At 60.8% G+C, this 60,948-nt stretch overlaps 1 protein-coding gene across 1 annotated transcript; it reads left to right on the top strand.

Moving 5' to 3' along the window:
• The first annotated feature begins 2,099 nt into the window (after positions 1-2,099).
• Positions 2,100-23,676, top strand: MICALL2 (MICAL like 2). The gene is made up of 17 exons (XM_012759305.2): positions 2,100-2,466; positions 9,599-9,647; positions 12,118-12,259; positions 12,961-13,127; positions 13,805-13,920; positions 14,471-15,253; positions 17,333-17,601; positions 18,451-18,544; positions 19,071-19,231; positions 20,053-20,205; positions 20,619-20,683; positions 20,756-20,879; positions 21,068-21,158; positions 21,282-21,355; positions 21,867-21,981; positions 23,013-23,059; positions 23,439-23,676. Exons 1-17 carry the CDS (start codon positions 2,324-2,326, stop codon positions 23,513-23,515), a joined length of 2,670 nt encoding a protein of 889 aa, XP_012614759.2. The 5' UTR covers positions 2,100-2,323; the 3' UTR covers positions 23,516-23,676.
• The last annotated feature ends 37,272 nt before the right edge of the window (positions 23,677-60,948 follow it).

Genomic DNA, 60,948 nt, shown 5'->3' with positions numbered 1-60,948 from the left:
GGCTGGGGTGGAGCCTACTGAACCCTGTGCCCCTCCCCCCTGCCCTTTCTCCTGCTAATGCCCATAGTCCTCTGCTCCAGCCACCCCAGCCTCTGGTCACATGCTCCTCCGTGCCTGTATTCCTACTACAGAGCTTTGTATGTGCTGTCCCCTCTGTCCTCAGTTCTCCTGCCCCCCACCCAAAGCCATTCCTCTCTGCAGGGCCCCCTGCACCCTCCCTTTGGGGAGCCACTGGAGCCTTTCAGGGCCACTCTGTTCCTCCGTTGGGCCCTGGCTCCCCACCTGGCTCACTCCCCACCCCAGAGCTGCTTTGAGGAGTCTGTACCCCTGTACCTGCATGAGCCTTCCCCAGGGACCTGCCCCCCCTTCCCGCCTGCTCTCCCAACCACCTTCTCCTCTCTCGGCCTTGGTTTCCTCATGTGCAAAGGGACATCCTCCCGCCACAAGGGTTACTCCACAGCCAGGCACACAGTAGGCACTCAATAAATGCAGTGTTGTGTGCTCACACTTGAGCCCTGGGGCATGGAACAGGTAACAGGTAAGAGCTGGGTGAGCTAGACAGGCCCCTGGGAGGGGGCTCCAGACCCCAGGCCCTTCAGAAAGCTGTGTGATCCCAGCTGAGACTGGCTGGGCTGTGAGGGCCGAGGGCCATGGTGGGCGCGGCCAGGGAGAGGCAGACGCCTGAGCAGGGCTGGGAGACCTGATAAGGACAGGACTTTATTCACACAGCCGCCAGGGAGGCTTCCAGCAGTTGGCTTTCTAAAAGATCCCTTGGGCTTTGGGGTTGAGAGGTGGTGTGGTGACTGGAGGGGCAGCAGGTAGCCCAGGGAGGCTGGCACAGCTGGCAGGGGCCAGATAGCCTCGGTCTGCAGGGAGAGGCAGCAGGGCAGGATGGGTCTTAAACGTGCAGCTGTAACCCCTAAAAGTTGACCCCAGCCCACTCCCTAGGTGGGTGAGCCCTAGCCCTTACCTGTCCCTCCTCTACCCATGTCCTCTCCCCATCCCCCACTTCTTGATCTTTGCCTTTCCTACCAGCTTTTCCGGTTCTCCTAACCTGACCGCTGCCCTGGGGGTCAAGAAAACCTGGTGCCAGGATCAGAACCAGGACCAGGACTGGCTGAACCAGCATGACAGCCTCCCCTTGCTGGGAGCCCTCCTGGCAGTCAGGGGCTGCAGCAGAGCATTGTTATGGCCAGTGACAACCCCAGGCCACGGAGGGCTCCTTACCTTGCACCTGCTTTCATGCTCCCTGTGACTGGGAGCTCACCACCTACACAGGCTTCACTTGCACTGCTGGGCAGCAGGCCCACCAGGGAGTCTCTTCAGGGCCCAGGTTCAGGAAAGAGCTGCAACGGGTGGCTTGGGTTTGGGAGACCTCAGGTTCTGCTCCTTCCAACAGGCACAGCAAAGCTGCCCCAAGTCCTTGGCAGGGCCACTTGTGGGAAAACACCTTTCTTTGGCACGCCTTGCCTGGACAAGCCATGGGCCCTGGTGAAGGGGAGGGTGAGGCCATCTCACATTTCTGGTCTCATCCAGCCTTGTGGCCACAGACAAGAGAAGAATGTGGACAGGGCCAGCCTGGGTGATTTTCCTTAATTACACAAAAGGGACTTTTCCTTAATTGCGTGTGTCACAGATTCCCAGAGTAGAAAACTGGGAAACACTCCCCCAAAGAGGGCACTCCGGTGGGAACTTCTTGTGCAGCCTGGCACCACGGCCCCTTACCCAGCCTCAGTTTCTCCTTCGGCATGCACCAGGCAAGGGACTACTGTTCAAGCCTCAGTTTCCGCACTTGTCAAGGGGCCTTTCCTTCCAGGTGGGGTGGAGGTGGTGGTAGGGGTGGGGCGGTGAAAGAAAGAATGTCCTGAGGCCTTTGCAGGGCGGCCAGCAGGCCACGCTCCCTTCCCGAGTGCGGAACTGGAGCGGGGCGGGGGCGGGGCCGCTGGGGCGCGGGGCCGGCCCGCAGATAGGGGCGTGGTCATGGCGGGAGTTGGGGCGTGGCATGGCGGCGGGTGGGGCGGAGCGGGCGAGCGGGAGCCTGTGCCGTAGCCTGGCGGCGTGGGCGGGGCCTGGTGTGGGCGGGGCGGGGTCGCCAGGGGGCGGGGCTGGCAGGAAGGCGGCCTACAGGCGGCTCTGCCGCACTCGGGACCGGCGGTGGTGGCGGCGGCTGTCTGTCCTCCAGCGTCTGCCGTCTTCCCATGCCCCGCCGCCTCCCCGCGCCCCGCCGTCCTTCCACACCCGCCGCCCTCCCGCGCCCGCCGTCCTTCCGCGCCCCGGGGCGCTCGACGGCCGGCCCGCGTCCCAGCGGGCGCCGGCGCTGCCCATGGCGGCGCTCCGGGCGCTGCAGCAGTGGTGCCGGCAGCAGTGCGAGGGCTACCGCGACGTGAGCATCACCAACATGACCACGTCGTTCCGCGATGGCCTGGCCTTCTGCGCCATCCTGCACCGCCACCGGCCCGACCTCCTGTGAGTGCCCCGCCTCGCCCGCGCCCTTTGACCCTTATGCAGGGCGGCGGGCGGAACTCGGGCGGGGAAACTGAGGCCTTGGCCTTCTCCAGGCTTAGGGGATGGAGAGCTGGGTGGGAACTCCCGGGCCGCGGGCCCCTGAGGTGGCCGGTGTGGGCCTGGGCAAAGCCGGATCCTGCAGGCACAGCCCACCCGGCCTCCCCAAGACCCCCGGTGGCCTCAGTTTGCCTGTCCACTGAGTGGAGCTGGGCGCAGGCCAGGACATCCGCCGCCCCCGCTGGCTTAGTCAGTCTGTGACTCAGGGCAGTGTCCTGGGCTCTGGCCACAGCCCACCCACCGCCACTCCTTGGGAAAGGGCCGGCAGGCTGCCTCTTTAGGCCCTCCCAGACCCTCACTGTCCTGGGCCCCGCCACCAATTTGGGTCACTCAGGGTTCTAGTGTGGGCTGTGCCACTCTTCCTGGTGTCTGGGCACCGTTGGGAGTGCAGCCCAGGGCTGCTGTGGGGGAAGGCCCAGGTGCCACTGGCCAGGTCTCTGCACCCTAGGTGATAGGGGATGAGGTGGAGAATGGACCTTATCCCTGGAGCTGCAGCAGGGGGGCAGGGGCTGGGGGGCTCATGGCAGGGGTGGCTGGAAGGTTGGCCCTGCCTCGCTCCTGATTCTTAGCCCGGGCCTGAATCTGTTCCATCCGTTATTCACTCAGCAAACACACTTTGCCTGAATGACTGGGACCAGGCATGCTGGGCCAGAGATCTATGTACCTGGGCTGGGTGGCAGAGGCTCAGGAAGGGTGTCCTCAGAAGGCCACCTGCAGCCCAGTCACCTTCTGGAAAAAGCATTCTGAGAAGTTGTGGCTGGACCCGAGGCTGGGGTGGGGGTGTGTGAGTCTAGGAAGGTCTCGGGGTAAACTGAGCCCAGAGAGGAGGGGAGCTTGTTCAGGCCACATGGCACATCAAGCAGAGCCTGGGCTGGCATCAGGCCCTTCCCCTGTAGCCCCAAGCACTTCCCCCAAGACCACTCTCCATGGGGAGCTGGAGTCTTGAGCAAGAGGCCTGGGTTCTGGGGCTCTGGCCCCAAGGTTGTGAAATTCGGTCCTGGAGCTGCCTGGGGGCCTCTATGTGTTCCGGCAGCAGCTTCTGCTCCGCCCCCAACCTGGAGGATGTGCCTCAGTCAACCTTGGAGGCCGAAGACCTTGGCCACAGTGTTCTTCCACATGAAAGCCCAAAGATGAGCTTTGACCTGGGACTGGGAGAGGGACTGCAGTAGAAAGGCTGGAGTCCTGGGTCCGGGTCAGGCTGAATGGCGGCCAAGCCCAGGCAGCCCAGGCAGGGCCAGCTTGAAGTCTTCGAGTGGAGGGAAAGGTGGTGCTATGGACTACTGGCCCAGCAGCTTCCCAGTGAGCATGTGTCACTGGGGGTTTGGGTCCTTCTGGCCCTGGGGAACTTCCACCTGCTCCCAGCTGTGCTGGGGTCAGAGGCTGGGGTGTAAGTGTGTCACCTGGGCCAGCACGCACTGCTGGGGGGGTGGGGAGCACAGGCATACACACAGGTGTATGTGTGCTGGCACAAGCAGGGGGCCATCATAGATCCGTTCACTTAACCGGTAGTTATTGGGCACCTGCTGTATACCCAGAACTGTGTATTGTATAAGATCCCCTCAGCCCCTAAATGCAGGGAGCAGCATTCTGGCCTCAGAGACAGACGGTGAGCAGGTAAATGAATCGAAGCTCAAGGTGACTCTCAACAGTGGAGGGGCCACTCCTGCAGCAACATGTGGGCATGACTGACTGACTGCTGACTGGTTACTGTCTGTCTGTCCCACTGGACTGAGCCCCGGGGCTGGGGGTGTCTGTTTTGTTCTCTGCTGTATCTGCAGTGCCTGGCACCGAGCTCGGCACGTGGTGTGCAAGGATATGGTGGGTGCTGGGCGGGTGCCCGTGTGTGGAGGGAGCGGGAGGCCGTGTGCCCACGCAGGCAGAGGTTGGAGGGATGCAGCCTCAGCCAAGGGGTGTCTGGGGCTGGAAGAGCAGCCCTGGAGCCTCTGGTGGGAGCACGGCCCTGCCCACACATTGGTGTCAGACTTCTGGCCCCAGGGACAAATTCCTGTTGTTTGGAGCCTCCTAGTTTGTGGTGATTTGTTACAGCAGCCGTAGAAACCAGTACAGGTCTGCACTGGTGCCTGGCGTGACAGGGGCTCGTAGATGCGTTGGCTGCGTACCTGGGGAGGGTGCCTGGGAGTGTGGGAACACACGCCTGCACGCCTGCTCCTGCGCCCACTGCCCTCTCCCTGCCGCAGGAGCGGAGGTACCCAGTGGGGACAGACAGGAGTAGAGTGCTGTCTGCTACAGGGAGCCCCGAGGCCAGACCCAGGGTGACACCCTGGCCTACAGGCCCCAGCACCCTGAACCCCTCTCCTTCCCGTGAAGCTCCACTGGCAGCAGAGTGGACCTCCTGTCTGTGTCCCTAGCTTTGCCACCAGGAAGTCCTTCCCTTTGGTCTCAGTCCTTCCTGCTGCGTGCTGAGCGCATTTCCGCTTTGCCCTCAGGGGAGAGAGGCTGTGAAGGAACAGCCTGGCTCCCGGCCAGCCAGGTGGGGCTCCTTGTTCTGCCTTTGCCCCGCCAGCCAAGGGGACAGAGGGGGTGGGTATCTGGGAATTGGGAGCTCATGTGTCCTGTCCCTGCTTTTCGAGACACATGTGACCTCATTGGAGAGCCCCATGGACACCCGGAGGTGTGTAATTGCCACTTTCCAGTAAGGAACAGGCTCACCTGGCCACGTGCACCAGGAGGTAGCAGGGGCTGGCACCCTGCCAGGTCAGCCTGCCCCTGCTGCCCACCCACTCCACCCATAGCTGGGGTTTCTGCAGGTGGCTTCAGGGTGCTGCCCCAGGATCTGTTTCCTAGTGACGCCAGGGTGAGCCCGGTGAGCTCCGGAACCACCCAGAACAAACAGCCGACTCCTGCTCGGGGCAGACAGCCTGTGGGACCAGCGGTTCTGGGTGGGGCAGCTCCTTCCCCTTCTGGGCCTGATCCACGCTCCAGCGGGCAGAAGCATTGTGGGGGGCTCGAGGTCATGGACTTGCGGAGGCTCTGAGAGGTGTCATGAGTTGGGGTTCTGCAGATGCCACACCTCGGTAACCCCAGCTCTGGAGGCGACTCAGGGCAGGTTGGCTGACATGCCCTTGCCGGTGGCTCCTCGACTGTGGCAGGGGCTCCTAAGACTCTCCCGGCACTGGGGGTCACCCCAGTGGGTCACCCGTGAAGGCCCCCACCCAGAATTTCCGGAGGCGGCTCTCTGCCTTCCTGGGCCAGAGCAGAGGGTGGGCTGAGGCTGGGCTGGCCTGACCTCCCCTCCCACGCCGGGCTGGGTCAGCAGGAAGCTGGCTGGGGACAGAGGCCTTCTGTTCCGGGCCTGAAAGCCTGCGCCCAGACCCCTGCTGCGCCTTCCTGCCGGCCAGAGCGCTCGGGAGGGGCCCTGGAGGGGCTGCCAGCCCACCTATGGGACAGAGCAGCCCAGGGCCCAATACTTCCTGACAGAGGCCCAGCTTGGAAGATGGGGGCCCTGGTCCTCCTCTTCTCTGGCGCCCCTCTCTGCTCCCCAGCTGTCTGGTTGTGTCTGTCTTGGTGTCTCTGTGGCTTTGCTGTCCCCGACTCCCTCTCTCCTGTCCCCTCTGGGCCTTTTGGTACCTGTATCTCTCGTGTCTCCCTTGTCCCTTGTGTGTGTCTGCCGTCTGTCTGTCTCTCCCCTGTCTCCCCTCCCTGTGGGATTCGCTCCAGACAAACTGCAGGGGCCTGAGAAAGGCTTGGCCGGGCGCTCTCCCTTCCCAGCCTGGCGTCCACCCGCGTGGCTGCATTTTGTTCCAGGAAATAAACAGCGTGAGGTCAGCCACCCAGGAATTTGGAAGGGGGTGCACATGCCCGGAGCCCCCAGGGGCTCGGGGGCTGGCGGCTGCTTGGCTCTGAGAGCTGAGGCCAACAGTCCGGGGGCTCAGCGGGGCCTGGCCGGGGCAGGCGGTGGCCTGGCCAGGGCTGGACACACGTTGGCCGACAGCTGACCAGTGAACGACTGCGTGACCCACACTCGGCGAATTCATTCATTCAGCCAAAGTTGAAAGAATAAATTAAAGCCACAAAAATCCCACTCAGCAAGCACTGAATTATTTCATCCACAAGCACTTATAGAGCACCAGCTGTGTGCGTGGCCCCACGGTAGGTGCCTTGGAGTTGTACCAGAATGTACCTGATTTTAAATATGAGAATTCAAATTAAAACGTGGTCCGATTGCAGGGTGCCTGGCCCGGCCTGCTCAGAGGGCAGGTTCTCGGGCAGTGGCAGCCTCACTCATCTGCTCACCACCAAGCAAGGGTGATGCCAATGGATTTCTGCCCGACAAAGCCTTATACTCGAGCTGCCCCCTCTCTGGGGTCAGCCAGAGCCAGGGGTGTCAGTGACAGAGCACCCCAAGCCAGGAGGCCTAAGCTACAGCTCCTCCCACAGCTGGGGAGGCCAGAAGGCCCAGACCCCGGTGTCCGCAGGGCGGGGCTTTGTGGGACACCGTCTTTCCCGGCGTCTTTACACTGTCCTCCCCATCAGTATGTTCCTGTGTCACTGGATTAGGGCCACCCTAAAGACCCCATTTAAACTCCGTCACCCTGTGAAGACCCTGTCACAGACGAGGTCTCGTGCAGAGTCCTAGAGGACAGGGCTCCAGCATGTCAATTTGGGGGGGACACAGTCCAACCCATAGCACCGGGGTCCCCCGCTGGTGGAAAGCTGGCCCCGGTGGGCTTCCTGGAGGTGGTGGGTGTCCACTGGTGCTGTCACGTTTGCAAGGCGGCTCTGACTGGTACAGCTGCAGAGCTCAGCTCAGGGATGCGGCCCCACTGTGCGCTGCTGTGGGGTCTTGAGCTCAGGGCCTGCCAGGAATGTCGGGCAGAGCTGGGACAGGGTGTCCGCGGGAGGACACGGGGCCTGGGGGAGGCAGGAGGGGTGTGGAGGCTGTGGGACAGGCAGGGGTGGTCCAGCCCAGCTGCAGAGTCCTCTAAGTCTCAGGGCAGCAGCTTGGACTGGGTGCTGAGGGCCGGTGGTCCTTGAACTTGCAGCCCGGACCTACACACCATGCCCTGTGCTGTGGGTGCTGGCACTGCTGTTGAGGGGCACCTGGAAGGCTCTGGGGTGCCCTGATCTGCTGGGAGCTCGCGCACTCTAGGTCTGGGGACAAGATGGCCCTACAGGGGCAACTGGCGGCTCTCAAGTCCAGAGGAGGGAGCTGCCAGAGCCCCCGGGTGGGTGAGGCCAGGGCAGGAGGCAGACGGTCTCCTCCTTCCACTGTGTTTGGAGACAAAGCAGGACTTGTTACCCTGCCCTCTCGCTGGCCGGGGCATCCTTGCTGGGGGCGCGGCCGTTTGGGTCAGCGGCTCTGGGGAAGGTTTGGAGAAGAGGCTGGGCTCGCAAAGGCTGGGGAGGGGGCGAGGGCCCTGTGTCCCCAAGGCGAGGAGGGTCCCAGGCGTTGGTCAGAAGTGGCCACCCGTGCTCTTGGGCACTCCTGGGGTCTCGCTGCACCTAGGGACAAACCCAGGTGGGCACGGGCTTCTGCCCAGGCCCCTTTCCTGCTCCCTGAGATCGGGCTGGGGCCTCCTTCTTGTCATCTGTCCACCGGGGACAAATCTGCGCCCTTTCTGGCTGTGTACACAGAGCTCTCTCTGCGCCACGGGGGTGGTCTTGGCATCTGGAATGCGTTAGCTGGGAGGTGGTCCATGCCGGAAATCTTGGGGGCATCCCAAGGAGCTGGGCAGATTGATGGCCAGCAGGGCTGGGGGCGGACAGGGAGGCCTCTTGAGAAGGGACAGGATGAACTGCAGCCTTGTCCCCCTTGCCCCACTCCACTGCGGGGCCTTGGGCAGGCGCTGGCCTCAGTTTGCACATCTGTAAAATGGGCTCCCTATCCAGACCTCCGCCTGACTCCCTCTCCTATGCCAGGGGTCTTCCAGAACAGTTCACACTGCCATCGCAACAGCTGCTGTTCACGACCCCCCCCAGACAACAGCGTGGACAGATCACTTGTTTTGTTTTTGATCTCATTTTGTTTTGTTTGGGATCTCATTGTACTGCCTGGGCTGGTCTCCACCTCCTGGGCTCAAGTGATCCTCCCACCTCAGCCTCCCTAGCAGCTGGGATCAAGGTGTCAGCCACTGCTCCGCTTCCAGGTCACTATTCAACCAACCCCTCCAGGAGCAGCAGCCCGTGCTCAGAGCCTGGTGGTCTTTGTCAATGTCTGGGCTTGGGCTGGGGCCGCATGTGTGTGACCCAGGTGTGCTTTCCGCTCAAAGTGGCCTTTGCAGGGTGCAATGGGCCATGGTGTGCCCGTGCTGGGCATGGACATGGAGTCCGCAACAGCCTGGAGTGTGTGGGGCTATGCTCTTGGCCTCTCCAGGATGGGCCTGCTGTCCGGGCTGGCCCAGGACCCTGCGTCCCTGTGGTCTAGCGTGTGCACATGGGGGCTGAGCATGTGGTGGGCGCTTTGTGACGCCACTTCATGGAGGAAAGAAGGAGCCATGGGACCTCAAATGCCCGGACTCTAGAGCCAGGGCCCAGCTTTGACTGCTGTTTCCCTGCTGTGTAGCCTCTGGCAAGTCTGTGCCTCAGTTTCCCCATCTGTGAGATGTGGACATGACGGGTGACCACCCTGCAGGTTGGGTGTGAGCCTTAAGGGAATTGGTGTTTGTGAAGAGCTGAGAGTGGCACTGTCACAGGAGCGAGGGTCGGACAGGTGGGTGGGGGCCCGTCCTGCCCCCAGGGCAGCATGGCCGGCCTCAGGCTGTCCTTCCCTCCCGGGGTGTTGGCGCTGCCCTGGCCCAGAGCCTCTCACGTCCACCTGTGTTGTCCTGTGGGTGCTGCAGAGCCCGCCTGCGGGCTGTTGGATGCCCAGGCGTCCGGAGGGGACGGTGGCCTGGTGCAGACAGCGTTGTGACTGGGGCGGGAGCTGGCCTGCCCTCCTCTGAGTGTTCCTGGTGGGGCCTCATTCTTTCACAGCTCCCTGCAGCCTCAGTTTCCCCAGTTGGGCAAGGTGACCTCTGAGGTCAGCCCCTCCCCTCTTGGATGAGCCTCTATGGACACTGGTGTTTCTGTCTTCCAGAGACTTCGATGCTCTCAGGAAAGAAAACATTTATGAAAACAACAAGCTGGTAAGTCCCCCCATGTCCTGCCTTCCAGCCGTGGCCTCAGAGCTGGCTTGGCGGCCTGCCCTGCCCCCACCCGTGTCTGCGGGGCCCTGGGGAGTGGGGAGTCCTGCCCCGGAGGCTGGGGCTCACTGCCTGTGTTCTAGAAAGAGCTCTGGTCCTATAGCCTAGGCCTCCCCCCCAGTTCCTCTTCCTCGCTGGGGAGGGCAAGGGCTGAGCTAACTGTGGGCAAGGCCCCCGGGTAGGTCCTGGGGGGGGCAGCTGCCGTCCCCACCCCAGGTGCCAGCCTCCTGGCTCCACCTGCATGAGACCCTTCCCCGTGCCCAGCCTCAGTTTCCCTGCTGCACAGTGTGCTCCAGTCTCCCTCGTGGGCTGAGGCACAGGCCGGATCCGACGCTGCTTGGCACGTGGGCAATTTAACTTAATTAAAAGGAAATTAACAGTTCAGTTCCTCGGGCTTGCTGGCCACATTTCAAACGCTCACAGCCACACGTGGCCAGTGGCCGCCGTGTTGGATGGCGCAGAATGGAACCTGTCCTTCTCGGAAAGTTCTGGGCTGCGCTGAAACAATGTGGCATTTTGGTCTGGCGGGAACGAGTGCTGTGGGGACAAATGGAGAAAGAAGGCGGTGGGGCGCGGGGGCCGCCATGTGCAGTTTTCTGGGGGCTCAGCAGGCGTCTTGGGGCACAGCCCTGATGGAGGTGAGGGAGGCCTGTGGACACCCGCGGAACGGGGCTGGGGGCTGCGGCGCACCGGGTTGTAGAGGAACAACCTGGGGCGAGGGGACAGGAGGACGTGGCGGGAGGGGGCACGGGCAGGCGTGGCCTGAGGGGCTCTGGCTTCCACCCAGCGGGACTGGACCCTTGGAGGCGTGAGCTGGGGACTGCTGCCCGGCAGGATCTGTGCTGGGGGAGGGCTGGGGGGCGGGGGGGCAGTGCCAGGCCCACCTCGGTGGCTGTGTTCTGGATGTGTTCGAAGAGGGCTCAAAGGCAGCACCCGGGCTTGGGGGGGGGGCAAGGCTCACTTGAGCTCTGGGTCTGGGAGGGGCCCAGCAGCCCCATCTTGGACACCCTTGCACGTGCCCGCGGGGTGCTGTAGGCATAGAGACACAAGCCTGGCATTTAAGGAAAGGCTGGGGACAGACGCCGGGGTCTTCAGGCTGTGCACGGGTGTTTAAAGGCAAGAGACTGACCAGACTTGCCCAGGGCAGGGAAGAGGCCAGACGGAGCTGGGACCCTGAGTTCATCAGGGAGGAGGAAGGGGTGGCACAGCAGACTGTTCCCTGGGCTTGGGGTGCGGCTGGCGTGGAGCTGGCGTGGAGCTGGCGTGGAGCTGGCGTGGAGCTGGCGTGGAGCTGGCGTGGAGCTGGGAGATACGGGGGGGGGGTGAAGCAGCGAATATACGGATATAATGAGCCATTTTTGAAGGAGTTCTGCTATAGCAGGAGCTGGAACAGCGGGCTGTGGTCGGCAGAAGTGGAGGCCACAGGCGATTTCTTTGCCTTGGGGAAGTGTCGGTGCATCTGGAAGGCGGTGGAGTGGCCTGGAGGGGACCCAGGCAGGAGAGAGAGCAGGATCGCGGGGACTGAGGGAAGGGGCTTCAGCCAGTGTGGCCACGGGAGGGAAGTCTGGGTTAGGGACCTGGGGTGGGGTGGCCCCGGGCAGCACTGTGGTCCCTGAAGGTCCCAGCCCTGGACGAAGTGAGGCCAGCAGGCCCTGTGGAACTTTTTGTGCCATGTTTGGGGGCTGGGCGCCACCCCGTTGGGAGGGATCCATCTGCCATCCCCGCTGGGATCTTTCTCAGTGGGTACAGCAGTCAGGGCTGGGTGAGGGTGTGCGTGGGGGGACATGGGATGGGCCAGGAAGGAGGGAGGCTGGGTGAGGGGCAGGACAATGTGGGTCTGTGGTCAAAGGGCCGCCGGGCTGTGTGCCAGCGGAGGGAGTGGACGGCGGGCGGGGGTGGAGAGGGCGCCGAGGCCGAGCTCCGCCATCCGGTATGCAGTATGTCCTCTAAGTGCAGCTTGCATGGCCCTCCCCAGCTGCCAAGGCCCCCACCCTTGGCGCTGGGGCTCCCAGGACACAGGCCACCTCTGTGTCCCCTCTTGGACCCTGGAGGGCTCAGCAGGCTGGTGGGTGTCAGCCCCTGGGAGGATCCTGGCGGGATGAGTATGGGGTGCGGGGGAGCCCAGGGCACCTCCAGGGTGAGGTGGCCTGGTGGGGTAGGGCAGGGCCTCAGGAGCCCCCGGGGACCAGCTCCTGGAGCAACTTCAGCCCTGCATAGTCAGGACTGAGGCCCAATGTACAGATGGGTAAGTTGAGGCTCGGGCAGCCACACGAGCAGAGTGGAGCATGAGCCCTGAACCCCGTCCTCTCTGGGCCCGCAGCCTGTGCCTGGGCCCCCGCCTGTGGGGAGAGGGGGCCTGACCCAGGAGCAGGGGTCTCCTGGCCTGCCCCTCTGACCTGTGTCCCTCCCCCAGGCCTTCCACGTGGCTGAGGAGAAGCTGGGCATCCCGGCCTTGCTGGACGCCGAGGACATGGTGGCCCTGAAGGTGCCCGACCGGCTGAGTATCCTGACCTATGTGTCCCAGTACTACAACTACTTCCATGGCCGGTCCCCCAGTGAGTCTGCCACGCTGCCACCATGTGGCTGCCCTCCCAGCCCGCTGGCCAGGCACCAGCATTGCCCCTTGTGAAACGGGGAAGGGGCCTTTCTGGCGCTGGGTGGGAGGGGGCCCCAGTGTTGTGTCTTCCTCCGAAGGGACCTGGGCCTTTGTCTTGCTTCCAGTGATGTGCGGGGTCCCGGCTCCCTAAGTCCCCGATCCGCCCCGGCCTGGGCAGGCTCCAGTGCACCCCCCCTCCTCAGGGGAGCACGGCCGGCTCCCACCCAGGCCTTGCTGTGCCCTGGTTTGGGACCCCGTGGATGCTGGGCTGGCTGGGCAGGAGGGATGTGGCCTTCATTCCGTGCTTCATGCAGAGCTGCCTGGCTCCTCCCCGCCCCACCGCCCTCTTCTGGCTTCAGAAATCACCAGAAATCCCCGGAATCACGCCGGGCACAGGGCCAGCCCCACCTGGTGGACAGAGAAGTCCCTTTTCCCTGACCCCGTGGGGGCCCCAGAGTGGGGCGGGCAGGGGTGTGGGCCGGGCCAGCTGTGCTGGGAAGATCGTGCCCTCGGGCTGCTGTCCCCAGCCGGCCCCCCAAAGGCGGAGACTCTGGAGCCCACACCAGCCCCTCCTGGGCACCCAGCCCCGGGCTGGGCCCCTTCAGAGCCAGGGTGCAGGGCTGGGCTGGGCTCCTCCGACCCCTGCTTGTCTCGTGCCAGTCGGGGGCATGGCCGGCGTGAAGAGGCCCTCGTCAGGCTCTGAGGAGGAGCCGTCTGGGAAGAAGGCGCCCGCCCAGCCGCCCCAGCTGCCCTCGCCCGCCCCAGCCCGGACAGACCCCGTCATCCAGAGGAGGGGTGGGGGCACAGAGGACCCAGTCCGAGCATCTGTAAGTGCCATGCCCACCGTCCTCTGCTTTCTTGGGATGTCCACCAGCTCGCACTGCGTGGGCTTGAGGATGGGGGTGCGCAGCCCCTAAACCACGGGGCCTGAGGTGGGCCTGGGCCCAGGCACAGCCTCAGCGTCTATGTCTGGAGCTGCCTGGGACTGGCACCCTGGCCTCCATCCCCATTGTACAGATGGGTAAGCTGAGGCCCAGGGAGGTCACGCAGGTGGGGCAGAGCTTGAACCTGGATGGGCTGGGCACCTCCCTCCCAGGACAGGGGGATGCTGGGCTGCACCCTGGACCAGGCTGGCACCCCCACTTCCCAGAAGTGAGGCTGGTCGGGGAAGGACCTGCAACTGGGCACCCCTGCTGCCAGGGGCTGGCACTGCAGCCTCCTGGGAGCTGGAGTCAAACAGGGCCCGGAAGGTGGGAACTGGACAGATCTGTCCCCAGGGCCACTGACACAGGCCCCAGCTCACTGCCCAGGCCCAGGCTGCAGGCCCTGACCTTTGGTCCAGCTTGGGTGTGGGCCCTGATGGGTGCCCTACTAGCTCCTCCTCTTGGGCCTCAGTTCTCCCGTCTGTAAAATGGGACCGTCTGGCCTGCCTGTGGGGCAGCTGTCAGGAGGGAGGGCCAGGGTGGGCCACAGCCCAGAGAGGTCAGCTAGTGTCTCCCCCTAGGCCCCGGTGTCGGTGGGCAGCTCGGTCAGCAGCACCTGCGGGGTCTGTGGCAAGCACGTGCACCTGGTGCAGCGGCACCTGGCTGACGGGAAGCTGTACCACCGGAGCTGCTTCAGGTGAGGCCGCTCCGCATGCGCCCGAGTGGGCCTGCCCTGCTCAGACACCTCCCGTTTTGTCCCCTGGCCATGTCCTGGGCTGGGCTGTTGCCGACAGCCCAGGAGACTGAGTGGTTCCTGGGTACCCCAGGGCCAGACGCCCTCCTGGCCGGCCTTCCAGACACACTGCCTCGGTCTCCCTCCTCTGCCTCAGCCATTTGTGCTGGGGCTTCTCACTCTGTGACCATCTGCAGCCCCCACCCGCTGCGCCTCCCCCTGGGGGCTCCCAGAGGGCAAGCACAGGGCCTGCCTTGCTATGCCCACCACACTGCAGGCTGGTGCGGGCCAGCCCCACAGCGGGGCTCAGGGTGGCCTGTGCGTGTGCGTGTGTACCCACATGTGCATCTGCTGACATGCATGAGCACTCTCTGGGGTGTCCCCCTACAATGAGTCTCCTGCGTGTGACTCACAATGGTTAAGGACCATGAGAAGAGGCGTTTGTTGAATGACTCAGTGACCACACAAACATCTGAATGCCAGCCTGGCGCTTCCTGGTGACTTTCTCCCCCAGGTGTAAGCAGTGCTCCAACACGCTGCACTCGGGAGCCTACAGGGCCACGGGGGAGCCGGGGGTCTTCGTCTGCACCAACCACCACCCCACAGCTGCCTCTGCAAGCCCCAAGTTGCCGGGGCTGGCCCCCAGACAGCCCGGGGCTGGCCCTATGGACTCCAGGCCCCCCGGACCCCCGAGGAAGGCCCAGGAGGCAAATGGGCCCCAGGCCAGGCTGCCCACCCGGGAGCCTGCCGTGGGCAACTCAACCGCCAGAGGTTTTGTTCCGGCTGCACCTGACGCTCCGGCCACCACATCCGCCAATGTCCACATGGGGAGCCCAGCCAGGCCCCTTTTCCAGAGCCGGGTGGCTTCCACCCCCGTGGGGGGCACATCCCACACACGTGTGACCAACAGCTCCCCGGCGGGGTCATTGTTGCCTGCCCAGAGCACAGCGGCACCTGGCTCCCATCCTGCTGTGCCTGCAGGTGCCCGGGACCCTGCCCTGCCCACGCCACCAGGCCTGGGAGCCCCCCATGTGGCTCCGCAGACCAAGCACAGTCCCAGTTCGGCGTCTCCAGGCCCAGCTGACCCCCCGGCCTGGACCCCATCTGCCTCCAAGACCCAGCAGGCCCGGGAGAAGTTCTTCCAGACACCAGGAGCGTCCCCCGACAGTGGCCCTGCTGGCAGGGCCCCAGGCCCAGCAGGAGCTCCTGCAGGGGACACCAGCAAGGAGCAGGCGCTGAGCTTCCTTAGGAAGACCCTCCCAGCACTGGAGGCGGCCGGGCCTCAGGCACCTGGCAGGTGGGTGCAGGGGACTTGGGGCAGCTGGGGGGATCTGGCTGTGTGACCGTGGGGACAGCACTGCCCCCAGCCTCAGTTTCCACACCTGGGAGTGAGGTGCAGTGGTGGCTGGCAGTCAGGGTGGCAGGAGACGGGTTATTACAGGAGAGCTGCTGTCTGCATGGGCTCAGGGCGTCATGGGCACAGTGACGCTGCCACCCTGGGCCCACAGTGGCACACACTCATTGGTCCTGGAGGACCCTGTGTCCATTTTGCAGACGAGGAACAGGTTGTGAGTGGGTCACCACGCGGGCTGCACGGAGCTGTGCTCTGAGCCCTCCCTGTCTCGCCCCTGCACCTGTCCTGTGCCTTGTGCATGCCGGACTCGAACAGGCATGCTGGCGGGCAGGGGAGAGGCGCTGGGCCCGTCTCCCAGGCAGCACTCTCTGGGCGCCTCACGCAGCAGAAACTGCCTGCTGGAGGCCGGGAGTCTGGCGTCACGGTGTGGACAGGGCCACGCTCGCCCTGCGGGCTCTAGGGGAGGGTCGTTCCCTGTCCGTTCCTGGTCCTGGTGACCCCAGGTGTTCCTGGCTGTGGCTGGACCACTCCGATCTCTGCCTCTGGCGTCATGTGGCCTGTCTCTTGTCCCGCCTCTCTGTCTCTTGTCCCGTCTCTCATGAGGACACTGGAACTGGGATTAGGTCCACCCTCCTGCGGTGTGGGCGCATCTTAGCAGTGTCACGTCTGCAGAGACCCTAATTCCAAACAAGGTCACACTCTGGGCTTCCTGGCAGACCCAGACTTTAGGGGGACACCTGCCAAGTACTGTCACCTCGCAAGTGAGGAGGCTGCATCGTGTCTGCCCTCACTGTGGCGGGCACATCCCCACTCAGAGCCTGCCTGTCCCCTACCGGGCTCTAGCTGTCACAGGGACGGGGGACTGGGGGTGCCCAGGCCATCCTGGGGCTGAGGACGTGGGGCACTCCGGGTGTGCTCCCTGGGGCTGAGGATGTGGGGCACTCCGGGAGTGCTCCCTGGGAAGATGTGGGCACTCCAGGAGTGCTCCCTGGGGCTGAGGATGTCTGGCACTCCGGGTGTGCTCCCTGGGAAGATGTGGGCACTCCAGGAGTGGTCCCTGGGCCTGAGGATGTGGGGCACTCCAGGAGTGCTCCCTGGGCCTGAGGATGTGGGGCACTCTGGGTATGCTCCCTGGGGCTGAGGATGTGGGGCACTCCAGGAGTGCTCCCTGGGGCTGAGGATGTGGGGCACTCCAGGAGTGCTCCCTGGGGCTGAGGATGTGGGGCACTCCGGGAGTGCTCCCTGGGGCTGAGGATGTGGGCACTCCAGGAGTGCTCCCTGGGGCTGAGGATGTGGGGCACTCCGGGAGTGCTCCCTGGGAAGATGTGGGGCACTCCGGGAGTGCTCCCTGGGGCTGAGGATGTGGGGCACTCCGGGAGTGCTCCCTGGGAAGATGTGGGGCACTCCGGGAGTGCTCCCTGGGAAGATGTGGGGCACTCCGGGAGTGCTCCCTGGGAAGATGTGGGGGACTCCAGGAGTGCTTCCTGAGGGTGAGGATGTGGGACATTCTGGGAGTGCCTCCTAGGGGGCTGAGGACATGGGGTGCTCTGGGGATTGCTCCCTGGGAGGATGTGGGGTGCTTTGGGGAGTGCTCCCTGGGGGATGTATCTGGCTGGGCAGGGAACTGGCTCTTCCTGGGAACACAGCCCAGTGTCCCCAGAGCCCAGAGTAGGGGCAAGAAGGGGGGAAATGGGTTGTAGGGGAGGCGGGGGACAAGGAGGGGTGCCCGGTCCCACCTGAGTGCCGCAGCCGCTGCCTGTGCCCGGGGTTCTGGGGAAGTCCCAGGTGCTTCTGGCCCCCTGTGTGCTGTGTCTGGGGTACTTTAATCTCAGCCTGCACCACAGTTAATAGCAGGGTGAAATCAGTCACCAGCATGTGCTGTTGCCAGAGGGAGATGCCCATGGCCCATCCCTCTTGGGGCGGCACCCCTCCTACAGGAACTGGGCTTCTGTGGTGGGGGGGGGTTGATGGCCGGAGGGCTGCTGGACCCACCTGTGCCTGACGCCTGCTTCTTACCCCCAGGCCCTCCCCAGCCACCTCCCCGGCTCCCACCGCTCATGCCACAACCCGGGGGCCACAGGCACATTCCTCAGCTGGGCCGTCACGGTCGACGTCTCTCCGGTCCCTCAAGCCTCCCACAAGGACGGAGCGGCCGGCACCCCCGAGTGTGGGCAGCACCTCGCGGGCATCCGCGTCGCCCCCGGCAGGCAGGAGGAACGCTGCTGTGCCCTCGTGGGTCAGCAGGGTGGGCGCTGACTCCAGGCTGAAGCCAGAGGCCCCGGCGGCGGAGGGTGAGAGCCGCCTTGGCGTGGGGCGGGTGAGAGGCCCTCGGGCGGGGGGCTGCGCCGGGGCAGCAGGTGTCCCCAGGGCCACACTGTTGGATGGCACCGTGGCCTCCCGCTCCCGTCTGCGCTCCTGCGCTCAGTGCCGTCTGGTGGCCGTGCCGGCAGCTCGCGGTGGCCGGGCTTTGCCCTGTGGCGTCTCCAGTTCTCCCGCGGGTTCTGCGTCGTGTGACCCCGTTGCGCTGCTGTGACGGAGCAGCCTGTGCGCCGAGGGTGCTGCTGCCCCCGCCACCTGGGCCCTCCGGGGGCTCCCTGGACCCACAGTCCTGTTTTGCGGCCTCTCGCTTTTCTGCAAACTGTGGAGTTGGAGTTTTCTGGGCACCCGGGGCGTCCTAGAGGCACCCGTAGCGTTATCGAACTGGGCTCAGAGAACAAGCTGAGCTGCAAAGCGTTTTTCCAGATCGTTCTCTCTGGCTGAGCCCTCCTTTGAAGCCACGCTTGGGGCGGAGCCCAGAGGCCCACGGATGGGCAGCGGTGGCTCAGGAGTTCACCTCACGCAGGCAGACAGAATCGGCCATGTGGCTCACCCTGCCACACCGCCGCCCATTGTGCGGAAGGGGCAGTTGAGGCTCAGAGAGAGGGAGCGATCTCCCCAGGGACACACAGCACAGGCAGCCAGGCTGGGAATCCCGTCTTCTCCTCCCAGCCCGGGGCTCCTTCCTGTGTGCCCGCTGGCCGTGGGGTATCTGTGGGCCCTGCGGTGCAGGGAGGTGGCACCGGGTGAGGCCTGACCGCTCCTGGCAGACACCTGCCTTCCATATCTCCATCCTTAGGGTCTGTCCCCTTGCTTTTGCCCAGGCCCGAGTGCCAGCCCCCAGGAAGGCCAGGAGGACGGGCCGGCAGGATGGAGGGCCCGCCTGAAGCCCGTGGAAAAGAAAAGCCCCGCTGAGAGGTGAGGGGCTGGCGGGGCTTGGTGGGGACGGCTTCACCCTGACTGCATCTGTCCTATGGGTGCACCCGGACCCCGAGCTGCATCCCAGGGCAGGCACAGGGCCTGGCACACAGTAGGTGCTTAACACATGCTTGAGTGTGCAACAGCACACATGCCAACCCACTGACGTACCCATCCAGGCGTGCGTGCACATTCTTGCGTGTTTAGGCATACATGCCTGAATGACGTGGGGGACCACTCAGCAGTCTGGGGCGCAGCAGGTGTGTGCCGGTTCACACGCATGCCCAGAGCCGGGCTGGGTGTCTGCCCCGAGCGCGCTCACACCTGTGGAGGTGGGCTCACAGGACGGCGTCTGGGGCGAGCACACCTTTGTGCTATGGGAGGGTCCAAACAGATGCAGGTGGCCAGGCCCACCGTGTCCTGGGCCACCCCCTCCCTTGGGCTGGTCCGAGCACACGTTAGGATCTCCCAGATGCTTCTAGGTCTGGGGCTGGGGTTCAGGGCTGACCTCGCACCTTCTGCCCAGGACTCTGGAGCTCAAGGAGCCGTGCGCCCTGGTGGAGCCAAGGATGGGGGGAGGGCCCAGGAAGGTCTCCGGCAGCTCCACTGGGGGTGTCCACATCACCCTGGCCCCTGTGGGGCCTGACAGGACACTGCGCCCAGCCAGCCCCAGGCCCGACCTCTCAGGTACTGCTGGACAGAGCCCAGGGGCTCCAGCTCTGGGGGTGGGGTCCCAGGGTGGGGTCCAGGTGTTGGGGGAGGGGCAGTGGCTCTGCTTAGCCACAGGAGTGGGTGGTTCTGGGTGGGCATGTACATGCATGTGTGTATATATGTGTTCATGCATGTAACACATGCATGTGCACATATGTGTCTGTGCATGTTTGTTCCCAGCACTTACATTCAGCCCTGGATCCACATTCAGCTCTTGTGCCACTTCTTATGTGACTTTTGTTTTTTTGTTTTTTTTTTTTTTTTTGAGACAGAGTCTCACTCTGTTGCCCGGGCTAGAGTGAGTGCCGTGGTGTCAGCCTAGCTCACAGCAACCTCAAACTCCTGGGCTTAAGCGATCCTCCTGCCTCAGCCTCCTGAGTAGCTGGGACTACAGGCATGCACCACCATGCCTGGCTAATTTATTTTTATATATATTTTTAGTTGGCCAATTAATTTCTTTCTATTTTAGTAGAGATGGGGTCTCGCTCTTGCTCAGGCTGGTTTTGAACTCTTGACCTTGAGCGATCCTCCCGCCTCGGCCTCCCAGAGTGCTAGGATTATAGGCGTGAGCCACCGAGCCCAGCTCCTATGTGACCTTGAGCATCACCAACGCACTAGAACAGTCTCCCCGATGCCAGCAGGCATCATCGGGGTTCTGCCTCCCTGTGTGGGTGTGGCCAGTCTGGGCAGGACAGGGGTCATGGCCATTCAGGGACAGACCCCAGGCTCCTGTGGGCCCTGGCTCACAGGAGGCTTTTGGGCCTGACGTGTGGCTCTCTCTCCACACTTGGGGGCAGCCGCATCCCCCTCCCCATCCTACCGCAGGAAACTGGCCGTCCCCGCCAGCCTGGACATTTCTGATGACTGGCTTCGGTCTGAGACCTTGCAGGGGGAGGACCTGGCCCAGAGCTGGAAGAAGGAGGAGAAGCCCCATCCTCAGGGCAAACCAGGTCAGCCCCAGAGACACCTTTTCTCTTAGGGACATAGATGAAGGGAGGCTTCCTCTGAGGAGAAGATGCCTGCTGGGGCTTTGGAGGATGTATAGGAGCTTGTTGGGCCTAGAATGGAGGGAGGCCCCATCCCCTGTTCCCAGGCCCCCTCTTATGAAGAGACCACAGTGGCTTCATAGCACCTTGTCCTGACACCTGCTGAGGGTGGAGTGTCCCCTCATGGCAGTGGAGGGACTGGGTGGCTGGGGTGCCTCCGAGGGTGTGTCCATGTGAGCTCTTGTCCTGTGGCACACTGGGGCTACCCAGGCGCCTGCGGGCAGGGGCAGGGCAACCTGGTGGGGGTGCAGGGGCCATGTCCCGGCCACGCTGGGTCTGATGCCCGAGGCCCAGATGCTCACCCTGCCCTTCTCCAGGGAGGCCCCTGGGCCCGGCCAGTGTCCCGGCTCCGCCTGGCAAGACAGTGACCTCCCCGGTGAGGGTGAGTAGGCGTGGTGGGGGAGGGGCAGGGCCACAGTCCTTGGGGTCCCTCTCACCACCCTTTGTCCCCCAGCTGCACCTCGACTACGAGCTGCAGGAGGAGATTCAGAGGCAGGTGCAGAGCATCGAGCGGCAGCTGGACGCCCTGGAGCTCCGGGGCGTGGAGCTGGAGAAGCGTCTGCGTGCGGCCGAGGGAGGTGAGCCCAGGCCAGCCCGGTCCCCGCCGGCGCAGGCTGGCCCCAGGCTCCCCGGGCCGGGCCGGCTCCCGCCTGAGCACCTTGGCCTGGTCGGCAAGGCTTGACCCTGGGCCCTAGCGCAGGCCTGACACCCCTGGGGGGGTTCTGCCCTGCCCCCATCCAGCTCCACCTGGCTCCTCCCCCTGCAGATGACTCTGAGGACGCCCTCATGGTGGAGTGGTTCCAGCTCATCCACGAGAAGCAGCTGCTGCTGCGGCAGGAGTCGGAGCTCATGTACAAGTGAGGGAGCGTCGCCGCACTGCCCGCGGGGCCTCCTGGAAGGCCAGACCCCCAGTGCGGCCAGGCCCAGGCGGGGAGGCCAGCCCAGCCAGGCCAGGCCTCAGACTGTCTCTGCCACGGCAGGTCCAAGGACCAGCACCTGGAGGAGCAGCAGCTGGACCTGGAGGGGCGGCTGCGCCTGCTGATGGCCAAGCCTGGTGCGTCTCCCTGCCCGCCGGGAGGGGTGGCATAGGGGACCACTTGGTGTCCTGGCTGATCGTGTCCTGGTGATGGGGCCTGCTTTGGAGCCAGACAGGCCCGGGGTTGAGTTCCAGCTGTCCCACTTTCCTAGCTGTGTGTCTTCAGCCTAGTCACTTAATCTCTCTGTGCCTGGACATCATCCTCTCTAAATTGAGGACAATCATAGCTCCCACCTCACATAGCTGTCACGAGGATTAAACGTATCACTATGTGTCAAGCGCTTAGCACAGCGCCAGGCAGGTAGAAAGTGCTCAGTGAGCGTGAGCCGTTGCATTTTGTGTTGGCGTTCAGTGCCCAGCGCCCCAGCTTGAGGGCTCAGGTCCCGGCAGTCCCACCTCCGCCTCTGCTGTGCTGTGGGGCTGGGACGTGGCACCCTGGGCCTCCATTCCTGCAGCTCTCCCGTGTGCGGGCAGCGTGTGGGTGGGGCGATCGGGGAGGGTCAGGCCAGCTGGCGGGCTGTCCCCGCAGAGTATCTGAAGTCGCCGCGGGAGCGGCAGCAGGAGCAGGAGCTGCTGGCGCGGTACGTGAGCACCGTGGACGACCGCAGCCAAATCGTCGATCTGCTGGACGAGGACCGGCTCAGGTGCGCAAGGCCGCCAGGGAGGGCACTAGGCAGGAGCAGGACCCGCTGTGTGCATGTCGCGGGGCGCGGGCAGGCCCAGGCCAGGCAGCAGTCTTGGGGGCTCTCGGCCGTGGGGCTCCTTCCTGCCCCCTGTTCCCGCCCTCGGGGTCAGTTTCCCCTGGAAACTCTTGTGACGGAAGCATCCCGTTGTCTGTGCTGCCCAGTGTGGCAGCCGCTGGCCACGCGTGGCCACTGGGCACTTGCACTGTGGCCCCTGCCGCTGAGGACCACTAGAAAAAAACATTTTCCCTGGGGCCACAGTGTTTTATTAAAACAAAACGATCCTTTCCAATTTGTTATTTTTTCTTGTTTTCTGTGCGTGAGTTATGTGCAATATAATCCATGTTTTTAGAATGAAATTGTCAATATTAATTGTAACAATAAGAACAGCAACTAGTAGGATTTTCATGAACCAACTGCAGGGTTTTGCTTCACGAAGCCCCGGGCTCAAAACTAGCCTGAGTTAAATACAACTCACATGGCAGTCAGTGTGTTAAAATTTTATTTTTAACTTAAATTGACATGGCCACCTGTGTCTCCAGGCTGCTGTGGTGAGTGGCAGCTGTGTGACTGCTCCAGCAAAGAGCTGCTTGTCCCGTGTTTCTCAAAGGGTCCTGCATAGGGTCCCCAGGCTTGGCACCTTGAGGTCAGCCTCAAATGTGACCTCTGTGAGCTCGATGGGGCCTTGGCATAGGTCAACCTGGGCCCTCTTGTCCCCAGAACATTGGTGTGGCCAGCCGGGGGCCTTCCTGTCCCCAGGTCACTGGCGTGGTCAGCCCAGGGCCTCCTGTCCCCAGGGCACTGTTGAGGCAGGCCCTGGAGAGAGGGCACTTGCCAGGGAGGGGAGTGAGTGCCAGGTGTGGCCTGGGGCCAGGTGGGAGGGCAGGTGGATGGGTGTCAGGTGGGGCGTGGGGCTCAGGTGAGGTGGGCTGGAGACAGTCCAGGCCCCACCCAGCACGTGCTGCGGCTCAGGGCCACCCGTCCCATTCCAGGGAGCAGGAGGAGGACCAGGTGCTGCAGAACATGATCCAGTCTCTGGGTAACTCGGGGCCGGGGGTGTGGAGGAGGGGCAGGTGGGCTCCATGGCCTGGGACCTCCTGCGGTGGGTGCAGGACCCCGGACCCCAGCCGGCAGCTCACCCTGAGGGTGCAAGCTCCCCATCACACCAGCGGGCCAAGGAGTGGCCGATGACCACGTGGTCAGGGTTTGGGGAGCGGGTGGCAGGGCCCTGAGTCCGTCCTGAAGGTGGGCGTGCAGGGGCCGCGTGGGGGACACAGGGCCTGCCCTCTCGCAGGGGCCCAGCCCCCTGCAGGCTCTGGAGGCCCGGGGAGGACTCTGGCCTGCGGAGGGGAAGGGCGTTCCCGGCAGGGGGCGCTGCGTGGGCCATGGGCGCAGCCTCACCCTCCATGCCTCCTCAGGCCTCCAGAGGAAAAAGTCCAAGTTCCGCTTGTCCAAGATCTGGTCCCTGAAGAGCAAAGGCAGCACCCCCGAGTGAGCCAGCAGCGGGGGCCGCAAGCTGGCCTGGCCCGGCTACTCACACTCAGGAGGAGACCGGTGCTGTGGCCTACGGGGACACTCAGGACAGCCTGGGCCTGTGCCACGCTCTCGGGGTCTGAGACCCTCAATAAAGAAACTGCCTGCCTGGCCTGCTGGCTCTCACGTCTGCCTGTGTGCTCGCTGACGACCTGGCACCTGGCGGCACAGCCCGGCTCTGTACCCGGCATGGACATGCTCTGTGGCCTTGGGCAGGTGCTGACCCTCTCTGGGCCTGGTCGAGGCCAGCTGAGATGGGCACTTCAGCCTCTTCCTGGCTGCACAGATGGGCTTGACATGAGCCCCAGAGGAGACGGGGTTGGGGGCGTCTGGGAACTCAGGTGCTGGCCCTGTGAGGGGACTGTGATGTCTCAGCAGCCAAAGACCCATGACCCTGGTCTCTGGGGCTGAGGCTGTCTCAGGCACGGTGGGCTGGGCCGGGGATGGAGGGATCTGAGCCCTGGGCCTGTGCCAGGGCCACAGGAGACTGGCTGGCTGGCTGCTGCTGGAGAGCAGGTGCTGTGGGCAGACGTCCAGGAGGTCTGGGCCGGGTCCCCGCTGCCTCTGTGAGCTGGGGGGGTGACTTCCCCCACAGGCCTCCGTCTCCCTGTCTGTGGGGACGGGCTTGTGACTGCATCTTGCTGTGCTGTTTTCAGCTGCCCCGGAAGCCTGTCTGCGGTGGTCCTGGTGGCCCCTCAGCAGTGGCAAAGCACCAATATGCCCACCTGGGGCGGGCGGGGTCAGGAGGCCCAGGGGTCCCAGCAGGGCCTGCACAAGGACAGAGCCCGGAGCCCCTGGCTGTGTGCACAGGCCCACTCGGCTTGCGCTGGCTGGGGACCCTGTGTCCCGCTACCTTCATGGGACATTAGAGGGTCTCAGCCAGGCTCCTGGGACGGGAGGCGCTGTCAGTGCAGGGTTGGAGCTGTGCCCAGCAGCTGTGTGGCCTAGGGCTGGGGCACGGCTCTCTCTGAGCCTTTGGTGATGATGGCTGCGTGGGGCTGGGTAAGGCTGGGTGGGGTCTGTGGTGGGTTTCGACCCGCAGTGAGGGTGGGGACCTCAGGGGCCGCCTTCTTGCCCCCTATCGATGGCCCCACTGCCTCCTGAGGGCATCTGCTGCTCCCTCCAGCCACTCAGAACCCCGGCAGAGCGAAGGGGTCACAGGGGTGAGGCCACTCCCTGAACATACAGCAGTGATGGGTAGTGGGGTCCGTGCTGTGCCTGGCCTGAGGCTGCTGGGATGGATTGTTGCCGTGGAAACCACCTGCAGAGGACAGGGAGGCAACAGCAGCCAGCGCTGGGATACCTGACGCCCTGGGGGGCTGCACCTGGGTGTGCGGGGGTCCCCTGGTGGACAGGAGCAGGGGTCTGGGAGCGAGAAGATGCGCGGGGGCGGGGAGTGGCTGCCACAAGCCGGCAGCGGGTCTGGGCCTCGGGGCTTGGGCAGGTGCAGCAGCGAGGCCGGGCTTCCCGGGAACCGGGTGCCGTGAGGTGGGCAGTTCCAAGCAGAGGCTCTGCAGCCTCCTGTATGTCAGGAGGGTGTCACCCTGGGGGGCAGACTGGCCCTGGGGCTGATCCTGGGGTCCCACTGAGTCCCTGGGGCCTGACCCGCTGAGGACACCTGCAATGTGGCCTCATCACCACCAGGGGGCGGAAGAGTGACACTTAGTGGGCCGGGGCTGCCTGAGCGCCGCAGGTGAGCTCCACTTTACTGATGAGGAAACCGAGGCTCACGGGGTGCTGCGGCCACCTGAAGTCACACAGCAAGGTAGGTGAGGTCAGGGACTGGGACCTGGGGGTCTACTCCAGGGCTCCTGGGCAGCCGCGGAGGTGCCAGGGAGGCCCTGGCTGGGCACGTGGTCGGTGCTGGGTAGACGGAGCCCCTGACAGTCATCAGGTCCCGGGCAGGGCAGGTGTGCCCCGAGGACGGGCTGTGTAAGGAGGTCTCCCGGGTGGGCTGGGGGCACTGACGCTGACAGATGCGTGAACGCCGGCCGTTACGTTGTTAATAAAGAATATCACACACACCTCAGCCGCAGCCCGCCCGGCGCTTTATAAAGCACATTAGGATGTAATCCAATTGAAACTGCAATATCGAAGAGCATCTTATCTTATCACAAATTGAAATTATATCATATTCCTCTTTTCTTAAATTAAAAAGCTAAAACCCTTTCCTTCACTCTCAATACGGTTGTGTAAAACTTAATCAGTGGTTTTAACCACATTATATTTCCATATGGGCCATTTCTATTCTCATTTACTTACGAAGGAGAACTTTCCAGAACGGGCGATTGGGTTTGTGGACGCGGCAGACACTTGGGCAGGTGCCCGGTGAGAGGGACTTGTCCTCACCTGCATGTGCCGGGTGGCTGGGGTCAGCGTGGGAGGAGCGATTTTAGCGTGTGCGTGTTAACGTGGTACGCGCTCATGATGGGAATGCCAGGAGCTGGTCACACGAGTGGCGGACAAGTGGGAAAGCCAGTGAGAGCACAGGTTGGCAGTCGCAGGACGCTGCCCTCGGGCTGGACGGGCGGAGTCTGGGCCGATGGGCGAAGCAGGAGTGTCCACGGGAGACCCGAGGACAGGGACTCAGGCCTGCTGGGGCCGTCTGGGAAGCAAGAGTCTCTGTTTCAGCTTTGGGCTACAGCAAAGCCCCTCCCCTGGCGGTCAAGGGCAGCTGGCTGGACTTTCAAGGTACAAGGTACGTTAAGGCCGAGCTGCACACTGCAGGGGCCCCTGGCCAGCAACTGAGCACTGAAACCAGCGCTGGCCAGTGAATGGAGTGGCCGGAGTGTGACATGCACTCGGGCTTTCAAAACAATCCACAAAAAGGAAATGAAATGCCTCATTAATAACATTTTATATTGATTATGTATTGAAGTGGTAATATTTTAGACATGTTGGGTTAAATAAAATATTAAGGACATTAATTTCATCTTTTTCTTTGTACTTATTTTTTTTAATGTGGCTACTAGAAAATTCAAAATTGCACACATGGCCCCTGCATTTGGGGCCCAGGTTCCATGTCTGGTGGACAGGACTATTCAGACACACTCGGACAGCTCCCCAGGTCCTCGTTACCATTTGGGGTGTCCACCTGGTGTCCTTCTCATGGCCACTGTCACCTCCCATGCACTCAGTGTCCGGAGTCCGAGCTTGCCCTCCTTCCAGGCCGTGTGTCTGGACTCTGTGTCTCCCTTCCTGCCCTGCCCAAGCGAGTTGAGCATTTCCGTCCCTCCTGGAGAAACCTGCTGGGGTCTCCGTGTCACCGTTACACCTGAGGTTAAGTCCAGCTTCACACCGAGACCCCTGCCCCTCTAGGCCCACATGCCACCCTGTGGACCGGCTGTTGGATGCCTGTCATGGGAGATTTTGTCCTGTGGACGCTGTTCACAGACACATCTCGGCGGGGCGGGTGGCCACTGTTAGTGATCGCCCTAAAATGTTTGTTTGCTTGAGACAGAGTCTTGCTCTGTCACTTGGGCTAGAGTGCCATGGTGTCAGCCTGGCTCACAGCAACTTCAATCTCCTGGGCACAAGAGATCCTCCTGCCTCAGCCTCCCGAGTAGCTGGGACTACAGACATGCGTGGCAACATCCGGCTGGATTTCTTTTCTTTTCTTTTCTTTTCTTTTCTTTTCTTTTCTTTTCTTTTCTTTTCTTTTCTTTTCTTTTCTTTTCTTTTCTTTCTTTCCTTTCCTTTTCTTTCCTTTTCTTTTCTTTTTGGTGGAAATGGGGTCTTGCTCTTGCTAAGGCTGGTCTCAAACTCCTGACCTCAAGTGATTCTCCAGCCTCGGCCTTCTGGAATGCTGGGATTACAGGTATGAGCCACCGCACCTGGTCCCCAGTCGTCTCTGAAGCTCACGCTGGCTGTGAAGTGCAGAGTGGGCAGGGTGGGCAGGACACACATTTGAGGACCCATGACCCCCGTTGGCTGGCAACCGGGGCCCTCTGGGAGTATCCTGCTCTCTCCTCCTTGGCCGGGATTCAGTCGTGTGGCTGCTCAGGGTGCTGGGGGACATAGTCTCTCCCTGGGCTCCTTGTTGGCGGCTGAGGGAGGAGGAAGGATGGATGTGGGGTGTATGAGTGTCGTGGGGCCCCAGGGACAAAGTACCAACAAGGAAGCCTATTTTCTCGCAGCTCTGGAGGCAGGTGTCTGCGATCAAGGTGTGGGCCGGAACCTGCTCCCTCCGGAGGCTCCAGGGGAGGCTCCTTCCTGCCTCTCCCAGCTCCTGCTGGCTCTGGGCGTCCCTTGCCTTGTGGCTGCATCACTTTAGTCTCTGTTTCCATTGTCACATGGCCTCCCCTGTGTTCAGATGTCCCCGTCTTTGTACAAGGACATCAGTCACTGGCTTACGGCCCACCTTAGATCCGGGATGATCTCATCTCAAGATCCTTAACGTATTGCATCTGCGAGGACCCTATATCCAAGCAGGCTGCAATCTGAGGTTCTGGGCGACATGAAGCTTCAGGGGTACTAATCATCCCATATGGGGTAAGGGTCGCCTTTGTTTAAACTGTCACTCGGGTTTTCTGATCTTCGTAGATGGAAACATTCTGCCTGGTAGGGAGTTGGGTTCCAGGAGAAGGCGCCATGGGTAACAAGCGAAGACGGGAGCTGTCTGAATGTGGTCTCGGCTGAGAGGCGAGGGCCCCACCCGCTGGGAAGTGGCCTGTCACCGCTACAGACGCAGACACAGCTGTTCCCTATGGTACCTTCATCCCAGACTGCATATTCTTCAAGGCTGGGGAAATAGAAAAATATTCAGAATGTTGGCATTAGTTGACTATTTCCTGTGGCTTTGGGTAAGGTCTTAACAAAAGAGGTGAGTTTGGACTAAAGGTAGCCAATCTGAACGCTGGAGAAAGGAAACGGGGGTTTGCTGAGACCACTTCTGCCCGAGCTCAGACTCCTACACTGATTACGTGTTGCAGGAGATGGCGCTTTGCTCTGGCGAGAAGCCGGTTCTTACGGTCCGAGCCAGAGCTGGTGCCCGGGAGGTGAGAAAGGCCAAGGCTTAGCAGGAGAGAGCCTTGAGGGTCTAGGTCTCCCTGGAAACCGCCTGTTAGGAAAATAGCACGAGCTGGGCATGGTGGCACCTGTGGTGCCAGCTATGTGGGAGGCTGGGGCAGGAGGATCACCAGAGTCCAGGAGTTCAAGGCCACAGTGAGCTACGATCACCTCTACTGCACCCCAGCCCGGGCAACAGAGTGAGACCTTTTCTTTAAAAAAAGAAATCTAGAAAGAAAAGAAAAAAATATGACTATATGAAAGATCAGCCCAATCCTTGCTGGGTTCCACCTGATATTTGCGGTGCCGTGGTGGGACATGAGACTCCCAGCGCCACAGCAGCTATTTTGGGGCCATGAGGGATGGTATGGTTGCAAGAGAGACTAGCGAGGCAGAAATGGAGAAGGCTTCTGGCCTTTGTTGATGTCCTGTTGGTGTCGCTGAACCCTGAATTAGCCAATCTAGAGCCATCTTATAGAGACACTCTTCGCTGGAGGGATGATAACCCCAGGATTGCCAGAGCCTCTTTGACTTGGTTTCCCGACAACCTAGTTGGCTACCCTGATGATTCCACCTGCATTGTGTGGATGGCTGGGCTGTCCCCGGACTCCCCTGTCACCTGAGTGGCTACCATGATGATTCCACCTGTATCGAGCCAATGGCTGGGCTGTCCCCAGGCTCCTCCCATGATCTGAGCTGGGGGGCCTGGGGGTCATGCAGCCCTACCCACTCCCTTGAAGCTGTAGAAGCTGAGGCTCAGGGGGCAGAGCTGCCACCCCAACCTGTCTAGGACTGGGGTGGGCCCTCCTGCTCCTCAGCCCTGCCCTGGGGCCGGCACTGGGTCTATGGCCACTTCCCTGTCGTGCAACCTTTGGCAGGGCATTGGTAAACTTGGAAGTGGGGACAACAGTGATGATGGTACACCTGGGGTGCGGGGCCTCCCCCCTCTCTCCTGGTCTGGGTCTGCCTACCCCCCAGGTGGGCGGGAGGACTGTGCCTTAGGGCTTTCCTTGGGGAGGGCCAACTACTGGGGAGTGTTCCAAATACGTCCCACCAAAGACCTCCAGGAGCCCGTGCCCCGACCTCCCTCCTTTCCCTCCCCCTCTCTCTCTCCCTCCCCACACCTGTGTCTCTCTCACAATCTCCTTGTCATTCTCTGCTATGTGGGCTCATCCATTCTGGCTTCCAGCAGGCCCAGGAAGTTCTACTTCTTATCTGACCACTGCAGAAGGCTGGGATGCTGCCAGGTGCCACTTTACCCCTTGGGTTGGGATGCGGGGCTTAGGCTAACCTTGGTGTGACCCCAGACTGGAGCTCTCAGGCAGGCTCGGATGGGGCTGTCACTGCTTCGAGGAGGAGGAACGGTGGGGGCAGAGCAGTCAGCAGCCTTGGCCAGGCTCCAGGCAGCAGCCAGGTAGCCGGCTGCGCTCCTCCCTCCCCTGGAAGTGGGGGGCCCCCGGGGGACCCCTGTGTCACGTGACCCGTCAGCTGACAAAACAGGATGACTCAGCCGGCAGCTGTCGGCCCCCGAAATAATGACAAAAACAATTAGCAATCCAAGCAGTAGCCTCTCCTTAATTATCTCCTCCGAGTTTAATTAACTAGCTAAATTATCAGCAGTAATGTAGGCATTAATTATGTCAAATTACAGTGTAAAACTCACAAAGTGTGGAAAATGTCAATTCAGCTCTGCTCACCTGCCAAGCGGGGGTGGCGGCGTGCGCGTACCTGTGTGTGTACCTGTGCGTGGACCTGTCTGTGCCCTGGGCCCTGTGGTGCCACCAGGCCAGGGTGGGCTGGGGCCAGCAGCCATGGGGCTGGACGGTGGGAAGGCGCAGGGGGACATGGTGCGGGGACCCAGGGACACACTGGGCTGGTGGGGGGCTTTGGCTCGGACGGGTGGAGGGAAGGGAGCTGCTCCCAGACCAGATGGCCAGGGTGCTGAATTATTAAATTATGAATATTAATACAAATCAGACACAAAAGAGGTAATAATTTTGCTGCCCTACAGAAATAATTAACATAATTTTGATAAATTACATGATAAGAGAATCTCAAAATTGAGGTAGATTTATCTTAATTAATATCTTGGACCCGTTCCGAAAGGTAAATTGTTCCTCGGGGGTGGGGCAGGGTGAGGCCAGGGTGGGATTAGGCCCCCGGCCAGGTCCGGGTTTCTTTCTGTCCCAGAAGCCAGGGCTTGGGGTGCCGGGTGGGGAGCTGTGGGGACTCAGCCTGACCCAGACACACTGCAACATCTTAGGTGAGGAGCAGGCCTGCTCTTTTGTGCCTCAGTTTCCTTCTTGGACTGGCTGGGTGCGCTGGCTTTGGCCAAGCTCTCTTATCAAAACACTCTGGCTGTGCCTGGGGACACCGGCCCACCAGGTGAGCCAAACACCTGCCTACCTACATGTGCACACCTGGCCAGGGAGCCAGGGGCCCGAGAGCTAGTCTCAGTGACTTGCCCAGAATTTCTGAAGGATCTGAGGTGGCTGTATCCTTTCTCAGCCTCAGTTTCCCCTTGTATGATGGGAGTTGGGCCACGCAGACCCAGGAGACTGTTGGCTGCACGTCTGCCCTCCCCCCCTTGCACAACTCGGGCTCTCTACAGGTATCATCCTGTCCCGTGCTGGGGACATTGACCAATCCAGAGCACCTCCAGGTGGTGGACCAGCCTCAAGCAGCGGCACCAGGACACTCAGGCTCCCGGTCCTGGCCGGCACTCAGACTCCGAGGCCTGACCTTCCTGGAGCCAGAGGTTTCCCATCCGGGAGCCTGTCACACAAGAGGACAGGCTGTCAGGGCATGTGGCACCCATGCGGCATCAAGGCCTGTGCTCTGCCCTCTGTCCCGGGCGCCGCCTGCTCCTCACTCTGCCGCAGCAGTGCTGGCCCCAAACAGCCCGAGAGTCCCTGCCTTGGGCCTTTGCACTGCTGGTCCTGCTGCCTGGAATGTTCCTTTCAACCACAGCAGCCACCTGGCTCCTCACCTGCTGAGGGGCCTTCCTGACTCCCCAAACTTCCAGTCCCCTCCCACTCCTGTACTTTTCTCCACGCGTGATCTCCTCCAGCCCTCATGTTAGATGGCTGCTGGCTTAGTGTCACACCCCCCACCTTGCAGGACGGGGTCCCACAAGGACAGGGATGTCATCTGCCCATTCCCTGCTGTAGCCTCAGGGCCTGGCACATGGTAGGTGCCGGTTGACTTACTAATGAATATAACATCCCTCAGGTTCCGTCTGTCACATCCAACGCGTCAGACACGGTGCTTGACAGACACGGTGAAGCCTCAGTTTCCCTACCTATGGAATGGGAGCACACCACCCACTTCACAGCTGGCCCTAGCCCTGGCCTGGGGGTAGGAATGGCTTTCTGAACACTGGCTGATGTCCACATCTGGGTTGCAGGTCCTGCCCCAAGTGCTGGCCACACGCTCTGTCCTGAGTGCTGCACGCCCTCTGCACTCAGCTGTCACACGTGGGACATGAGATGCCACAGAGCACAAAGCATATCTCCTACGTGTATCGGGCTACTACATCTCGCTGTGGCTCCTGGCACAGGACACCCATGGGACATGTGTCACACACCCATCACATCACAAACATGTGCATTATAAGCAATGGAGACCTGCTCAAGGCTTGGATCACCCCCAGCCCTGGTGCTTGTGCACACTCATGATTATGTGTGCATGTACACGCACACACGTGTTCATGCGAGTGGATTTTGTGTGAGTGCAAATGTATGTGGATGTGTGTGCCTTTATAAGAGAGACAGAGAGAGGCTAACACTGAGTTGCCCCAGATGCCCTCTGCTCTCTGGCCTCGGTTTCCCTGTAGTACTGACTGCAGGCCCCATCTGGGAGGAGCCTTGGGTCATTGTCTGTCCCCAGCCTGTAAAGCAGGGTCATGGCGATGTGCCTGGACCACGTCCTCCCAGGTCAGGGACTCCTCCAGACCAGGGCTGGGGACACAGGGCCTCCACTGCATAGAGGAGGAAACAAGCTCAGGGAGCTGAAGGGACCCTCCAAGGTCACATGGAGCAGGTGTGTGGAGGCAGCTGAGGAGAGCCAGGTTGGGCCAGGCAAGGAGCAGCTGCCCGGGGAGCCACCTGGCCACACTGGGGGTTTCTGGTGGCCTGGCCAGTTCCTGGCTCTGAGGCTCTGAGGCTGGGGTCAAGCCCAGAGGGCTGAGGCCATGGCCTGGCCCTACTGGCAGAGGAGGGGACAGGGTGGGCACTTGGTCAGCCCTGCCAGAGCCTCCCTCCTGGCCTGCTGCAGAGTGAGGTCTCTTGTTCCCCTGTGCTCACACCCTGGACATGGTTTCTCCTGGGAACGAGGTGCTCACTACTCGCCAAGGTGGCTCCAAACAGGTGCAGCAGTGGAGACCACAGACCGCACCATCTTGGTCTACTTGGAAATACAGTAAACTTCCGTCCTAGCAGTGGGCAGATGGTGGACGAAGACACATGAGCTCAGGGGGTGCAGTACTACATACTTCAAGGGGCTCCCAGACAAGCCGAGCAGGGCAGGATGTCACCGTTGCATGCCTGGCAGGGAACTTACCAGCAGGTGCAAAGGCCGGGGGGTGGGCCAGAGTGGTGGAGGGACAGCAAGGCAGCCGAGTGGCCAGAGGGAGTGAGGAGGAGAAGCGCACCCACGAGGTAGAGAGGTATCCAGACTGGAACACAAAGCACCTTGAGCATCAACTCTGCCCAGGTGGGCCACCCTGGCCAGATTGTTGGTTCCTGGAATAGTTTACAGGTGAGAAACCAGGGACGGGTGGAGAGAATGCCAGCCTGTGAGGCCAACGCTCCAGACTCCAGTCCGGGCCCCTCATTTTACTGGGCAGGTGCGTGCGTTAACTCCCTCTGAGAAGCCTCAGTTTCCCCACCTGTGGAATGGGAGCGCAGTGCACATCTCACAGCTGGCCCCAGCCCTGGCCTGGGGGTGGGGATGGCTTTCCGAACACCCGGCTGATGTCCAGTGAGGCAAACTGTGGTGACCCCTCCCTATTGACACCCGACCTGCAGGAGCCGTGGACTGGGAGGGCCCGGGCTCCGAGAGACCTCCAGGGGTGGGGGTGGGGGGACTCCTTGTGACCTGTTGCTGGGTGGGAATTCTGGACTTGATCCTAAGGCTGAGCCTTTGGAGAGTGTCAGGCGGGGGAGACATATTAGATCTGGGTTTATTTTTTCTTAAATGTTTAATTCTGAAACATATTTCAAACAGAAAAGTAGAGAAAACGGTAGAACAGATACCCATTTACCCACCACCAAGATTAAACAGATGTGAACATTTTGCCACATTTGGATCAGAGCTTGTGCGCACGCTTTTACAAATAACCTTTTGATATTACAACGTTTAGATTCAGAGCAAAGTGCAGCGTGGGGGGTTCCCGCACTCGTACACTTTCCCCCATTGTTAACGCGAGACGTCATTCCGGACGTTTGTCACACAGCTAGGAAGCCAGCGTCCGTGCACTGCCAGGGACTGAACCCCGCGCTTTATCCAGACTTCCTGCTCCCCGACGCCCTGCTCCTGGGGCAGGTGCACACCTGGGGTCCACAGGACGCCTCATCGCCGGGTCTCCCTGGGCTCCTCTGTTGCGTGACTCTCCATGGTTCTGCAGAGCGCCGTGAGGTGTTTTGTGGAAGGTCCCCTGATTTGGGTTTGGCTCTTCTCACGGTTGGACTGAGGCTCTGGGTCCAGGAGGTAGGAGGGTGCTGGCACATCCGGGCATGTCCAGGCACCATCAGGCGGTGGGATGGACAGGACTTGGCGAAGGACAGGTGGCGGAGGGGGTGTCAGGTTTGGAGCTCGTGAGGTTTGAGTCCAGATGGGTTGGGGAGGGGCAGGTGTGGGAGGAGGTGGGGGCAGGGGCGGCGGTGGAAGCTGGATGTGCCCCCCCACGCCCCGCACCCTGCACATCTCCCCCACAGGAAGGCTCAGGGCCACCTTTCCACGTACCATGAGGCGCACACCCGAGGGTCTGGCATCCCCGTAATTAATTCATCAGGCACCATGCTGGGATGTCTGAAGATGCTCGGTGTTTAATTACAAACTTCTACACAACCATGCGCTTTAATTACCTCGGGCTGGGGGGACTCCGTGGGCCTCAGCCCCCCTTGTGCCCAGCTCGCATTGTCAGGGAGGCTCTCTGGAGAGCCGGGTGGGGCAGCTGGGCCCCCAAGGCCACCAAAGCCAGAGGTGGGGGGCAGCTGCAGGTGGAAGCCCCAGTGGGGACTGCAGGGCGGGAGCCCCCCCCCCCAACGCCCCTTCTCTGGGCAGTGCCTGAGCCTAGGCTGTCTGAGCACAGGGTCCCATCAGGGGTGTCCGAGGGTCTGTGTGGCTCTGGTGTGCTGGCACCCCTATGCCACCTCTGCCAGGCAGGTGCATCTGTGAAGACAGGGTTCTGGGCTCCACTGAGAGCTTGCTGTGTGACCCTGCACTGGGTGCTTCCTACCTCCTGCCTCAGTTTCCTCATGTATAAAATAGAGTTTATAGCAGGACTTAGAGTAACCCGTCTCCACTAGTAAACAATGGAGGCATGTATTGGTGCACTTAGTCTCTCTTAGTTTCTGTTTCTCTACTCATCTGGCCATTCACTCATCCACCTACCCATGCAGCTGTCCATCCACCCATCCACTCATCCACCCACCCATCCATCCACCCATCCATCCACCCATCCACTCATCCACACACCCATCCATCCACCCATCCATCCACCCATCCACCCACCCACCCACCCATCCATCCACCCACCCACCCACCCATCCATCCACCCACCCATCCATCCACCCACCCACCCACCCATCCATCCACCCACCCATCCATCCACCCATCCATCCACCCATCCACCCACCCATCCACCTACCCATCCATCCACCCATCCACCCATCCACTCATCCACCCACCCACCCATCCATCCACCCACCCATGCAGCCATCTATCCATCCATCTATCCACCCATCCCTGGATATTGTTGCAATATCCAACAATTGCAGTGAACATTTGTGGGTTACATCGGCTGCCCAGTATCTGAACATACAAAAGTAGGTACACGAGATACATCTGCCCAAGACAGGGTAGGTGAGAAGATGTTAGCCTGGGCACACCTGTGTGTGTGTGTGGAGGGGGGCGGGGGTCAGGCAAATGGTTATAGCCTGAAGGAACATCACAGTCAGTTTGGTGTCCCTTGGTCTTGGGCATCACCCTGGGAAGAGCTGAGGGTTGAACCACAGGGAGGATCTGACACTGGCCCCCCGACACCCCAAGAATGGAGAAAAGCAGGTCCTGACTCCTCTGCCTCTACTGTTACCTGTGACCCCAGAGGGGTGCGTGAGTATGGGGTGTGACTGTGGGTGCCACGTGCCATGTGGTGGCAGGTTAGGTGGCTGCCCCCACCATGGCAGCGGCCTGCTGTGGTCCTCAGAGGCACGCACACTTCCAGCTGCCCAGCCCCGCCCCAGACACTGGCTGCCTGTTTGGAAAGCAGATTGAAGGGCCCAGTTGTGCCACTCCCTGGGAGTAGGGACCCAATTCCAAGCGTCTGTGAAGTGTCTGAACTTCCTCCAGGGACCCCAAAGTTCAGGGGCCCCAGAGACATGACTGAGGGGATCCCTGGGCCTGAGGATGGGTGTGATTGGTTCACTTCCAGCTCTGCTTACAGCCGGCTTGTGGCTTGGAAGCCCATTTCCACCCGCTTTGGTAGGAAAATCACATCACCTCTCGGAGTCTCAATTTTCCTGGCTTTAAAATGGATCTGATGAAGGCATTTGGCCTGTCAGGCTGGTTGTGAGGATGGAACAAAACAGCAACATGCCATCCAACACAGCGCCAGCGAGCATGCTGTGGGCCTCCCAAGGTCCTGCTGTGTCAGGCTCAGGGCTGCAGATCAGCCCATTTTCCAGATGAGAATAACGAGGGCCAGAGAAGGACAACAACTTGTCCAGGTCGCACGGCCAGCCGGTGGCACAGCTGGGGTGTGGCTGGGTCCTGGGGTAGAAAGAGAGACTGTCAGGGCCCTGGGGGGCCAGGAGGGAAGGGGCCAGGTGGAGGTGGGGGGGGACTTGCCCGAGGTCACGCTTGTCGGTGACATTGCTGAGCCAGGTGCATCCCTCCACCGCCACCCCCGGTCCCCCTGCAAGGCCTCCCTGCCCACCAGGTGCAGCCGGAGCGCAGGGCCTGCTGCTGCCCCTGCGTTTGGCGGAGGCTCTCGACAGCAGCAGGTTCTGCCTGGCTAGTCCGGCGTGGGCTCTTGCTGGGCTGGCACCCTGGGCCAACGCCATCTGTCCCTGGCAGGCCCTACCCTCAGCCCAAGACGCCTGCCCTCGGACTGAGATGCCAGAGAGGGGCCGGGTCATGGCTGAGATCCCGGCAGCGGTCGGCAGAGGCACTGGACTTCCCACCAGTGACAGCCGCAGGTGCTGGAGGGACCCGCACACGCCTGGCACCAGCCCAGACCTTTGGGGATGCCTGGACTGCACTGTCTGGGGTTGGGGGAGGAACCTGAGAAAAGAGGCATTCCCCCCCGTTATACAAATGGAGAAACTGAGGCCCACAGGGGTCAAGGACTTCCTAAAGGCTACCCAGTGAGTCTCACTGCGACCTGGGGCTCTGTCCCCGGCTGGTGCCCAGTGGTGACTGCCCACTCCACTTCTGTCTCCCAACTCCGCCTGAAACCCCGAGAATCCTCTCCTCCACTCGGAATCCCTGGCCAGGTAAGGCGCTGCCAGCTCAGACTGCTGGGGGTCAAGTCTCCTCCTGGACGCACCTCCTAGATACCTACCGCAGGGGCTGTAAAGGTTAAATGGGTTTATACTCGTAAATGACTATTCGTTAACAGGGAAACATGGATTTACCAGGAGCTGGAGGTGGCCGTTGAGTGCACAGGGCTGCACCCAGGCTGCGGGGCCCTAGCCCGCTTTGCCACGTTCTCCTCGGCGACCTTGGGCAGGTTGCGCCACTGCTGTCCTGTAGGTTTCCTCATCTGTAAAATGGAGCCGTGCAATAGGAAGCGCAGGTGACAGGTGCTCTTACTACACTCCTGGTGCGCGTTTAATGTTCGCAGCTGTCCCCAATTTTCAACCAGGAGCCCTAAAGCCCAGAAGGGCTGCCCGCCCCTCCTAGGCACCTCGGGTCGGGGTCCAGTACCTGCACTCGGCCACGCCCACAGAGGGCGGGGCCGCCTCATCGGGGCGGAGCCTGTGGAGCGGAGGGGCTCGGGCAGGGCGGGACTGCGGCCTCTGCCAAGCTGGGCGCGTGCGGCCGGCAGGTGGCGCTGCGGCGTTTCCTGAGTGCGCGGGGTTGGCAGGTGCCTACCTGCGCGTGGATGCAGTGCACCCCGACGGCAGGTGCGCCCGACTGCGCGCACACCTGAGCCGCATGCCTGCACATTCTTCGCACACTTGCACACGCGCGCAGACCCACGCAGACCCCGGTCACGTGGGCGTCGGTACCCATACCCTGGCCCAGGCTGTCTCCCAGCTGTGCGCCCCGTGTCGCCGCCTGCATGCCCTTCCAACCCTGCAGCCGGGGGCTTCCACCCTCGGGCCGGCCCTCAGCAGACCTGACTGTTGGTTTTCTTTCTTCAGTGGGACCTCAGGGGTAGAGTCCCACGTCCCCCAGCCTGGAGGGGGCAGGTCTGTTTTGCACACAGGCAGCCAGGCATGCCGTGGTGGAGGCCTCTCCTGTCAGTCTGATCTTTGGGGGGCGCCACGCCATGCCCTACACACTGTCGTCCCCCACGGGGCCGCGAGCTCAGGGACCCTGGAGCTGCGACAACAGCAGCCTGAGCACCTGCCCTGGTGCATGTCCACATGGTGCTCCCTTAGTTCCCAGGGGAGGTCACTGAGGTCAGAGAGAGGTAGGCACTTGCCAACATCACTCACTGGTGGGGCAGGACCCTAGGTCCCGGGGCCCCCAAAGCCACCATAGACAGCCAATTATCTCAGACTGAAGGACACTCCACCTTGATTCCACCCAGGCTTAAGTGACTCCCGAAAAAGGCCCCTCAGGGTGTGGCTTGGAGGTCCAGGAAGGGCCCAGCTCTGCCCCCAACCCACTGTGCACCCTCTATGGGCCTCGGTTTCCCTGTGTCTCCAGAGGGAGGACAGTTCTTATCCCGGCCTCCCCCAAGGATCCAAGGACAGAATGCAGGCTCTATGCCTGTGTCATTACCCGGCTGGGGCGAGGCCCACACAGCCCCCAGATGTGGGTTTATCTGGCCCCTGATGGCTGCTCAGTGGCTACTGAGCTCCTCCTCTTGCACTTGCATCCTCACTGGGCACCAAAGGCTGCAGCCCCCCCTGTGTGCCATGGCGCATACACTAAGACAGAGCCGTTGAGACAGGAGTGTGTGTGTGTGCATGTGTCTACACAGGAGTGCACACAAAACACTGCTGCCCTGGCAAGCGCCCCCCAGCGAAGATGCCCACACTACCAGCCCACAGGAGTGGCTGTGCAGACCACGCCCGGAGCCCCAGCGGAAAAGAACAGCCCGTGCGCACCCCTCCCCGCACACCACCCCCGAAACCTCTGCAAGCACAGTTTATCTGCGCAGGTCAACAGCTTGCATTGTCTGCTCGGCGGAATTGTTCGAACACCCCGGATACGCAGAGAACACTCCTTAATTAGATTCTGCAGAACCTTGACACACAAACAAAAGATATTAATATCAAGCCGCGCAGCATCAATTGCAGTTTACACAGATCAGAGAACATTTTGGGTGCAAAGAGGTTGTGTGTGTGACAGGTTGTTACTTTACAAGTTGGGGGTGTGGGCGCGTGACGGGCCTGACTGCTGCGGCTCTGAGAGGGGTCTGGGTGGCCCCAGTTCTGGGGGACGGGGGTCAGAGCCCAGGGCCAGGCCAGGCGGCTGGGAGAAAGGCCTGGTGGTTCAGGGAGGGAGGACAGAGACACGGGCCAGGGATACTATTGCGGCTGTTCTCTGGGGTGTTGGTGACAGGGCCCTCCCGTTGCAGACCTCTATGCGGCCACTCAGGGAGTGGTTTCGGACTCAGTGCTCCCTGCAATGGAGTCTGTTTGCTCTCTCTTTTTATATTTTATTGCTTAATTAAAGAAAAAAAACAACAGCTTTATTGGGATATAATTCACACGCTATGGGCTGAAATGTGTCCCCCAAAGGATATGTTGAAGTCCTCACCCTGGTACCTGTGGCTGTGCCTTATTTGGAAACAGGTCTGTGCAGATGTGATCAAGTTCCTATCAGGTCATTAGAATGGGCCCTCGTTCTTTATGACTGCTGCTCTTCTGAAAAGAGGAAAATACTGTGTGCAGACAGAGACACGGGGAGAAGGTGGCCACATGAAGGCAGAGGTGGCGACGGGAAGGACACAGACGGGAGCAACACGCACTTGGGACTCCAGCAGCAGCAGAACAGCCCTGGGACACTCTCCCAGAGCGTTTGGGGGACATGGCCTGTCCAACACCTTGATTTTGGACTTCTGGCCTCCAGAACTGGGAAACCACAAGTTTCTGTTATGTTAAAGCCCCCCAGCGTGTGGTGGTTTGTTCTGGCAGCCCTGGGACACTAATCCAAAATGCCACACGATGCACCTTTTAAAGCGTGCAGTTTGGCAGTTTTTAGTATATTCACAGGATTGTGCAACCTCCACCACTGTGTAATTTCAGAACATTTTCATTACCCCAAAAAGAAACCCCGTACCCAGTAGCACTCACTGCCCGTCCCCTCCCACTCGCAGCCTTCTCTGTTCCTGGGGATCTGCCTATTCCGGACGTTCTGTGTGGCGGGATCATCCATGTGGCCTTTTGTGCCTGGCTTCTTTCACTGAGCATAATGTTAGAGCGTGTGCCGGTGCTTCAGCCATTTATGTGGCCGAGAAACTTCCACGGTAAGGACAGAGGACACTGTAGTATCCATTCCCCCTGTGGACTTTTGGGCTGTCTTCTGGGCTATGATGAATAATGCTGCTATGAATATTTGTGTACAGGTTTTTTAAAAAATTTTTTAGAGACAGGATTTCCTCTGTCCCCAGGCTGGCATACGGTGCTGAGATCACAGCTCGCTGCAGCCTCCAACTTCTGGGCTCGAGCGATCCTCCCACCTCGGCCTCCCCGAGTGCTGGGATTACAGGTGTGAGCCACTGCGCTGGCCCTTGTGTACAGATTTTTATGGGGACATATATCTTCAGTTTTATCGAGTCTACACCTAGAAGTACTTGAAACACTTTTAAAAAGAAAGTAATACTAGTACATGGTAAAAAAACAAAACAAAACAATTTCGGACAGGCAAAAAGGATGAGCTGGAAAGTAGGTTTCCTTGCGCGGCAGACCCCAGGCTGGCAGCCCTGTGGCCACCGTTGCTGCCAGTCTCCTTGTACCCAAAAGCGTCCCACGTCTGTAGGACTGAGGAAGACCTGTCATCCTTCCCCTGCAGTTGCAGCAGGCGTGCGCGTTGCCCTGCGTCCGGCTGCCTTAGCCCATACACCTGACTGTCCCTCTTTGGCATGTGGCACCGTACCACTCTTTGTACAGCTGTGTAGCACCCCGGCGTAGGAGTACACGCGTGTTTTCCACCCGGCCGCCTCTGTTGGGCATGAGTGGTCTCCAGGTATTTGCTGCCGTACACAGTGTGTATGACACCCCCTTGGAGAGCTGGTCTGCATCTGGCCCGGCCCCCCTCCCTGCGTGACCAAAAGTGGCCTCCCTCTCAGGGCCTCAGTTTCCTTTTCTACACTCGGGGGTAGGAGCTCCCATCTCAGCCCCGAACGGGTGACCGGTGTCAGGCGGGGCTGCCCCCAGGGCTGGGCACCCACAGGTTCGGCAACCCTGCCTGTTGCGGCGTCCGTGTGGCTCCTGTGTATTAACTGTGCTTCCTCGTTCTCCAGTTATCGTCTGGGCCTCCCAGGCTGGCCAGGCCCTAGAGACAGCAAAGGAACCCTCCAGAAGCCACAGCCCAGCTGCCTCCTCGGTGGGCTCTCACACTCGGGGCCACAGGGCCAGCTCTCCTGTCCTGAGTCATGTGGCCTGGCCTCTTTCTCCCCAAGGAGACCACAGCACGCCCCCCTCGTCCCCTGTCCCCTGTGCCCTGGCTCTGAGCCTCTTGACTGGCCCTGGTGCTCCCTGGGTGCTCCCAGGACACACGGGTGTCCTGCCTCGTTTCCAGGGACCTGTGAGTAACTGCTTCTGCATGGCAGCTGTTTCCACGTCTGTGTGTCTTACCACAAGTGGTTAAAACAAACCCGTGTCCAAGGAGCCCACACTGTGGGCTGAGCATGTGCTCCAGGTGGGGAAGATGAGGTGGGGACACTCCTCGTGGCACCACTATCCAGGCATGATCTTGCTGTATCAGCCCTTCGAGGCAGAAGCTCAGAGAGGTTAGGCACCTCGTTTGAGGTCACACAGTAAGCCCTCGGAGGACAGATTTCAAAGCCTCTTGTGCTCTCCTCCGTGGGCCTCGGCGGGTGATGTGTGCGCTGGGCGATCCAGAAGCCCCCCTCCTCCTCTCGGGCCTGCATGTTCTCACTTGACCCCAAGCCCAGTTATTGGGAGAGGGCGGCCCCATTGTTGGGGAAGGGAAAACACGATTGTTTAAAAGAAACTGCCTCCGATGTATTCAATTATATGTAATTTATATAATGGCTACTGGAGTTTCCAGCCAAAATAATAATAATAATAATAATCGCATGATTTTCCTTCCAGGGCCCCAGAGACAAATTAAAATAATGTAAAGTGAGTTCCTAATTGGCGTGGGCGGCGGAGCCCAGGCAGCCTCCAGGTGTGCGCCCGACTCGCCCCGTGGCCAGCAGCCGAGAGTGTGGAGTGTGCCCACGCGTCCTCCGCCGGCCGTCCACACCACAGAAGCCCCGGGGCGGGCTGGAGGCCCAGGGGTGGCGGGGCGGGAAGGTGACGGAGGGCCCGCAAGGGGCAGGCAGCCCCGCCGTTCTCCTTCGCCTGCCACCCTGCTGTCCCCGCCCCAGCCGGCCTCTGGGACGCCCACGCTCAGGGAGTGGAAAGCTCCTTAGAGCTCTTGTTGGAGCAAAACAATCCCTTTTTTCCTGTTGGGAAATAAAATCCTGTGGCAACATCAGAAGGTGACGCCCTGGCATTCGGGAGGAGCAGACAGAGAGGCCTGCGCCAGCCGTGTCATCCCGAGCAGCGCCCCCTGCCCCCCAGCCCTGCCTCACTCTCCCCATCTGTAGCACGGAGCAAGGGCTGGGCCTGAGAGTTCGACCCACAGGTGTCACAGGCTGTGACACAGAGGTGGGCACGGTCCCACGGCCCTGCCATGAGACCCTGACCCTGTGGGCCATGGCTTGGGTGGTCTTGGGTGGTCTTGGGTGGAGCAGGTCTCTCCTGGCCTTGAAGACCCTGAGCCTCTGTTTCCCTAAACGCAGGGCTTGTGATGGCGCCACTGCGCAGGTTTCACCGCGGAGGCCCTGGGAGTTCAGGACAGGCTCTGGCACTGGGCCAGGATTGGGGGCGGGCCCTGTAACCCAGGTCTGATTGGCAGCCCACACCTCCCTGAGAGACTCTGAGGCCTCCTGTGCTCACAGAAATGGGGACACCTGGGCTGGGGAGCAGTGGTGGGGCTCGGGCCCCCCAAACCCCCGATGGCTCCTCAGGCAACCCAAGTGTCTGCCAGCCAACTCCCCCCACAGCCCATCCAGGTCTGCCCCCTGCGAAGTGGCCTCCAGGGCTCTCCTCGGGTCCTCACCTGAGGGTCCCCGGCACCTGCAGTGCCACGTGGCACACAGGAGCACTCTCTGCAAGGCCAGGGACACTGGCCGGGACCCGGGGGTGCCTGCGGGGTGGTGCCCACCACTAGGGGAGCAGCTGTGGCTGGGGTTACCAGGCGGTGGCATCTGGCTTCCTGTTTGGAGGGAGGAAGGAAATAGGTATGTTTTGAATGGATCGTAAGAAACAACCGGACAAATCAACGCGTATGTGAGGGAAGAAACACACTCAGAGAAATGAAACTGCGGGGCTCCCACGAGGCAGCAAGAGGGTGGGCTTGAGGGCTGAGAGGCGGCACTGCGTCCTGCCCCCACCGCCCTGCCCCTCTCCGGGCAGAATCAATGGCTGGGAGCTGAAATTAACAGAATGTGCCTCCCATGTATGAGGCTGGGCTACTGCAGGTGGGCGGCCCATCCACGGGGCGTCCTGGGCCTCCCTGCCTGCCTGGGCCTGTGCCCTGGGGCAGCTGCCCCAGCCACTGTTGGCACCGACTGTGTACAGCTGTGCACCTGTTCTTCACACTGGGGCTCTAGTTTGTGGCCCAGCCAGGCAAACTATGACCCCATTCTACAGATGAGCCTGGACAGTGGAGGTGCCTGGAGGTGGCATGGCCTGTGGGTGGCAGGAGGTCCCCTGGGCCACCGCTGGTGGCCCCCAGAGACTGGAGGCCCAGCCACCTCTGATGCCCTGGCATCCTTGGGTCACTGGCCTGTTCTGACTTGGTGCTCAGGCCCTGTCCCACTCCCAGTGTCCCCCACTGCCCCTCCTTTTCCCCTCCCCCTGCTCACCCCTCTCCTGTCTGTAGCTGCAATTACAGCTAATCAGATACCTGAGCTGCTGGCGAAGCTATTAGCAGCTCTGCCTGCCCGGTGGGAAATCAGCCGGCTGGACAATTAGCTTTTTAGTTGCAACTGGATTCTGATGCAAGCAGTAAACAACTCGCACTGCTCCCTGCCCCCACCACAGTTCCCTTCCCCCTCCTTCCTTTTCCCTCTTCCTCCTCCTCTTTCCCCTGGCCACCCCCAGATGCCCCGTGGGCTGGGGGAGCCCTCCAGCTTCCTCCCTGCCTGGCCCAGTCCGGCCACCAAACCCTTGCCCAGAGTGGGCACATCTGTGTTTGGGCCGTCAGAGCCCCCAGGAGGCTGCAGCCTGGACATGGTGTCCACGGTGGGTTCAGAACAATGGTGAGGGGGCACCGCAGGATCTGGGGTCCCCGCTGCCCCCAGGCTGGCCTGGGCTGGCGGCCCCAGCCTGCCGAATCTCGCCCTGTGCGTGTGCGCGTGTGCGTGTGTGCTCCCGCGCCTGTTTGTAATTAAGCAGTTAATTGCGCCGGGTTCTTGATTAGCTTTGGGGGATGGTAATGTTCTAGTGAGATGAGGTGTTGTGTACAGTTCAGAATCATTTAGAGAAATTGGAGCTAATTTTGCTGTCTGCGCTTATTACTGCATTAATTTAATTTGGGTTGCTTTTAGCTCATTAACACATCTAATTAATTCGTTGACATCACTATTAAGATGTCTCTTTGAAATTGGCGTCTCCAGATAATCAGGATGGAGAGGCTGACACACCAGGCGCGGAGCTGCCTGGGAACACGGAGGAGGGGAGGGAGGACCAGGCGACTAATGAATTTCCCGTCAGAGCCGCAGTTTGTCAGAGGAGGTGCACAGCGGCGGGTGGAGGGGAGCTGCGGAGACAAAGGAAGGGGGAGCCCGAGAGCTCCCAGCAGCGGCTCGCCGGGTCTTAAATATTGAATTGCTTATGAAAACAAACAGACCTCCCGCCTCCGCCAGCTCCGCTGGCCTCCGGATGGGGAGGACGCTGGTCCGGCCAACGCCAGCGTCAGGCAGACGCCTAAGGGGCAATGGGGGAGAGAGGGGCGCACCTGCCACAGGGGCGCCGTAGCTAGGGGAGGAGTCAAGAGGTGTGGGGAAACTGAGGCCAGGAGACAGGAGTGATGTCACCCTATGTCGCAGGACGTCTGGGGACATTTGGGGAGCAGCCACGCCAGGGTGACAGAGGGACCAGAGGGCTGCCCACAACCACACCTCTTCAGGCTCCTGGAGGCTCAGGGCAGCGAGGCTGGGAGCCCACTGGGGAGCTGGGGCTGCCGTGGGGGTGGGGCTGGCAGGTTCTGAGCTTGGCGTCTGCCAGGGTGGGGCCTCCCGAGGACCCTGGAAGGCCCTCACAGCTCTGCCTTCCAGTCCTGTCCCCACAGCCTCACTCCCTCTGGAAAGACTTCCCTTCCCTCATCTGGGGTAGGGTACACCTACCTGTGCATCAAAGAGAGTTCACAGGCATGTGCCCTCCTCCAGGGAGCCCTCCTGGATCTCCCATTTAATTCTGGGGATTAGCAGGGGCCTCAGGCGAGGTGACGACTGGCCACGTTCTCCTTGCATTTGAGAAGGGAGGGCTTCTCAGAGACTTGGCTCAGTTCTACTGGGTAGAACACTTGTGCAGTCAACAAACACTGATGAGCCCTACCCTGTGTGTGAGCCCGTGCCAAGTGCTGGGCACAGAGATGAACAAGGTTCCCAGGGCTTGAAGTTTCCTGGGAAGGCCTCACAGTGCCCTGTCAGGTGTTTTTTAGGGGTATACAGTGACAAATAAGAGCCTACCCAAGGGGCTCAGGTCAGGCCATGTGGAGGGCTTACTGCTCTCCTTGGGAGTTGAGGCAGGGAAGCCCTCAGGGAGAAGGTGACTCCTGAGCTGGGCTTTGAAGGATGAATAGAAGTTTGTGTCATCATGTTTGAAGGCGCCTCACAATTCCCAGCACTCGGTGGGCGCAGTCAATGCCCATCAGCCGCTGGGAGCAGCTGGCTGCACTCCAGGTCTGAGGTGTTGGGACGGGGTCTGGAGGCCCTGAAGGGCTCCCCCTCATCTGCCCCCAGCGCAGCCAACCCTGGGGTGCTGGACCCAGGGGTCTGGGTGGACTCGACTGGGCAGCTTTGTCCCTCAGCCCCTAAACTGACAGGTGGGAGCTGGGCCTGTGTGAGTTTCCGGGGGCTGCTTAACAAAGCACACAATTGCTGGGTAATAAACCACCCCAAAGTCAGTGGCTTAAAACAACAGCAGACGTTGACTTCGCCCTCGAATGTGTGGTTTGGACGGGCTCTGCAGGTGGCTCCGCAGATGGCTGGAAGGTCCACTTTCAAGCCAGCTCACCCACATGGGTGAGGCTGGGGGGCTCTCTCTTCCTCCCCCACCCACCTCCTGCCCTTCCTAGCTGCCCCCGAGAGGTGCTGCCAGACCCTCTGATGAGGAGGGGTCTCCGGTTTGTGTTGGGGCCCGAGCCCCCCCTGGCCAGCCCCTGTGAGCGTGGTCTCAGCTGCTCTAGGGCTTAGGCGGGGTGCAGTGTGGCCCAACTTCACCTGGTCGTCAGCCACCTGGGTGCTTGTTACACCTGCAGGTGGAGATGTGCTTCCCCAGGTGTAGGGTGTCTCTGGCCGGACCCGTAGCAAACCGTGACACTGACATCGGCTGTCGGGGAGAGTACAGTGGCTGGGGACAGAGTGGGGGATTGCTTTTTCTCTGCAAACCCTTCTCTAACTAAAAAAAGGCAAGTAAACATCGTGGGAGTAGTGCATGCCTTCCAGAAAGTGCCTGAAACGAGAGTACCTGGCAGTTCCATGAATTTCGCAAAGTGAACACACGCAGGTGGCCAGACCCAGCAAGAGAGAACATCGCCAGGCCTTGCAGGCTCCCTTGGGCCCCTCACAGCCCACAAGCCCCACCCAAGAGTGCCGATCCCCTGGGACATTGATCCATGATCACATTTTGCATCCCAAACTCCCTCCATGGGGATCACAGTGTGTTCTCGTCTGAGCCAGGCTCCCTCACTAAGGATCCCGTCTCTGAGATTCACCCAACGGGTGTGTATCCTGGGGTTGCCCTTTTTCACTGCTGTGTAGTATTCCACTGCAGAAACAGACCTCAATTTATTTACTCGTTTTCCTATTGATGGATGTGTGGTAGTTTTCAGTTTGGGGTTATTATGAAAAATCTCATACATGGGCATTTGCTCCTTTCAGATGCACACTAGCGCCTTCCCTACTTTTTAAGTCTTGAACTTGTGAACGGATGAGCTGTTTGACAAATAAATAAGTGGACCCATAGTAATGTGGCGATCAGGCCAGGGCAGAGCTGGTGTGGGCCCAGAATGTGCTTCTGTGGGTCAGGCCAGTCCGGGAAGCCAGCGCTGGAGGAGTGCCCAGCGGGGCATGGGCCGGAGTGCAGCGGGAGGACTCCCGAGTGAGCCCTGCCACCTGCAGACACAACGAGAGCTGAAGGGTACCACCAATGGGGCGGGGTCCTGGTCAGCCGCCCTCCCGATCCCAGAGGCAGCCTGAGCGAGGGGACTGGGCCGCAGCCCTCAGCCGCGTGGCGCCTGCAGGCTGGCACTCATCTGCAGGGGTGACAGACCAGAGCTTGGGGCTCCTGTGCCTTCTCCCCGGGTTTGGGGGTGTCCCACAGCTCAGGGAGGACCACTCTTCTTCCATTAACTGGTTCTTGGAGTGCTTGTTGGAAGCGGCCTCTTTAGCACTTCATTAAACACTTTAGTTTAATAACAACCTCGGGGGAGCCCCGCCCGAAGTTGTGTGGGCCGGGAGCAAGCAGCTGCATCAATTAACCCGGCTCTCTCCGGGGTGCAGTTAGATTCGAGAGCCCCTCGGAAAGTGCATGTCGCTGCAATTAGACTCCAAATGCTGCAGGTTGATCACCCCGAGATTGGTGCCCCCATTGATCGGACTGGCTGGCGTTTGCTGCCAGCAAGTCTTGCCGTTGTCATTAATAAATTAGGCCCTGCTCGGAACTGTCCTCGTGAGGGGTTATGAACAAGGGTGGGGCTGGGGCTGGGCAGTGCCCCCCTGTACCTGCCCATGGTGGCCCAATATCCAGGTGCTCCAGAGTGTGGCGTGGCCTGGTGTGGCATCCCAGGTGCTCCTGGCCCCTCCAGGCCTCTTCCTGCACCTGCTGTTTCCTACCTTTGAGCATCCGTGTCCTTGCACCCCAAGTGCCTTCTCCACACCCCCTACAACAGACACCCCACCTGGGGAGAAAAGAGGAGGGCTAGAAAGGCCAGGCTGGAGGTGGCTCTACTTCTACTCACTGTGTGACCGACCTTGGGCAAGCCCCCCAAGGCAGACAGATGCCAGGTGTCCCCCAAAAGCCCCACTTCCTGGAGTTCACACCCAGGATGAGACCAGAGACTTGACCCAAGCAAGAGAATGTGGCGCAGTGAGGGGTGTCTCTCCCAGTACTAGGCTGTGTGTGTAGGACTCTGTCTGCCAGATGCACTCTGGGCTGTCTCCCTTGCTGGCTGTGAAGAAGTAGCCTCTGTGTCATGAGAGGCCACTCGACAGGGACCTGGGTCGGCCTTCAGCAAAGAAACCAGGTCCCCCACCCTGTGCCTGCCAGGAAACTCAGGCTGCCACACCCGGAGCGAGCCTGGAAGCAGATTCTGCCCCAGTCGAGCCTGCGGATGAGAGCGCAGCCCAGCACTGCACCTGCAGCATGTGGTCCTGAGCAGGTGGCCTGGCGAGGCCACACAGGAGTCCTGGCCCACAGGGACTGAGAGTTAATGGCTATGTGTGGCTTTGGGTGGCCAAGCTGTGCAGCACACTCCTCGTCCCTCTGAGCCAGTCACTTCTTTTCTCTCATCTGTCAAACAGGCTGGCTGCAGGGAACACATGGTGCCCGTGCCTGTTGGTCCTCTCCTCTCAGACCCCGCTCAAGTGGCTTCCTGGGGGAGATCTTCCCAGATTGCCCCGTCCTGGTGAGGGAGAGTGCCCAGGGTTCCTTGAGGGCGGGGCAGGCCTGACCCACTGCATCTCTGGGCCAGTGCAGGACTTGGCACCCACTGGGGCTGCAGCCCTTAGGTCTGCACAGCACTGGAGCCCCAAATCTCAGCCAGCAAATGGCAGATTGGAGGGGAGAACGTTCTCCACATGGAGCCCCGGTTGCACCCACAGGTGCCAGCCTGTATCCCCGCCCCAGCCCTTGGAGCACCCCTTTAGTCAGCCCCCTCCCTCTGGCTGCAAGTCCACACCTGGAGCAGGTTTTGTGCCCAGGTGTTCCCAGGAGCCCAAGAGGAGGTGGAGATGGGCCATGTCCATCCTGGCTGCCGCTCTCTGCCCCCTGTGTTGTCTGGTACCCCTCCCTGCCCCCTGTGTCGGGACCCTCCCCTGCCCCTGCCCTCTCTGCCCCCCTGTGACCAGTTTCCTGCTGGACGGCTTTGCTGGTGCGTAGGTGCCAGCCCTCGGGTAAGGCCATGGTGCTCGGGCTGGGGCACAGGAGGGGATTATCGTGGAGAAGAACCGGCCCAGTCGTGGGGCGTCTGCTCCCAGTGCACTGGAGGGCGGCCTCCTCAGAGCCCACTCAGGCCTGCTCTGCCCCTCCAGCCTGGCTTGTGGCGGGGCAGCCTGGCTCTGTCCCCACGGTCCCCACATGGGAGGGCACAATCGTTCTTCCCAGGACACTGGCACCACAGGCTGTGCAGAGGCCTGGTTATGATGGCCGTGGCCGGGGAGGGGCAAAGTGCCCGCCACTCTCTCTGCACCAGGCAGGGAATACAGGCGCCGGCTGTTCCTGCGGACGCCCCACAGGCTCGCTCACTGCAGTTCTGAAGATCGGGCAGGTGGAGGCCAAGAAGTTGTCCTCAGGTTGCCACCTGGGAGCAGGACAAGATGCAGCCCCTTGTGGGGGCTGGACGCCAGACCAGCTTTCAGGACCTGCGACTGTGAAGCCCAAGGGGGAGATGGCTCCAGGGACCCTGCTTCTGACCTTCACACCTGTGCCACCCCTGTCACCTGCTGACGCAGGGCAGGCTTCAGGGCCTTCAGGGACTTTCAGCAATAATCAATGTTTACGTTGTTTTTCGGCCGGTACGTTTGGGTGCTGCTTGTTAGGCGGCGCTAGCTAACTAGTACACTGACATTCACTGAGCACCTAGTTCAAGGTCAATTCATCCTCCAGCAATATGGCCAAGTATTAGAATTTTTTTTTAATAGTTGAGGAAAACCCAGGCTTAGAGAAGGTAAGTGGCTCTACTAAAGACACACAGTGGGGCCAGGACTTGAAGTCTGATCTGCTGGACCCCAAAGCCGTGGCCTGTCTTCCCACCCCTCCCCCACTCCATCCATGCTGTGGGCCCCAGGGGCTCAGGGCTTCTAGCTGGGGTCCCATTCCCCCCTAATGGGCTCAAGCGGAGGGAAATTTCAATCCAATAAGACAAAGCTGCAATAACTGTTATAATTAATTTATACAAAAGACATTATAAAATTACACTGTGCATTCCAATCCCATCCACGATGCACACCCGCTTCCCAGTTAAGCTGTGGGGCCTCATGAAGACAGACGGGAAAGAGGTATTTCAATATTTCTTATAATTTTATATTCTCTCTAATATCTCTCATGCTAATTTCATTATGCAACACAGTCGGCACGGTGATGTAATTATTGAAAAGTAATTTTGCAATAAATGGATTTAAATGTGTTAGAGTCCATTGTAAATTCAATCTCGCCATGAGGGTGGTGGGTGCAGACAGCAGGCGTCGAGGGGGCTGGGCCCGGGCTGGAATCTGAGAAGTCCTGTGTGGCCCCAGCCAGGAGTCTCCTTACACCTGCTAACGACATCCATCCGGAGGTGCTGAGACACCACCGTCCCTAGCCCCTCCCTTCCCCACCCACGGTTTGGCCCACCTGGGCCTGTGCAGCCCCCACTGTGACACTCGAGACCCTCCCTGTGGGCCCCCCTGTGCCCCTTCCCAAACCCAGGCCATGTGCTCTGCCCCTCGCCTAGGACCCCAGAATAAGACCTAGACCCCGTCTCATCTGCTCGGGGTCACCCTCTCGCTAGTCCACTCACCAGCATGCTCTGACGTCCCCCCATCCCCTCTGGGGCCTTTTCCCTGGCTGTCCCCTTGGACAGGACCACTCTCCCGATGCCCAACAGGGTGCAGGGCGAGGGCTGCCGAGGGCTGGCGGGATGGCGGTGTGCAGAGCCAGGGGTCTGTGCTCAAGTCAGGCTGCCCTTGCTGGGCCTGCCACCCTTGCCCAGAAAGTGGGGTATCCGTGTGAAGTGTGAAGGATGGCGTGTATACAGCAGATGTTCGGTAAGGGTCCCACTGATCCCACGATAGCCAGGGAGGACAGCAGGTCCTGTCTCCTCAGCCCACGCGCACACAGCTGCATTCCACACCATGTGGGCAGGTTCGGCCTGGCGGTCCCGCTCCTGCCTCTGGGCCACCTCCGGAGTGACTCGTAACCACCTGGAGCCTCGGCCAGCAGAGAGGCCACTGCTGGGGGCAGCCAATGGCAGCCTCAGCATCCCACGTCCACCACATGCATTGGTGGGGCGGGCGGGGCAGGCAGTCCCCCACAGGTGAGAACTCACTCACCCACAGGTGAGAACGCACTCATTCATTCACCCACAGTGCGTGTGGCAGGCCTCCTTGCCACCACAAGGCAGAGGCGAGGGGAGGGCCCCAGTGCCCCCTCACTCCGGAACTCTCCTCGCCAGCCCCCGGGCTGGCACCAGCGCCCTCCCCATCTCGGCCAAACCGAATCTGTAATTTGTTCTTGGGCGATGTGTAAATTGGCATCTCATTGATTATTAATGAAGTGCTAATTGCTCTTTGAAACCAATTTTGATGCAAATGCAGCTGGAGCTGTTTGTGCAATTTCTCCAGTGGGCTCCACAGCTGCTGAGACCCGGGCAGTGGCCAGGGAGCGGCCGCAGGGCCCTTCGCAGTCTGCAAGGCCCCTCCCCGCCCCAAGCCTGAAGGAGGCCGGGCAGGCAGTGTGGGCACCGGCTCACAGAGGGACCTCAGGCAGAACGGGAGGGCCACTCTGGAGCCCCCTTGGTACTTGGAGAGGGAAGGCAAGGCCCCCAGGGCCAACTGAGGCAGCCCTGGGGGCCAACTGAGGCAGCCCTGGACACCAGGCCCAGCAAGGAGGACCTTTCCATTGTCAGAGGACCAGGCCATTCTGGTCCCAATGCCTGGGTGCCCCAGGCCCATCTGGACTGGAAATGTCCTGAGGCCTGTGTCGGGTGCCACCAGCATGTCCCCACTGGACTATAGCCTGGGTATCTGGCCCCTGGAAGGATGGCGGGTCCACACTGGCCCCAGGTGCCACGGCCGGGAGGGCTGGCTGGACCTCTATGTGGTGGGACCCCCAGGGCTCAGCCCAGACTGGAGCTGGCGGTTGCCCGGCTGCACCAGGTGGTTGCCTGGCAACGGGGCTGGGGACTGTCCCCAGAGAGGGGGCTTCTGGGGACCAGCTCCCTGGGTTTGGGGAGAAAAGCGTTATCTGGCCGTGACTTTGGGGGCTGGAAGAGAAGCTCCACAGAGCAGCCAACAGCCTGGTTATTCCTGGGAGGTTGCAGGACTCTCAGGAGGTCCCCTGCTTCCTCAAGTCCAGCGTTGGAGCCACACGTCTGCCTGGAGACTTGGCTCCTAGGCCCCGGAGGGGGCTGTCATGGTGCCCCGGACTGCCAGTGCCCAGGTGGAGGCTGGGGTGAGGACTGATCCTGGAGTTTCCGGCCCAGAGTGGGTAGGGGTCACTGAGACCCCCACTTCCTCCCCGGGCTCCTGGGGCCTGGGCACTGGGGGACTCTGAGCGCACTTGCCACATTCTAGAGGCTGCAGGGCATGCAGGGAAAATCCCTGGGTTCATATCCCCGGGGTGGGAGCCGGAGGTTTATACAGGTCCTGGGGCACAGACCTCTCCCTTGTCAGGGGTGGAGAGCCCACCACCCTGCCCTATAGCCTGGGAAATGGGCCACACAGCTGAATGTCAACCGAGTGTCTGTAGGGATCTGTGAGGTGGGGGCCCTCAAACCCCAACCAGGCAGCCCAGCCATTATGCTGAGTCTGGGGATAGGCTGGGGTGTGGGGAGGGGAGCAGGAGGCCCCTGAGGCCTGACCCGGCTTCTGGTGGAGGGTGCAGGTGGGTGGGTGCAGCCCTGCTGCTGCTCTGGCTTCCTGGCTCAGCTTGTCCCCACTGCCTGTGACGGGTGAGTCCAGGGTCTCCTCCCAGTCCGAGGAAGGTCACTGGCGCATTGCTCATTTCAAATGGGCAAGCTGGGGCAAGAGAGGAACAGGAGGCTGGGCCTGGGGTGGGCTGGGGCCAGGAACTACCTCTTTCCCCTGTGACTCCCTCCCCTCCATGACCCCCACCACCAGCCTCCCATCTGCAAGGCCCCTCCTGGGGTGCCACTGCCAGGTTGCCGGGGCCTCGGGCGCTGCCATAGCCAGACCCGCCATCCAAGGGCGTCCATGTGTGAGCTCACAGACAGGGGATGAGACCCAGGGAGCTGGGGGCCCAGAGGCGGGTCTGGTGGGAGTCACTGCCTTCCTGCAGGATGGGCACATCATATCTCCCTCCAGAGCCTCAGTTTCTCTGCCTGCAAAAGGGAAATGGTGGCTCTCCAGTCGCTGGGCTGCCATGGGAAGCGATGAGATGATGCCTGAGGCGGGGAAGCGGCAGAAGGCGGTCAGTGCACTTAGTGGGCCCCACCCTGAGCTCCTGGGGACTCAGAGAAGAGAGGGGAGAGACACAGACAGAGAGACAGAGACAGAGAGAGATGGGGAGAATGACAGAGACGGGGGAGACAGAGAAACAGAGATAAACAAGAGAGAGGCAGAGAGACAAAGACAGGGAGACAGAGAGAGAGACAGAGAGGGATAGGGAGAGACAGGGAGAGATGAAGAGAGGCAGAGAGATAGAGAGCCAGAGACGGGGAGACAGGGAGTGAGTGGCAGAGCCTGAACAGGAGAGGACAGCGTGGTTGGAGCAGGCCGGCCACTGCCACTGGTGCCACCATCTAGGGTGCACCTGCCTCACACCCGGCCCTGACCTGCTGCCTCCTTGGCCTCTGCAGAAGGCCCGGCCCGCCTGCCCGGGGCTCGGCAGGGTCCCTCAGAGGTGAGGGACAGTGGTAAGCTGGCGAAGCCCGTGCCCCGTCGTCGAGGCAGCACTGCTTTAGTCTGATATTTAAGGTACTCACAGTGCATACAAAGAGCCCGTGACAAACAAAATATTAGAATGCTCGACAAAGACAGGGCCAGGGCTGCACTGGGTGAGCCTCCAGGCCCACTGGAGCAACAAGAGCCCCCAGCCCCACCCCAGCAGGTCCTGGGGGCCTGCAGAAGCCTGGAGAGGGTGGCGGGCAGCAGGTGACACTGGCAGGAAAGGGACAGCAGGAGGGGGCATTTGGGGGGACTGTGCATCTGGGGCAGACGGTCGGGCAGAGGCTGCTCCTGCAGGGACAGGGGGAGGGGACAGCGGCAGAGAAGGACTGGGCAGAACTGAGCACCGTGTGTGCTGGGCTTCCCGAGGAAGGACCCCACTGTCCCCCAGGTCCAGCCCACCAGGGAGGCAGTTGTCTGGGCTTCCAGGGGCTGAGGCTGCCCTGAAGACGCCTTTCTGGAGGTGGCCTTGAGCCAAGCCCTATTGTCACACACGAGAAGAGGCTGGAGGAAAACACACCTGCCTGGGTCACTGTCCGAGAGCTGGAATCCCTCAGGGTTGGGCCCGAGGCATCCGCTCGTGGGCTGTGCTTCCTCGCTGCTGCGTGGGGCTCACCACGCCACTCGCCCGCTCTCTGGTGGGTGGTGTTTGGGTCGCCCCTGTAGGGGGTGCGGCTGAGAACACTCCGGTCGCATCTTCGGTGCACACATACCAAGAACACGTGTGGTGCTGTGATGCGTGTTCCTGTCCCGAGGGCTGTGTTTGGGCTCCTTTGCCCGAGCAGCCATGGTGGGGGTGTCTCCTGTGGCCGGAAGCCTCCTGGAGGGGCTGGTTCTGGTGGCCCGTCCCTACTGTCCGGGGGGTCCAGCCTCGCAGGGGGCATGAGGCCCCAGCCTGGCGGGAAGTGGCCTGGGAGGCTCTGTGTTTCCACGGCACATGGGACCCGCCACGCACCTCCCAGCCCCCATGGCTTCCCCCAAGTCCTTAGGACCTGTCCCTGCAGGTCACTGGGGCAGTGGGGGGGTGGAGCGGTTTGGGGGTTTGCCCCAGGAGGTGAGCTCCTGGGGCCTCGCTCGGTGGCCGTTGGCACAGGACGGATTAGCAGCTGGACGTGAAGGCCAGAGCCGGGAGCCGCCCAGGAACCAGGCCCAGGAGGCAGAAGCAAGCTCTGGTCTGCACCCTGCGTGTCTTTGGGGCCCGTGTTCCTTTTCAGCCCCCGCAGGGCTGTCTGTCCCCTGGGCCCCTCCCCCGCCCCCCACCCCGTGCTCCCGATCTCTCCCTCCCACTCGCTTCCCACATCCCATTATCAACCTCCTCTCTGCGCCTGGTGGTTTCTGCGAGGTGGGAAGGGGCGTCCAGGTTTGGACCCCTGGGGGGCCAGGAGAGGGTGGCAAGTGGGGGGACGAGTGTGTTTTAAATACAAAAGATACCCAAAATGGAATAAATATTTAATTTTATTTTATTAAATACCAACCTGGTGACGGCTGACACTTTATTAAAGTGTCAAAGTGAGTGTTCGTACACTCTAATTACTTAGAGCCTAACAAGGCGGGGAGGCCGGGCGGCGGGCTCTGGGTGCGCGGGAGGTGCGCGTGCCCCCGTCAAGTAACACCTATTAAACCGTTATTTGCACCTAGAGGCATCTCATTAATACCTCGACTAGTGCCGCCGCGCGCCTCCGCGGGCTGACCCCAGGCTGGGAGAGGAGAGGCGGCCCCCGCTTTCACCCCTGGCGCAGCCTCCTCCGACCAGCAAAGCCTATAAAATTAATAACGACTCTCCCACCTAATTGAATTCCTGACAAATGGAGCCTCCTGCTGCCGCAGGCTCGGTGCATCCCGGGATCGGGGGCAGAGCCTCGGACCTTGCGCCCGGGGCTGGGCCCAGACCCCAGGAGCTGCCCCAGGCAGGCAGGGCCCACCCCTCCCCCCATGCACCTCTGGCTCCATCCGTGACCCCTCTCGAGAGTGACCAGCCCCTCCACGCCCCTCAAGCCTCCCTGTTTTGGGAAGAGGTTGGGACTGCCCGGCCCCACCAGGGCTGTGCGAGCTGGAGCTTGTCTCAGCGCTTCTCGGTGCCTCTTCTGCGAGTGGGGACCGTGACTCTGAGAACCACAAGGGAAACGGTGGGTGAGGACCAGCTCCGCATGGCACTCCACCTGCCCCCAGCTCTCCGAATCCTGGGCTTCGGAGAGGAAGCTCCGCCTCCACCCAGCTCCCTCTGGCCCCTACCTCTTGCTACCACGGCCACCTTCGCTGGCCTCTGGGCACACTGGCCTCATGCTTTCCTCTCTCCTGCTGCCCCGAGAGGCAACACCCCAACTCCACTCCCCATCTCCACCCTGTGCACGGACCATCCCAACCTCCACGACGACTCTGCTATGGCTAGCGTTCGGCACGAACAAAAGACTGTATATCATCTATCTTATTGCAAGAGTAATACGTGTTCACTGAAAAATGTGGAAGATTCAGAAAGTTTACAAGAGACGCCAGGCACTGTGGCTCACGCCTGTAATTCTAGCACTCTGTGAGGCCAAGGTGGAATCATTTGAACTCAGGAGTTCAAGACCAGCCTGAGCAAGAGTGAGACCCCGTCTCTACTAAAAAAAAAAAAAAAAAATAGGTAGAAATTAGCTGGCCAACTAAAAAAAAATATATAAAAAATTAGCCGCGCACGGTGGCGCATGCCTATAGTCCCAGCTACATGGGAGGCTGAGGTAGAAGGACTGCTTGAGCCCAGGAGTTTAAGCCTAGCTGGGGCAGGGGGGTGGAGCGGTTTTGGGGTTTACTCCAGGAGGTGAGCTCCTAGGGCCCCGCTTGGTGGCCGTTGGCACAGCACAGATTAGCAGCTGGACGTGCAGGCCAGAGCCGGGAGCCTATCTGTGAGCTAGGCTGACGCCACGGCACTCACTCTAGCCCAGGCAACAGAGTGAGACTCTGTCTCAAAAAAAAAAAAAAAAAAAGACAAAGAAACTATACAAGAGAAAAAGAGTGTCACCTGACACCCCCTCTGCAAGGACACCCCTAGTAACCTGATGCCGAGGGACACATGTGCCATAACACTGCCCCAACATGAGGGTGACTCTGACCGACTGTCGCGGCCTGAACCACTGAGGTGAGAGTCTGGGGTCTGACTGGTGTGGGCAGCTGAGTGACGGCCCTCTAGAGCCGTCCACGCCTGAACTCCTAGAACCTGTGGACGTGCCGCCTTACGTGGCCAAAGGGGCTTTGCGGATGTGACTAAGGATCGTGAGACAGGAGGTGACTGGATGGTGCAGGCAGGCCCCGGGTCCTCCTGGAGGCCAGGGCGCGAGCGTCTCTGACCTCGCCGATGCACATCCCCAACGCGTCCTCCAGAGAGGCCATGCCAGCTTATGTCCCATCAGCTGTGCAGACAGCGGCCATTTCCCCAACATGGGATTTATCATTTCTGAACATTCTCAGATTGACAGGCAACATTTGTGTGTTACTATTGCTTCCAGGTGCATTTCTTTGATAACTCCAAAAACCACAGCTCTAAGGAACAAGCAGGTGCAGGTCGGGATGCCCGGAGAGCCCCGTCAATGGAGGGTCCTGTGAACTTCAGGCTGAGGGTCTGGGGGCAGCAGGTAAGCAGAGCCCGGCTGTCCGCTGTCCCTGGCAGAGCAGGTTGGAAACACCAGCTTTCTCTTGGGGGCTGAATATCCTGTAGACCTGAGGTTGAGCTGGCCCTCGGCCTGGGGGCTGCTTCTGGGTGGACCTTTCTGTCTTCCATCTCATTTTCCTCTTATTCATTCAATAAGCATTTCCTGAGATCCTACCATACGCCAGACCTGTGCCAGGCACAGTTCCTGCCCTCCTGGGCGGAGTTCCTGGTCCACGCAGGGAGCAGACTACAGCCAAGGAAAAAAATCAGTGACCCTCCAGTTGGAAACTCTCATCTGTGCCAGGAAGGACACCCCAGGACACCCTCTCTCCTGGCTCCAATGAGGACACCAGCTTGAAGGCTCCCAACTAGGAAAGGGTGTCCTTCTCATCTGGTTTTTGTCCTGAAGACGAAAAAAAATCACCACCTTATTACAAACTTAAAACCACCAATGCAAAGTTGCTTAAAAATAACAAGATCCAGCTGGAAAATCAGAGATGATCATGCAACAACAAGCAGCAGATGCCCCGGGATAGAATTCTCATGTTTTTTCACAATAAAGTCAGCAGGGCCAGTGTCCCCAGGCCACCACCCTGCCTAGAGAGTGTCAAATTCAGAGATGCTTAGGTTGGGGAATAGCATTTCAAGAGTGCCTGCATACTGCATAGCTTTTTAAGAAATCACGGACCAGGACACAAGTGGCTCACACGCCTGTAATCTCAGCACTTTGGGAGGCCAAGGTGGGATGATCACTGGAGGCCAGGAGTTTGAGATCAGCCTGAGCAACATAGCAAGACCCCGTCTCTACAAAAATGATTTTAAAAAAATTAGCCAAGCGTGGTGGTGCACACCTGTACTCCCAGCTACTTGGGAGGCTGAGGCAGGAGGATCACTTGAGCCTGGGAAGTGGAGGCTGCAATGAGCTATGATGACACCACTACACTCCAGCCCAGGTAACATGGAGCAAGATTTCATCTCAAAAGAAAAGAAAATCCTGGATCCTGGTTGTGTCCTGTTGTATTCTATCCCATGTAAGTGACCTTGGGCATCTCCAGTTGACCCCTCAAAGCAGAACTAGACCTTTTTTTCTTTGCCTCCTGGGTGCCCAGGTAGACTACGCTTGCCAGCCTCCTTCCGCAATTAGATGCGGGAACACGACTGGTTGTGGCCAGTGAGACATGGGCAGAAGTGACGTTAGCCCCTCGGCCTGGCTCTGGGGGTCTCCAAGGGAGCTTCTCCTCCCTCTCCTGGCCCAGCAGGTCCCCAGGCCTTGAGGAACGGTGGGTCCCCAGGACTGGGGGAGCTCAGGGCCCGGGTTCCCCACCAGTGCACCGATGGGCACACACCCACCTGGACTTGCCATGAACGCCTAATAAACTTCTGCTTTGTTAAGTCATTGACATTTAATAGGGTAGCGGTAGCATTATTTATCCTAATATACAGGACAGTGACAGAGTCTATTTTGTAGAGTTGCTGCAAACATTCCATGAGCCGATTCGTGAACAGCCTTTCACTTAGCCTAGGCTGAGCACTGGACAAGCGTTAGTGGTTGTTATAACACTGTCGGGCCCTCCCTGTCCCTGCTCCACCCGACACCCACGTACCCTGCTCAGGAACGCTTCTTAAAGACGACAGACTTTTCTTAGGGACAGTAAACCCCTCGAACCCAGGGTTCTTTTGGTTGCTAGTAACAGAAAACTCAATTCAAAGTGGCTTAAGCAAAAGAAGGAATCTGTCATCTCATTTATGTAGAAATTCAAGGGTGCTAGCTTCGGGAGCAGCTGCACAGGAGTCCATGTGATGTCACCACAACCTGGTCTCCTTCGGGTCTGTTGTCTGTGTGGTTGTCGGGTCTGTTGTCTGTGTGGTTGTCTGTCTCGGCGCCCCTAGTGATGGCAACACAGCTGCCACGGCTCCAGGCAGCAGCGAGACTAGAAGAAAGGGCCTGTCTTGCTGTCACAGATGACCCTCCCTGGCCTGAACTGGGTCACGTGACCACCCCAAACCCATCACGTGGCCAAGGCAGGGCTCACTGCTGCCTGCCTGGTGTCTTCTGAGCATCAGTTTCCTCATCTGGAAATGGGATAATAGCAATAGCAATACCCCGTCCCATTGTGGTGAGGATCCTGAGGTGTGGCATGCAGGAGGGACCAAATCGACACAGTAGGTGCTCCATAAATGTTCTCAAATCAACGTCTGTGGTGTGCATGGTTCTAGAGGACAATGCTGGAAACCGTGGGGTGGGGGGTGTGAGGGGTGGTGACAGGGAGACAGAATCTGCTCAAAATGAGAATGCACTTTCTAACTCACTGAGATTCCCCAGAGACAAACTGACTGCCTCTGGGGGTAGTGAGCTCCCCGTAAGCAGAAGCATTCAAGCAGAGGACAGTGTCACCTCCAGAATCCTTTCTACAATTCTGTGCCTCTGCACCATCACAGCTCTGTAGGCTGAATGCTGGGAGCTCTGGCCCAGACCAGGGAGCCCCGTCCCTCCCCAGTGCCTCAGTCCTGCATGAGACAGAAGAGTCCACATCCATGCTGAGACGTCCTTATCAGGGCTGAACAGGAAGGCTTAGCCCAGCGGCCCTGCCTAGGCCTCAGGGTGGTCACTGCCAGCAGAGGTGGACTGAGCCCCTGCAGGTTTAGACAAAGGCTGTTTGGAAATCCTTTGTGCAAACACCCCAGGGGAACTCTGAACATCTTCCTCCAAACCCCTCTCTCTGCCTCTGCCTCTCAAATTCCTCTTGGAATCTGCCCCTGGTCTCTCTTCCTCTCCGTCTCTCCCTGCTCTTTACTCTCCACCTGTGTCTATCCTGGGAGGAGGTGTGGGGGCAGCCCACGCCTCCCAAGCTCCCGCCCTGCTGCAAGGGGCCGGGGTCTTCTCACTCTGGCCCAGAGCCCTAGGGCCCTCCTGCCGCTCCTCGCCCCCGCCCCCGCCGCTGCCATCTCCCCCACACATGGCAGGGCCCCTTACCGGTGCTCTGCACGGGCTGTCTGGGGTCAACGCTCGCCAGGCACAGCGAGTGTCTAACGCCTTAGTTTATCTGGGCCTTAGTTTCCCTGTCTGTACAAAGGTATT

Source organism: Microcebus murinus, chromosome 19 (assembly GCF_040939455.1).
Source record: "Microcebus murinus isolate Inina chromosome 19, M.murinus_Inina_mat1.0, whole genome shotgun sequence".
NCBI lineage: Eukaryota > Metazoa > Chordata > Mammalia > Primates > Cheirogaleidae > Microcebus > Microcebus murinus.
Note: the sequence above shows the minus strand (reverse complement) of the source record. Positions and strands in the feature narration are given on the sequence as shown.

Excerpts from the sequence above, each read along its gene's own strand:
- MICALL2 (XM_012759305.2), top strand. The coding sequence starts at position 2,324 with ATGGCGGCGCTCCGGGCGCTGCAGCAGTGGTGCCGGCAGCAGTGCGAG. Across the intron at positions 15,254-17,332 it reads GGGCCTCAGGCACCTGGCAG|GCCCTCCCCAGCCACCTCCC; the intron begins GTGGGTGCAGGG and ends TCTTACCCCCAG. Across the intron at positions 17,602-18,450 it reads AGAGGCCCCGGCGGCGGAGG|GCCCGAGTGCCAGCCCCCAG; the intron begins GTGAGAGCCGCC and ends GCTTTTGCCCAG.